Genomic DNA, 65,595 nt, shown 5'->3' with positions numbered 1-65,595 from the left:
TCCCTCCCTCCCTTCCTTCCCTCCCTTCCTTCCTTTCCTCCCTTCCTTTCTTCCTTCCCTTCCTTCTTTTCCCTCCCTTCCTTTCTTCCTTCCCTTCCTTCCTTTTCTCTCCCTCCCTCCCTCCCTCCCTCCCTCCCTCTCCCCTTCTCCCTCTCCTTCTGTCTCCTCCTTTCTCTCTTTCTCTCTCTTTCTTTCTCCTCCTTTCTCTTTCTTTCTTTTTTATCTTTTTTCTGTGCTCACCCTTCCCAGCATGTCCCAGCACACCTGCCCCTTCCAAACCTTCTGATAAAACACTCAGCAATAAAACAAGTAGCACTGACATTGAATGAAGCCAAGGAGTGTGAAGTTGGCACTTCACTGAGATGAATGGGGTGGAAAGGTTCACACTTTTCTGTTAAGGCTGTCTGCAGGCTCAGACAGACAACATTACATTAATTAGACTGTGGGAAGGTTTTCTTGGCAAACAAAATGGTTAGAATTGCACTCATTTTAACAGAAGCTTAGATTTGGTGCTCCATGACTCTGTCAAAACAGCCTTGTTAACACATCAAATAGCCTGATACTTGGACACGAGGAAGTTATTTTACATACAATTACAGAGAAGAACTGCAGTCTCTCTCTAAGTAAAGGAACTTTTCTAGACAGATCTGATCCATGCTCTTGTCTTTACAGTTTAGTACTCTTTTTAAGAGTAGTTCTAGTCTGAGAATTATCTTATCAGGGTAAGACAGCAGTGACATTAATTCAGGCTCCTGCTGTACCTCTGGTAGAAAGTCACTCAAAGCAGTGGTTGCTACACTAAGGGAGAGAAAGTAAAACTCAGATAACTATGTCTGAACAGTCCGGCTTCATTTTGCTCCCTCCAGCTACTGACACACAGAGTCACAGCTCTTGGGAGAGATAGAGAGTGCCCAGCGGTGGCTGGGATGTCCCGCCCAGGTGAGAAGTGCTGGGCTCTCTTCTTTCAGGCAGAAGCCCAAAATCATCATATGGCTTTGGTCATTTCTGCTTCCAACTGGTATTCTGGAGAGGAGGGAAATGGCTTTCCCCGCCTGAGCTTTGAAAGGGAAAGATAATGCACTCCTAATTTTGTGAAATTTGTCCTCCTGATTCCAACTTGATTTTCACTTTCAGAGTACTTGTTCAGGGAAATGTCAGACTTAGGCAGACACCAAGCCCCAACGAAGGCACTCACGGGTGTTTCTTAAGATTTAGGCATCAGTGAATGCCAGAATCAGAACTGATTGTCCTTAAAGGAATTCAGATACCTCTAGAGTGTAAGCAGGAAAGGAGCTGGCAATTTCCATGCTTTCGAACTCAGATATTTACACTTAGTCTAAATTTCAGACCCTGTTTTTCGGTCCTAACTCCTAAAGTCAAGGAAAGACCTGCTGAAGCCATGATATTCTCCTACCAATTAGCTACTGCTTTAATTAATTCTTACGAGGACAGAAAATTGACAGCCTGACATCATCTCTGATGTTGATGCAGGTGACAATAACATCACCTCTCCAACCCATAGTGAGACTGATACTCTCTGATTCAGTGCCTTCTGAAGGTCAGAGAACAGACAAGAATAGGAGGGTGGAAAATGAAAATGTTATTGAGAGAAGCAATCAAGGAGCATTACAAACAACTTCTGGGTAGAAGGAGCATCACTTTAGTTTGCAATCAGAAGGTCTAGTTAGGTGTCCAGCCCACACCTGATAATCCCATAGCTGCAATAGCTGGGATGGGGTCTTTCAACTCCAGCTGGTCAGGACCTTTCAGAATTGCTGTCCATTACATTTCTTACTTCCTCACTATTCTGTTTATAATACCCTCTACCCAGGGATCCTATAGGAGCACCCCAGAGAGCAGAATCACCAAATGCAGCTGTTGTACTGTGGAAGCTCCTACTGAAAGCACACACCCTGGCCTCTCAAGGATCTCAAGGCAAGCTATTAGTTTTCACCTGTAACTATCAAAATGGTTTGGTATCTGTCTTCTCTCCCCAGGTGATCAGACTGTCACGGTGGCAGTCAGTGAATGCGCTCATGCTGTCACTTTGCCAATGTAAGAAAGAGAAAGACCTGCTTGCAGTGATTTTACTAAAGAGGGGCTCCAGGCTTTGAGATATGTTTCTTAGCTTTAACAGGAAAATAAAATTCCCTGGAACTTCTTTACTTTTGCAAGCCCCGTAAAATCCAATAAAAATTTTGTGGTGATGATGGCTGTGGTAAAGAGGGGGAGCGCAATCAGTATTTGCGAGTCAGATCATTGTTTGCCTACATTTTGCTTCCCAGTACTCACCTTGTAAATGAAAAGTATGCTATAGGAGTATGCATCCGAATAGGGAAAAATGAGGGAATGTATCTTTCTGGAGAACTTCAAGGAGAGTGGAGGATGAAGGGAATATCAGTCTTTGGAAGAAATAAATGAATAGTAAGAAAGACCTGCACTGGCAAAGAGATTTTACATTTCAGAGTGGGACAAGGGAGAGCTCCATGTTTTCACTAATAAAAGAATTCCTGACCTACTATTTCCAAAATATTCACTACAGTGTGGAACCATCAACCCTGTGACAACAACAAAAAAATAGCCTGAACTTAATTTGTTTAATTTCTCCTTTGGAAAACATGACACACCATCTCAGCTTGAGATTCCTTTTTCCTACAACTCTCTACCTGATTTACATTCACATGCCAATATACCTGCTATCAAATTTGCTCACACCATCTCCTTGTAGACCCCAAGAGCTAGCAAAACAAGTTAATGTTGGTTGTTTAATGCCATGAGAGGGAGAATTAAAAGCTGTTCACCCGGCATCAAATTAACCCCTAGCTTGTTTGAATATAAAGTACGTAGCAAGGGATGCATCCCTTGATCCTTATCAGCAGAGTAAAATGTGCTCACGTGTACACAGATTGAGATAAGCATGAATTTACATAAAAAATTGTGAAAAACACAATAATGTGTGGAAGAACAGGCTGTATAGGAAATAAAAGCAATCATACCATCCACAGGCAATTACTTGTTCTGTAGGAATAGTCACGTTTGTTCTGTGTGATGAATGAATATCAGATTAACTGACTGTGTTTCAACAATAATTTCAGACCAGATCCTTGAAAACAAGTCAAGTCTAAGACAATGAGGTCAAAGAAATAGAAGATATGACCTTACTGATAATAATTTTCTCCATTTTTACCCCATCCACAAAGTCACATCTTTGGTGTGTGTCCTATTCTTTACCACCTCCAGCAGTACAAGAGAAGAAGGTACCATCCATGACACTCTGGAAGCATCCCTAACCCAAGAGATTTCCATCACCCTCACAGCAGGGCAAAGTGGCCTAGTCTTTGCACTTTGACTCCTAAAGCATGAAGAAAATCCTTCTGATCTTTGTCCACAATAGGAAGATTTTCACAGGACTTCTTTGCTGAGTTGTAGGAACTGTGAGACTCTGGCTTTGGAGCTGCAGAGATGGAGTGTGCAGCTCACTATGAGCTCTGACAGAAACAAGCTTACAAACTGAACAACCCTCAAACTGCTGGCTTCTGTTTCAAAATTGCGTTCCTCCATCTGCATAAGGAGGACAAAATGTATTTTCTGTTTTGCTTTAAACCATTTGTGGGAGATCAGAAGAGATCCCACTCTGTCAGGAACAGAGCTTACTAGTCAGTGACTAATGATCAGTGATCGATATCTCAAGTAAAAGCATGGAAAATGCTTCATGGAAGAAAACAGTAGACAGGCATTGCTGTGGATCCTATCACAAAATTCAGATTAAATTTACATTACATTACATTGGTTTAGAAAGAGATGGTGAAGTTTCTGGTGGCACCAGCATTTGTGAAATGTCCTGGTCTTGGTGTCACCAAATGGTTGAGACTGGAGTGGACACCTGGAGATTGCCCAGTCCCAGCCCACAGCAGCACCAGCTCTGTCAACGGTTTACGGGTGTTTGGCCCGGTTCCGTGACGAAGGGGACAGGGGATCCACGGGCCCACGCCTCGGGAAAGGGGAAAAGGGGAGAAGGGTAAGGAGATGGCCCTGAGAACAAAGAACAGCAGCAACAATCTGAGGAGAAACAAACTAATTTACTAAATAAGATATTGGAATGCAAAACAACACACTATAATACAATATAATTACAATTTAAGCTGATAAGTCCAATACAGAGAGAGAGAATGTCCCAAAATCAAGGTAGGCCTTACTCTACTACTGACGATAAGACGGCTGGAGAGCGAGGTGCTGCCAAGACGAGAGACGGCGGAAAAAGGGACAAGGTCTCGTGATCTGCAAGTTTTTATACTGCAAGCTTTTATCTTTTCCCTCCGGCTGGAAAAATGGTAACACAGGAGAAAAGTACCCTGGGGACTGTAGTAGTCTTTCTCTTCTGAGAACTAGGTACATCCACTACATGATGTTATGATGTGGAATACCAATAACCGAAAATCACAAAACCATGACAAGCTCGATGGGGGTCAGTGAGTGCCAGGAGGTGAACAGCTGTGCTGGAGCACAAGGGCATCCACACAAGGGAAGACAGGAGAGGGAAGGCCTGGTGCCACCCTGCGCTTCGGCACCTGCCACAAGGGCCAGACCGCACACTCTTTCACCCCCCCGCCTCACCAGAGAAGGAACTAGTGCCACTCCTCCTTTGCTCGGGTATGGCTGAGTTTGACTATTCATGCTGGTTTTGTGATACCAAAGTACAGCACTGACTCCTCACTTTCCTGCACACCCTTCAGCCCAAAGTCTCACTTGAGCAATTGTTTTGCTGGTCTTGCCCCAGGGACTCGTTCCAGGTTACCCCTCTGTGCAGGGGAGAACACAAATGGCTCATTGTTGCCAGTAGGTTCCCTGGGTTAACGAGCCCACTTTTATATAATAGCTACAATTTTTTTCAGGATTATAAAAACAATGCCTGTCTCCTGTTCTATTGAAGTTCCAACGTAGCCTCTCATCACCATATTTTCTGTGCTGTAATTATAACATTATTAATGGTTATCCATCCTCTGTGAAGTAAAGCGATCTTGACTACACCAGTTAATCAATACTTGGACAAATGAACTGAGCTTTTCCCCGGGCTAGGACAAGTAATTGTAATTATGAGATGTGATCAGCTGGTGAACTACAGTTACTAATACATCCATCTGGCAGAGAAGTGAAGTTTTAAATATCCATCAAAAGACTGCTGTTTCACAGAGACAGTATTTCTTTAAGTCTAGTTAAGCACTTGTCTGAAACCATTAGCTTTACCTAATCAGTTGTCATCCATCTGAGGAATGACAAGCGAGAGTCTAATGGGCTGAATATTGCGATCTCTTGCTGGCACCACTGTCCATCTGTCCACGAAGCACTGAGCAGAAGGTACCGCATCCACAACAAGGTCACAGTGCATCAGAGGGAAAACATCAGAAGTCAGGGTGGATGCAGACCTAAGAAAACAGAAATTTCCTACAAGTCTTGGACACTTTTAGGCATCTGGTAGGCAATATGGGTTAGTTATGTAATGTTTGCTCTGTTTTCTGTGTGAGAACCACATGTGCAGCTTCACAGGAACCCTGGGCAGCAGTCACGATGTAGGAGAACATGGAGAAATCTGCTCAGAAAATAATCTGGTCTCTTGTTAATTTACATGTATGTACATAGACACACTGAAAAATAAAAGTTCAGCTCTACTGTCTGAGGAGCCAGGCAGAGGATTAATTAGGGGAAATGGCTATTTAAACACAGAAGGGAAGGAGGGCAATAAAATAAATATCAGTTTGATTGTTTGCTTTAAACTTAAAAAATAAATAGATGTTAGGGCTTGCTTGGGGCATTACAGATCCCAGTGCTGGGAAATGTCCAACAGTGAAGGATGTGTGCAAGCTGCTTGCACTTAGGCAAACGTGTGAAAGTAGGTGTACTGTCTGTCATCTCATCACAAAACATTTTTCAGAAATCGGCAAGCAAAAAAGATCCTTTCTGCAGTAGAAAAGATGAAGTCATATTCTGAAAGGGAAACATGAGTCACCTTTCACCACACTGTAGTGCCCCAGGCAACTGAAAATAAAGCTGCAAGAAGGAAGCACAAGGAATGAAAGCTGTCTGAATCAACTTCTGGGGGTGAGAATCCAGGGAGGCTGGATGAAGAGCAGTCACAGAATCACAGAATCACAGAATGGCCTGGATTGGAAGGGACCTCAAAGATCATCTAGTTCCAACCCCTGGCCGTGGGCAGTGCTGCCAACCACTAGATCAGACTGCCCAGGAACCCAGCAAGCCTGGCCTTGAACACTTCCACGGATGGAGCATCCACAGCTTCTCCGGGCAGCCTGTGACAGTGCCTCATCATCCTCTGAGTGAAGAATTTTTTCCTAACATCTATCCTAAACTTTCTCCCAGTCACTCTCCCAAACTTCGTGGTGCTGGAAACAGAGGCTTCTCTTTCCACCACTTCACTATCAACAGAGGGAAAACTTTTTTTTTTTCTTCCACCAGTTTGTGGTTTCTTTTCCTTTTTCTATGCCCAGGAATGTAAGGGAAACAACAGAAATCTACTGTAAGCTCCCCAGTGACAGAAATGGCTATGTGTAAATTCAGCCCAGACTGACTTTAAGGCTGCTCTGGGACCATCATGATCTCTTAGCTCAAAATGTTACCTAACTGGGTAACCACAGCATGGAAACTCTTTGGGCAGATTCTTCCTTCTCTTCAAGATATACGACTTATTCCAGAGCTTAACAAAATGGCAGAACTCAGTTTCAAGTCACCACTGAGATCTGCCCGGAACTTGCTGCAGTCAGGAGGATGTGACGTGAGATTCATTGGACTGAATGGAGTCACCTAACAATGCAGGTCGCTACATACATGCAAACTACCCAAGGTTAACTTTACATAGGAAAGCTTTCACAGATTATACTTCAGAGTTCCCCCTTGAGTCACCAGGAACAATGTGCAAACCAGCTGCTATGAAATTCAAGCTGTGGTTGTGATGGGTGCCATTCCCAGCAAGACAGGCACCTCTGCTGCCTGCCACACCTACCCAGCAGGATCCTGTATTTCAGCACCTACACTGATTGCTGCCACCAATTTAAATGTCTCTCAGGCTAAAAGCATTTTTTAGCAACAACTTTATACTCGTTTATGGCAGGCACAAGGATAGACTCATGAAGTATCAGTTTCATCACTATCTATAAGGGGCTGCAACAGGTAATTGCCACTACTGACTTCTAGCTTTTGCGTATTTTATCTATGTAATTCGAAATAAGACTCCTAAATCCTCAGCTATGCAGACCGTTGCCCTTATTAATAGCCTTCATCACTATCTTTACAGCCATCTTATTCTTCCATTCAACCCACTGAATTTTAAACGCTCCACTGAATTTATACAGTATTTGCTTTGGAAAGGCATTTTACAAAATATTTTTCCAGAATCTCTTGCGAAATAGCCGTGATTAGCTCTAATGCATCATAAATAGTCAATATTAACAAGTCACTAATTACACTCTTCCGGAAAGATGCTCCAAGATTTTCCTTCATTCAAACACTGATCACACCAGCAAGAAATACATGCAGCCAGGGCAGGCTCACAAACATTTCCAGATTAAAAACTGGAACTCCTTACAGAGCAAGTGATTTCTGTTCAAAATAAAACTGGGGTTAAAGGCAGAAAAATGTCATCCTGTCTTGTAAAGCAGTTTAGCACATTCACCAGCTGCCTCTGGGAGAGACATCCCGTTTTCACCAGAGCTTTATGTGGCCAATTCAGCTGTAACAGTTCTGGCTACTTTACTATTGACAATTTGATGAGGAAACTCAAACAGGAAATGTTTTGTGATTTCCTTTCACAAACCTGAATGGAGAAAACATTAAATAGAAATTGAAAACTGAGTTCCATTGGCAGTTTTTCCTTTGCACCTATTTTCCCAGGAAATTTAACTTTATTTCTAGACAAGAGTTCCAATAAACCATTGGAAAGATAACACTTGCTTCATTTCCCCTCCCTCCAGCCTTAAACAGGCAGGATTTATACCATTATTTTTATTCCTTCCAGATACTGCATCCTTGCCTGCTTATAAGATGTAAGAGGTAGACAGATAATTGTACTATTTCACTAGTAAACAGAGAACTGAATATGAAACTGAGCTCAGAATTGGAAACGCTGTCAGCGTGTTGGTGAATCACTGTATGAAACAAATTGTTCACTTTCTGTTCAGTCCATTAGCTTCAAGGATAGAAAGAATTGCTCTCACAACGCATAATGCTGCAATTTCCTACATTCACTTAGCACTTCCCCTTTCCCTTCTGCAAATCAGAAGCATTACATTGGAGATTTAATTCCCTCCCTCTGACCAGGTTTTCATTCCCAACTCAGGCAAACCAAGCTATTGCTCTATGAACAGCTTTTACATCGCATTCATGAACACAGTGCTCTTCCTCGCCTTTGGAAATAAGGTAATGGCAAGAAAAGACAGAGAATTACACGGGACCCTGTGCCTATTCAGCTGCAAAGAGTCCTCGTTTTGATGCTCCTGAGCTTTCTGATAAAAGGTTTATCAAAACTGAATTCATAGGAACACCACATCCTTAGTATGCCTGATTGCGTGCTCAGATTGTGGTGAGAAAATCAATACTTGCCGACAGTTACCACATGCTTGCTCATGCCCTTTCCACATGTTTTTAAGTCTGTGGAATCTGTTGATGTTTTTAATAGTCCCCAAGTATTAGGCTTGCTAAGCAAGGAATTTAAAGGCACACTGGCTCTGAAACAGGGTGAAGAAGGCAGTATTGCTACAGCTGAGAGCCTTGTGTATGCTGCAGGGCTGCACTCCAGCAGTGGGGCAGGAAGAACTGTGTCCTACCACACCGTACACATCCTGAGGCCTTCACTAGGCTCCCACCTCTGCATGTCAGTGTGCTGTGGGGAAATAGCCCTGGGTGAACACACGGGCGAGCATGCACATCAGGTCAGCTGTGCTTCGGCTGTTATTGGCCTCAGAAAGGAGGGGGCTGTGCTGCATGGCTGAGAATGGCCGAGGGCATGCAATGGCCTGCAGCAGGAGAGGGGTCTGCAAAGGCTGGCTGTGTCATCTCTGCCTGGTGCTTGCAGGGATGGTGCTGGTGGTAGGTAGGCCTCCACCATGCCTTTTCTCAAGCCAAAGCCAGGTACTAGCAGGAAAGATAGGAAAGACCTATGAAATTAATTTTTTTTGTGCTTTCCTACCTCTACTACCTTTCCTGCACATATGTCAGCATATATTAATTCATCCCACCACACAAACACCCCCAGACAAATCCTGAGGAGGTGCTCTGTAAAAGCAAGTCACAGAAGGCAGATGAACGATGGAGGTTTTTTTTGAGGCCACAGAGCAGCTAGGAGTAGGAGCAATCCTGTGGGGCTCAGATGGCTTTTTAACTCCTGCCCCCAGCAATGAGCACGGGCCCGAGGAGTCCTCCCTTGGCTGCACTCACTGTGCTGCCTGGCACTGGCAGGAAGCAATGAGAGCTCAGAAAAGATCAGGCCCTGATGCCTCTGCATCTTCTATGCACTGCATTCCTACTCTGGAGATAACATTGCAAATGAGGCTTTTAAAAAATACCTGCAAATGAAATAAGAAACAGGCCTTGCATGCCTGACTGGCAGCTCCAGCTCCTGAGCTTGCAGACACAGATATATCTCTGAAAACAGATGCTGGGCTGAGACCTGGGAGTAAAATGTAGCCTTTTAATCCAGCAACTATGAAATCTATTTTGAGCTAGGTCTAATTAAACTGACGGGCACTGGCAGCACGACGCCTCTTGGAACGTGCTGTTTTTGCAGTAGTGGAGATTTTTGACTCCCTGGTCCCTATCTGATGTGAGACGCCTGCTTTTTCATAACTTTACTCGTGATCATCTATCAAGGGTAATCAGCAAAAGGGAATTCAGCCAAACTGAGCCTCCCAATAAATTCTTCTAGAGTAGCAAGTCCGCTGTGTGCATAGCCTCAAACTCATTTACCGTTAACTGGTCTTATTAGCATCTCTGAAGTCAGCAATCTCAACAAGGAGGGATGGCGAGGGAGGGTAACATTTAGGTATGCCCATCAGTTGTCAACTCCTGAGAAACAACAGCATCACGTCTTCAGCATTACTCTACTTCCTTGTAAAATGGCAAGAGTCAGTAGGGAGTTTGGTGGTACCAAGAAAAGATTGAGGCAGGAGGTGCTGGGAACATCAGCCACTCCATAATTTTTGTATCTCTTTAGAATCTTTATGGAAAAATAATATGGTAACACAATTCAAAAGGTGTTTTGTAAAAGAAACAGAAAACAGAATTGATTTCATAGGAAATAAGAGTGATTTGATTTGTGACACGCTGGTCTCAAATCACCCACTTTGTCTCCTATGGGGAAGCCAGGCTGTTTGGCTCTGAAGTGGTTTATTGTTGCTCTGTTATTTTGTTATCAGAATTGTATTCACACTGGATCTCATGTAAAAGCCGGTGAGGTAGGTGTCATGCAGTTCATATTCCAGGTCATGTGGCAATTTAACAAGGACTGAAATCTACCTCCTGCTGCTTTGCAAACTCTTTTCCTCCAGAGGTGGAGGGTAACAACAGCAGCTTCTTCTCCATTATTTTTCTGGACATTTGAAATACATGACTACGTTAAAAAGAAGTCCATCTAAATGCTTACCACCCACTTACATTTTAAAGCATGTGACTACATAACCCATTTCACATTTACTCCACCTGAACAGTCCACCCTGAGCCAAATCCCAATAAGATGCCAGCACCTATTTTTTAGCTCATCTTAACATCTTAACTGTTGGCATAAAAAAATGAATTCCTATTGTAAGGTGTTAGAGAAGCCTTTACAACTAAACTTAGTTGTTGCAAAATGTTCTGAACAGACATCACATTGTCTGTGAAAAATCTCCAGAGATTAAGCGACATTGATAGCAAAAAACATTGCCATTATATAGCAATACCGGAATCATTCCCTTCGCAAATTATTTGGAAATACAATAATGCCTCTTAATGAGATAGAAGGGAATCTGCCATATTTCTAAAAAGGTACAGACCATCCTGCTGAAATGGAAGTTACCAGGTTGGGGCAGAACACTGATTTCCGTAATTAAAGAGCGCTGCATCCACCCTTACCCAGTCCTTAAAATGCCACTGGGCTGAGCAGCAGGTGTGGGCCCCAAGTTCCCTGGTCAGCTGTATAGGTCTTGAATCAAAGCTCCCTTATGGACCACACCAGTGGGCTTCTTTTCCCTGGAAACCAAGGGTTAGGGAGAGCAGCCCACCCTGTGCCTGGATTTCACCAAGATAGGAGGCTGACACATGGCCGGAGCACTCAGACTCGGGCGTGAAAGAGCTCCAGGTTCTCCAGACTGCTCAAGGGAGCACAGTCTTCCTGACAGCCCAAACACAAGCACAGCTAGGGTGAAATAGGCATTTCTTTTTTTGCTTTTAAAATTGAGCAGCTTTAAACCTTGTTTACAAAAAGGACAAATGGTGGTTGCTGACAATCAGTCTTCTGCCTCTGGGTAGCCATAAGAAGCAGGCAACACACACACAGAGCTCTCTCAAATGGCTATGAACTAAAATTCAGTAGCATAGTCACCACCGGAGGCTTCGCTCAGATTATGGATCCTATTCATTCCCTAAGGGAAGCTGGAAAGATGAAGAACCACTCTTCAGAGTTGGTCTAAGATGGAAGGAACATGCAGGGGTCCAAGTGCTGCGCCGAGGCTCTGCAGTGATGGCTGATGACCATTACTGTTGTTGAGAATCATGTGGAGCCTTTCAATGAGCAGCCTGAACCCTCTTCCAGGCAGCTGCTGCAGGGGACTGCAAGACGCCATGCAGCTTGTTCCCTGCTCTCAAGGCAGGACCAGCTGTGCCAATACCAGTCCTGAGAGCTGTCTAAACTGTTCTCTTTAAAAACTGACAGGTGTCCTGCTGTGTTCCTAAGCAATCTGTCCTCCAGGTTTCACTGTCCTCACCATTACAGAACTTAATGCTCCTGTCCTGCAATTTCAGTCCATTAGTTCTTGAGGCTGGAGAAAAATCTATTTTTGCAGCTACTTCTATACGTTTGAAAAAGGTGATCATGTCTGCCCTCATTCTCCTCCACTCAAAACGAAACTATCTCAGCTTCCAAGCTCATCACACAGAGGCCAGTCTGCTGCTGGTGGTGATAGCTCTCAGTAGCTGCTGACTGGGCTGGATTTGTACCAGTAGCTTGTACACGAAAGCCTTCACCAGCTTCGGCTCACAGACCCAGGCTGTACTCTCAAAGACATGAAATCTTCTGTAATCCATTATAGAATGACAGTAAATACACATTTCAGTACGGTATGTTTCTGGAGTTTTCTCCATGACTTTAGGACATCATTACAAGAAGAAAGGAAGACACTCTATGTCATGAAAGTGTATTGAGGGCCTAAAATTAAAACAGGCTTCTAAACAGATCTTGAAGTGCAGAGAGAAAAACACAACAGAAAACACAATATATTGTGTTAACACCTTCCCCACTCCATTCCCTCCACCAAATAAATGAAATGAAACGCATGAACCATGTCTTGGCTTGCAAATGAAACTTGGTATTTGTATTTGCTGCAATGTCTCAGAGTGCAGTTTTTCATTTTAGACTTTGCATGGTAGTAAACACTGCAATGCTTTACATTCATTAAGCTCGGGCCCATTTACTCTATGCAGGCAAAGCAAGAACATATATCTTGGACCCATAAAGCATTAGTTCAGAATTACACAGGAAATAAATGAGCCTAAGCAAGAAGTCCAATTTCCAGAGTCCAGCTCACTAAAGTTAAACAAGCACCTTAGATAAATATGGTCCATTTTAAATGAAACGTTAGTGTAATTTGATAACTGTCAATAATTCCCTCATTATGCCTAAATGAGCTTGTCATCCAAGGAGATTGCTGCATGGCTGATCTTAATTTGCTAATAAAAACTGCAGAGAAGGATGCCAGCTAAGCTGGAACTATTTGATTCATAAAAGTGCAATAGTGCACTTTTTAAAACCTTCTTTCCAATTCCCGACTGCTGACTGGCTGAAGCCCAAAGCAAGTTTGCCCCGTAGCCTGTAAGAACACAGCTTTTCTACGTAAGAACAATGAGCAATTGTCTCTCTAAATCACTATTATTCCTCAGCTCATTATATTTAATTTATTTTTAATCATGTTGTATAATAGAAATAAAATCATTGGATTAAGCATATATCTAGCAGCAGGAGCCCATTATCCTTTGACAATGTTCTGTTTCATTGACATTATATCTTCATTGTAGACAGTTTCCGTGCCATCATTAGTCCTAAAATGGCTATTGGATTTCAAGGGTTTCTCCCTAATCCATAATAAGATTTACTTGTTAACAGTACAAAACAAAACAAAGATATGCTTCTGTTGTTTTACTTCTGTGCAATCCTTATTTTAGGCTGTTCATACAAGTCAAGAATAAACCCAGATATTTTAAGTATTTAAAGCTTTCCTGTGTAATTTTGCTTCAAAGGAAAAACTCAATAATTTTGCAAGCTCTGTATCTCTTAACTCATTGTGCCTTTATTTCACTTAAGCAAGCAACAATACTTTGTCAGAACTAAGAACTACTATTCCTTGTGCAATGACTTTCCAGATCATTTAAAGTAAATATGAGTTCGGTCCATTTTCGCCAGAAAGGGCTACAAGAGGTTCATCAGATTCCATCCAAAGAAAGAGGAAGAAACTTCTATGCCAGGCCTGCTGGTGACTCCTCTACAATAAGTGCTAGTTAATGGAGTCAGCACTAGTGTCAGGAAGTTAAAATACTCCTCCAGCATGCTGATCCCCATGGGATAATTCAACAGCTCTTCATTTGTACCACTGGCAGTCACGGTTAGATCTAAAACTAGATTTTTTCCACACCCTATTAACAGCAGCATTAGAATGCAGCGGGGACCATCCAGAGAACAGAGCATTTTCTGTTATCTCGTAGTTATCTTTGAGGAGGTGGCAGATTTCCCTATGAAAATTATCCTTATAGATTGCCTCTTATTTAAGGATGTGCTGATACTATCAAGTGGTGCTCTCTTCATGCTGAAATTGCTAGCAACACTTAAGAGCATCTGCATGACTCTCTGAGCTGAGAGAGCAGCTTCAATAGGTATCTGTTTTCCATATAAGTAGACAAGCTGTGAACTTTCACCTGTACTGACATGATCTGCATAAGCCGTGCAGTTTCCATTACGAAGGGTCCATACAATATGGTCAACTCTCCATTATTCTGGCTAATAGGAGAAGAGAATAACTCAGATAAAGGAAAGACATGCATAATTATTGCTTCCAGATAAGAGCCGGCTCAAATATTTCCACACTGTACTCCCCAGACAGAGCTTGTACTTCTGTCAGAGCTTGCTAACGTAGAGTTCATTAACTCAGGCATTACCTGTATCCATCTGGTACAAGCTAGGCAGCTTAGGTGTCTGTATGATTTAAGCACCCCACAAGTAATCTACTAACTGATAATTGTCCTGGCTATAATTAAATAACAACTTCCATATTCACCTTTTCATATCTACTGATACTGATACGATGTAGACCCAGTCATGCATGCCCATGTCAAGGTTGAATGTGGCATAATGAGGAAAGGCAAATTATGCATGAAATGCAAGAGGACTATGTTCAAAAGACGAGGGAATGCAGGAGGCACACAATGATGTAGAATGGCTTTATATTCACAGCTAACAACCTGGAATTAACAAAGGCGCTTCCACTCCTGTTTCCAGATAATCCCTGCAGTGGAAGTAGGCTCAGGATTGTCACAGACAATACATGTATGGAACTATCACTACCTCTCTGCATGAGTTGTCAGAGATTTTATTTTTATTATTATTGTTGTTGTTGTTTTGCAATTACTCAGCCACATGGAACATTTGTCAGTAGTGTTTTCTTATAATCCTCACAGACCTTTTAGTACCGATACATAGCCTTCCTGATCTCTGCATTGGTATATACGTAAACTGTATTGTTCAGTCACAAGAGACACTCAGTTCTGTTACAAACAAGTGGGCAAAACACCGTCATCACTACTATAGAAAGAAATACAGATTCTCTTACAAGGAAAATGGAAAATGTTGCAAATATTTTTTTCTGGATTCTTACAGTTGGAAAGGGATTACAGAGAAATAAACTCAGTCTTACTGAAATCAGCAACAACATTTCTTACACATCAAAGTGAATAATCTTAAAGAAACAAACTCATTGCCAGGCAAGCTTTTACTGGTATACTTGTACATGACATCGTGTTGAGGAATTTCTGGTTATATGATGCCACACTCCATGGAGAATTTACGAATTAGCATTGCTTTGTTTTCTCTGCACTTTACAGTTAGACAGAGCTACACAATGATGCAAGCCACAGGCCAAGCTCAAAAGAGCAAACTGATGAGTTTTAAAAGTTAGCCATGTCATGTGATGTCACTAGAACAGCTACAGAATAAGCAGCTGACAGCAAATCACAGTGCAACACACATCAAATCCCTAAATATCTGTTCATTTTGCTTAATGCATCACATACAGTGTTTAGATCACTGCGGAGGTCCTGGACGACGTTTTCTATACTCCTGGTATCCTTCAGAATCTCAATGCTTTGAGTATATGGATTGAAATACACAGAGAAGGGACGATTGATTGATTTAGCAAAGTCCCTGAAAGAAAAAGAAAATTAACACCTCTTTTTTGCCTACCATTGAAGAAATTAGATTTTAGAGTCAAGGGAAATAGTTTACCTCATCTTTTCTTTGGCTTCTTCAAAACTTTCTGAAACAAAGTAAGCTTCCTGAAAAGTGGTGATAAGGCATTCTTGCAAACAGGTTGTCTTTGGATCGAATGTTTTCACCTTGGCCTTGTCAGAAAGAGCATGCTGCAAAATAAACCATTGCCTCTGTTAAACTGTATTCTGATACTTCTTTGTATCTATAAAACAGTTCACATATTCAACTTTTATATCACTGTGCCATATTGCTTCAATCATTTGGTAGCCGCTTGTGTTTTACATAGAGTAATCTTCCAGTGTGAACAGAATAATTTGTTACTTAGAAAATACTCTTTTTATGAGTCATTTTTTCACCTAACTAATAAAATACTAAAAAGCAGATTAGAAATCTACCTGCTGTGTAGGCATAAATCTTCAGGTAGAAATGAGAAAGTCGAAATAACCATTGCTGGAAAATTATCAACAGCTATAAACATATACGTCCACAAATGTCAATTAACAGGCAGAACTAATCATCATCTTCGTAGGTGAATTGAGTCTGACCAAATCACTCACATAACCTTTGCATTACATTTTCAGACCAAATCCACATATTATTTTCCTGACAGTGAGTTTAAGAGTGAAACTATGTATCTGAAAATCTATTAAATACTGCCTGTGTATTGTGAGCTGATGAAATGCATTGCCCTTCCTCCACATACACAAGTTACAATCATCATTTTAATACTGTAAAGAAAAAAGAACCAAAAATACAGGCATAGATAGGTACAGAGCAGACAGTAGACAGATGAGACATCAAATTATGTTGCTCAAAGAAGTGATTATAGATTAGCCTCTCTCTTACATTACTGGCAAAAATCACTGGAAAGATTTCAAAAACAGAGATCTCAAAACAGAAAATCTGGTACTGAGACATTTTACAACAAAATTTATTTCTACCTCTTCTTTCCCCTTGGATACTTGCAGTTAATTTTTGGATCTACTTTAACTCTTAGAGCACATTTATTTTCATCCTCAGTGCCCTGTACAGAAACCCAAGGTGAGGAAGGAAAGCATATGTAGGTCAACTTTCTTTAGTCCCCCAGTATCCATCCACAGGGAAAACATACATGAAAAGTACTGATAAATGACAGGAAGAGAACAGATCCCTCAAGTATGAAGGAGTCTCTTATTTCTTTATTCTATTTCTGCATGGACATTCTTTACAGCAGAGTAAAGTATTAACCATACTGTTTACTTGAGTTCTTCTTGCTTATGCTCATACCTAAATCCCTGTGAAAGGCTCTGAAAGTTTCACACTGCTTAGTTCTCAACCTGCTGTTGTCAAATAACAGGACATAAAACTGGAACAAGAACCTCTTCCTCCCACCTTCGCTTTCTCCAAAAATAAATACACGAAAAATTAATGCATGGTATCTTAAAATGTCTGGGAATTAACTTTCTTTAGTACACATATCATTTCCTTCTCACAAAGTTTGCTGTTTCTAGCCAGCCATTGGATACATGGGTATGAAAACAAAAATCTAAAATGGACTATCTTGACCAGCACCTTCTTCTAAATGGATTGCAGGAACAGCCTCACCTTATCTAGCCCCTATTTAAATCCCTATTGTCTCTGTCTTCAGGCAGAGTCGTGCTGTGGTTGAGTGCCTGTAAGTTTAGGCATCTATCTCCTTCCATTGAATTGAATTTGTTTGTCTTGACTGGGAATTATAATGGGCTTCCTGAGTTCAACCTGGACAAAAATATCATTGGATATTTTTATATTTTTATATAAATATATATATATTTACAAATATAGATATATAAATATATTTTTTTTATTTTTATATTTTGTCTCTGTTTATCAGAGACAAACAGATCATAAAATGTCTAGCATGAACTAGGATGGTCAGGACAAGGCGGACCCCAAAGCTGAACTAGGCTTTTTTTTTTTTTTTTTTCAGAAACATCACAGCACTCTAAAACGTTAGTCCTTGGCACAGTCAACATTGTGAAGCACAGAATCTCAACACTTGCTCAAGTTCAAAAGCTTTTAAGCTCAAACCTGTAGTTTTTTAACAATGCCATTCACCTATGTTCTGTCTCGACATTCAGTTCTTCAGTGAATTTAAACATCTGAGTATTTACTACGGATTTCTCCTCAGAAAGCTCTTACTTTATCCACTTTCATGGATGTGAAGGATAACAATGATATGGAAAATAGCTTTCAGTCAGAAAGAGCATCTCACCACCCTGTAGATTCATGGTAACAACAGTCTCTAAAGGCCCACTCACACAAGTAGTAATGCTTACACTAATACAGTTGTTGGTGATTCTCCTTTGTTCTAAGCAACAGGAGTTTGGAGTGAAACTTCCAAACAGACTGCAACTATTTCCCAAGAAATGCAGCAATATTAGACAATGGAACACCTCAAGAATTAGACAACTATTTTTCTAGAGAATAAGCGTAGCACTACAGAAAAAGCCTCCAGTTCCACTGGACCGAAGACAAAAAAAAAAATAATTCAGGTACACAACCACAGGCCCCTGGGGTCTAGAATGTCTGAGGTATCCGTGCAGGGATGCAAGCTATTGCATAGGACCTCCAGATGGAGAGCTATTCAAATATATTGGGGCATCTCAGATGGCACCAGGCATTTACATGGAGCAACCATAAATCACTTCCTTAGTGATAACTATCACTGACATGTGGTAAATGAGTTTTGTCTGTGCTTTCTCCTTTAAGTATAAAAATGGAATGTAATAAGCTGGACATTTTCAGTTTCACCAAAAAAAAAAAAAAAGAAGAAGAAGAAGAAGAAGAAGAAAGAAAAGGAAAAAAAGAAAAAAGCTTCTACTAGTGAGGAGTAAAGTTGAACTGAGTTATAAATACTGTACTGTCTGAGGATTACAGGAGGGCAGAACAAGAACACTGGTGAGAAGCTGTCTGTGTGCCAGTACTGATTTTATCACCTTGTTATTCTGCGAGAGAATATAGTTTTGGAAAACCTGCTTCTAAGTACTATTCTGCTTGTGTTTTTCAGCATAGAACACTTCCAGATTTATGATATGATTTCACCAGAATTTTTTTTTTGTTGTTATGAGTATAATTCTGTATAATGTTTAGACAAATTAGGAAGAGAGTCTTTATTTAAAATGAGCACTATATTGGCCATCTGGGATGGAAATCTCCATCCTCTTAATCCTCTTCAGTAAACAGAACCAAACCTTGGATTTGAATCTTTCTGGTTATAAAAGCAGACATTGCCTACTCTCAACATAAGCTATCATTAAAAGAAAATATGACCGGATATTGTATTTGACTTAAAAATCTGTACAGAAAGATTTGAAGGCCACCTCTCTGGTAAATACAGAAGCATACAATAGGGATATATGACTTGATGTATAGCCAGCTGAAGCTGATAGGATCATTCTTTTAATCAAGGAGTTCAAGAGAGCATCATATAAAGTAAATGGATTAAAATTTCCAAAGACATTTCGACTGCCTTTTAGAAACAGCTTCAATAAACGAAATGTACATTATTTCTGCCTTATCTCTTAAGACCCAAACATACTGTGTAAAAGCACTGGGTAGTGTTAACCTGACTATTAGGCAGAGCATTTATAACTACTCACTGTATTATTCCTCCCCGCCTAGGCATCATTTTTAATCTTCTCTTTCTCCTTATTTTGTTGTGCTTTTCAAAGTTTCTGCTTGATGCTTCCTCAGCATGTACATCATCAGGTGTTGCATTTTTCAATATCTGAAATTTGAAGTCTAAGTACTGAGTCGGGGAAAAAAAACTGAAGGAAATCCTATATTGACAGGATGATGCCCACATTTCTCTAGCTTTTTGTTCTTCTCTCCTAAAGCTATTGACCAGATTTGCAGAGTGGAACAGTGTAACATAGAAGCAGGGATGACTGAACAAGCGTTTTACTCATCTGAAAGTCCCAAATATGGCCGGCCATATGAATTTCTAGATACTATTTGTAAAATTATCTACCACTTTGTTCCCTGCAAATACTGCTGCACTGAAAAAAGAACTATAGGGAGGGCAGTTAGAGAGCAGTTTTTCTTCTTGCTGACAAAAGCATATTAATGTCAAGTATCTGTAAAGTCAAGGGAGCAAAATTCAACACTGTAGCAAGATCTACCATTCAAGTGACAAGGATAAATAAATATTTTAACTTCTTCATACAGGGGACTGTGGGTCCACAATTACTGTTGTCTGAAGAATGGCAGAAGTTACTTCTAAAAGGACTTCTTGGCTCTGATTTCCATGAAAAGCATGGGGGCTGGGCCTTGTGGCCAAGCAAACTGCAGTGGATTCACCCCCACTCAGCATAGAAATAGCCAGCATTGTTCACATTATTTTCAGAGACACTGCTGACATCTATTATCATTTCAGTTGTAACCAGGATCTCAACTACAGACTGTTATACATCAGCGTTATTTTTCCAATACATCACTAATCAGAGGGTGGCGAGGCCGTGGCACAGGCTGCCCAGAGAAGCTGTGGTTGGCCCATCTTTGGAGGTGTTGAAGGCCAGGTTGGATGGGGCCCTGGGCAGCCTGAGCTGGTGGGGGGCAACCAGCCCATAGCAGGGGGTTGGAGCTGGGTGGGCTTTAATGTTCCTTCCAACCTAAACCATTCTATGACCTTCAGATCAAGGAAGAAATTTTCCCTCCCAGTGGGTGCTTGGAGATAAAGGCAGAGGCATGGGAGGTGGCTTTCTGGTGAAAAGTCAGAGACCAGTAATGTCTCAGTGCAAGGCTCTGTAACAGTGCCATGAGGTGCTCAGAGATTCTTTTTCCTAAGCACCTGGCTGATACATCTCGTTGCCAAGAAGCACACTCAGTGACAGGTTTCTGGTCTAGAAAGAGCTCCTCCCTTTGTCAGAGTAGCAGAAAACTTAGTTTTTTGTCTTTTTTTTTTCTTCCCCTTCCTTTCTTACTCTCACTTCTGCCCTAGAGCACAATTTCACAGATGTTTTTCACCTTATCAGTCCCTTTATGGACACTATGGGTATTTGTGGTATGGTAGTGTTCTGTGCCTGCAGCGCACAAGTGCTTAGTCTGTCAATAACTGAAATGTTTCAGTCTGAGGTCCCTGTGTGCAGTGCGTTCAAGATATGGATGAAACTTAACAGCTTATGATACACAAGAGGTCAAACCAGATGATCTAATAGTCCCTTCTGGCTTAACATCTATGAAATATAAATGTAATGTAATAGAAAATTGTATAGTATTTTTGATATATGGCAAAATTATTATGATATATGGACTAACCTTTGAAGGCAATCAGTATACTCCATTAATGTGCACCTTATTTAATTCTTACTGTTGCTTTTCAAAAGGATTATTCTTTGCATTTATACTCTGAGATTACTGCTGAGTGGGGAACAGAGAACTGGGATCACAGTTAATATTTCTGTGTGGTAACAGAATACTCTACAAGAATAATGTGTTTGTTTATGACATTGATGGTACAAGATTTATTATGTTCCTGACTATTTCTTTCCTTGCTTTTATGCCTTTGGATTTTGTAAATGATGTGACAGGTATTTTCAGGGTCATCGCTTAACGGCTGTAACTGTTAGTTTAAATAAAAGCCCTGATTCTCCGCAGAAACCTGCACAGTTTGGAGATCACACTGAACGTTGTTGGGCGAGGGGAAAACAAGTGGGATATTTTCATCTCTTTGTGTTTAACCATCTTTTGCACTGTGGAGATACAACAGTTCCATGCTGATACTGAATGCTCCTGTGGCTGAAGTATGCATTGAACTGAGAACAACTATAATGAAATCAAATTAAAAATACATATATACTGGAGAAAGTCATTTTCTTTGACCTTTTTCCTATGTCTTTCTTTAATCCCCTTATACAGGCTTATTAATAAAAGAATAGCAATCTGACTACTGAGCTCCACCATTAATATTCTCAATTACAGCGAAAACAGCAAAAAGAAACCGAGATACTTCTATTAAAATGCCAGGTACTTCACTGAAAATGGGTGGGAAGATGCTCAAATGCAAATAAATAGCACATATATTGCAAAATCACGTGTAAACACTATTCTACATATGCTTTCTGAAACCAAATTTTTAAAGGAAAGCCATGAAGAGTTCATCTGGGTCTCTGAATAAATATGGCATTCCCTCCTCTTCCCCTTCCTTTGTGCTAACAGAGAGGTGTATTACATCTCAAGCTTGTGACAAAATACCTTTTGCTCGCTCTCTATGCCTAAAAATAGGTAATAACTGATCCGCTGCAGCTACTTACCATGAAAGGTCAAAGACTTTTGTCTTTATAAGTTTCTATGTATTGCAACACAGGCATATACTTCAAGTCTAGTATGAGCTTATATGCATTCCTTAATTTTAAAAACAAATAATCTACTGAATCAAGAGCTTAATAAAAGTTCTTTTAATATCAATACCAAATCCACTGAAGTATTTTGCATTACTTCCAACAGAACTGTGTCTGATTTCAAAACAGTTTTTTCACCTACAAAAAACATATGTTTCTCTTCCAAGCAAAGCTTTCAGAACCCAGCACACCCTTAACTCTGAGCCTCCATTTACCCAAAATACAAGCATCTTACAGGCTAGTTGTTTTTTAAATTTCAAACAGAAATAAGTTTTGTAGCTTATTGTTACTTTGGTACTCCAGTCCTTACAAATCCATTTCATGCTTCAGGTGCCAGCTGATACTTCAAATGAAGTTTTCAGCTCAGTGTCACATTTAAAAGGAAGCTTTTCATCTTGATAAGTTTAACTGTGATTTTCAAGTAAAAATATTTACATCCAATTATAATTTTATTATCATTAAAAGAAACTTGATTCAGCTTTAAGAGCATATCAACCAACATACCTTTAGTTCTCCAATAGAAGACAGGAGTCCTGCCCCATAAGCACGTAGCTGTCCTTCTTGCTTGCAAAGACCAAATTCAATCGTAAAAAAATAGCACTGTAAAATATATAGATATACAGGTATATATAGCGTAGATCTTAAAAAAAGCATTTCAACCATGATGATTGGTGCCATATTCACTTAATTGCCCCACTTATTCAGAATTTCAAGTCTTTAATATAAATTCAGATAAAGTACTTTAATGTCATGTTCTGCAGTAACAGAGTTTTGCACACAAATATGAGATTGTTTTTTTTTTTTTTTCTGGTCACCCAGACAGTTCACAGGAATGGCCAGTTAGGAACAGACAGGCAAGAGCATTTAGCTATCAAAGGCACAGACAAATCTGCAGAGACTTCAGACACCTTCTGAAATAAGAGAACTCCTTTAAAAGAAAATCCTACAAGGCACTTGGTCTGTCTGTCTACAAACCTCTGAAGATCTCCAAGATCTAGTTCAGAGCACTTAAGTTTGGTAAGTATCTAAGCACTGTCTTGCGCTAGAATGAACTTATGTACGTGCTTAAGAGCTTTCTTGACTCGATGTCTTACTCCTCACTAAATTTTACTTCATCATAAATGAAGAACTAATATGCCACTTGGCATCTTAAATGACAGAAAGAAAATTACAGACAGTATAGCAAATTCAGTTGGCTCATCCATTACAATTGTTCTCTAGGTCTACATTCAACCTACACAACCAGAAGGCAGTTAACGTATCTGAGCTGACAAGAAGTTGTGGAAGAGATTAGTTAAATCAGCATAACAGTAATGCACCTAACTTTGCTGTATTCACCTAACAAAGTGAAACATTAGGCAGACAGTAAAAAGTACAGATAGTTCAGTATCCAGTAAAACCAGAAGACAACAATCGCATCTGCTCCTACAGTACCGAGCTTTCAATTGGTTTCATTTTGATGCAGCAAGGTTGTTTTTGATATGAGATCAAACAGATGAGATTGTTAGTAACTATTTCTATATACAAAGGTTTTAGGAAATTACAAATCAACTTCTAAAAAAATGCTGCATGCATATATAAATATATACATATACATACCATTTATGTGCACGTGTGTAAACATTTATTACATTATCTGACAATTTCACTATCTGTGCATAGGAATACAGCTCCACTGAAACCAAGAGCTTTGCATGGTTTTGCATCAAATATGAATTCACACTGCAGTTTTAATTAACTAGGTAACAGGTGAAGCTTATATTTCCTTTTAGGATAAGCTTCAACTCAGTATTTGATACTAAATCTTAACATTTTCTGCACATCTTAAAAACAGATCCTAAGCAGATGATTTTTTTTTGCCACTTCCTACTTTTCTCACAAACCCCACTCTTCTAGACTGAGTCTCCATCCTAAATGCAAAAGAGCAGTAATTAACAGCTCTTTTAAATTCAATGAATGTTTAGAAATTCAGATATGATTCATTTCTCTGCCTCTCACAGAAGTTCCCGTAGAGCCAGCATGGCACTGTGGAGAAAAAACATGATAAAAAAGAATAAAAACATGAGCCCTGTGTCTGATCTAAACCTGCAAAGTCAGCTACGAAGAAGTAAAGGTTGTAGTGACTTAAGATGCCTTGAGTTAGGTTCCAGTACAGCAGTCAAAGCACAGATATCCACAAGAGGAGGTAAAAGCACAACATTGTCAAACAAGAAACCAAAGTTCCACTTCTGACTATGCTATTGACTTGTGTAAGCCAAGCTGGCATCTAATTGTTCATTTAGTACAATTAGCTGTTGTCATCTCTAGGAAGAAGGCCAAAACAGCTGGTTTTCAAAAAAGACTTCTCAAGAACAAAAAAACAGATATAGAAAATGACACAGGCAACACTGAGTGAAACTGAGACACCTGCCACCATGAAGAATATCAACTGAGTTTTTGCCAGAAAAACTTTCTAGGGGCTGCAGTCCTGGTTCTGTACACGCTGTCACAGTCAGCAATGAACTGCTCAGCTTCACGCTTAAACCCCACGAGCATCTTTGAATTAGTCCCCTCAGCTCTCTTAAAAGAACCAGTGTGGTGAACATGAACATCCTGACAGATATACAGCAGGACTGGGCTGCTCATAAAGCACCGTGATCACAGCCATTTTCAGTCTGAAAGCAAACAACAACTAAAAAAGGGGAGTCTGGTGTTTGTCTATTACAGATCTGTCAGAGTGGCTATAACTTTGTCCTCACCTGGGAGGACTGATGACAAAACACCTACCTAGTACTAACTTGTGGTATTAAGCTGTTGTATTTAAAAAAGCCCTTTAAATGAAAACCTCATTTTTTGATAAATTTGCCATATGCAACAACTACAATTACTGTATTTTAAGAGAGCTCTACTTAGCTAAGAAAATGAGATAGCTCACCCAATGCTGCCATCTTCAGTTTATTGCTCAGTAATACACAATTCCCCCACCCTCCCACTCACACACACCCCCAAAGAAGGTTTGGTGCATTACAAGGCTCAGCAGGCTTTAGAAAGCCTTGCTCACAAGTCTAAAAACATTGAAGCATATTGAGAAGGAGATTAAATATTAACTACATATGGGTGCCTTTTATAGACCAGATGCATAAACACTTAGCACATGCCTCTCTTTGTATGGTAAACTACAGTAACTGTAGTTACTATTATATCCATATATAATATATAGGAGATAACTGCTACTGCAGTTAGAGTGACTTAATGAAGAAACGGCTGTTTAGATTAATAAAATTTTAAAAGCTTTCCCTGAAGGCAAATAGATGATAATTTAATCATCATTATGTGTAGGCTGGTGAACGTAAGCATAAATTGGGGCATGCAGGCTTTCATGTTCAGATTTAAATCTTAGACCTCTCTCTGGCATAGTCAAAATATTGAAATTACAGATTTCTGCCCACCCTGCAGTCCCAAACACTTAGCTCCTCTACAAGCAACAGCAACCTCCTATCCTCTCCCATTACTTCCAGTTCCACCTCATATTTGGAGTGAATTATGGTTTTACTACAGGAAGGCTCCTGGAGTTCTCTTGGGGCCAGTACCATGCGCTCTCCCTTCATCTTGACTGTCCTCATGATCCCTTCAGAAATCTCCTTCCTCTACATATCTTCTCCACCCCATCCCTCCAAAACTGCAAGTCCCCCCAAATACTCCTGTGCCTACAGCTCACTGCCCAAAATTTTCATTCTTCTCATACTCCATCACCTTAAGTCTCTTGCTCCTGTTTACCACCTCATAATAGATAAAGAAATACGTTAGATGGCCATTAAGAAACTTCCTAATTATGCTAAATGCAACAGATGATGTCAGCTTTTTTCCATAATAGCCTCTTTCAGGTACTAGTCTCTGTTCCTCATTACAAAAAAATTACTCTTTTATAGGAGAACAAAAACTTTTTGCTTCCATTCGTGAGTCTTACTGTATACATTTACAGCAGCAGTGAGAATGGCATTCCTCAGTGCTCCACAGTAGCTCTCAGCTAGCATAGGAACAGGTCTTCTTAAGCAGTGATATGATCTAGCTCACACTGAGATGAACAGGAACAATATTATTTGTGTCCATGGAAAGTGAATCGAATCAGAAAAAGGGATCAAGGAAGAAGAAAGTCTACCATGTAAAGCAGGAAGACAGCAGCTTCCTGACAGTCATCATCACATACAGCAAGATACAAGATGACACAAAGCAGTAGAAGAGACATCTTATGAATTCTGTAGTTTTTGAAAAGCTTTCACTGAAGTGCCTATCTGTTAGTCAAATGAGCAAAACAAGATGAAGAATCAAAGTGCCAAATGAAGGATTAAAAATAACTCTTAAACCAAGAGATATCAATGTAATGATATAGACCGTGCCAGAAACACAAAGTAGTGTGGGATGTTATTTTAATTTATTTCTCTTATTTAACTGAAATATATGAATGATAACAAGTCATGTTCATGAAACATTGTCTACATGGGTTCAAAAATGAGTAAATAGTTTCACAGAAGAAAAACCTTTTAAGTGCTATTATATACTAATACAGTAGATCTTTTCCCTCAGAATCCTTGAATCAGTGGTCTCCGTCAGCTAAAGCCGTATACTAGGAAAATATCACCACTGTATGGCTTTAGACCTACACTGTTCTCCAGACATCTACAATCAATGGGAAAGATATAGAATAGATCAAGCCTTGGCAAACTCCAAACTTGTACTCCGGGGTAAACATAATGTAGGTTCTTCACACACCATCCTGCATTATAAACCAGACTACCAAAAAGAAAAAAGTTCAGTGACAGCCATACACTTAATTTAAAAAATAATGTTATTCAATTATATTTAAAGATTTTCACAGGCGGGAAAAAGGTCTGGTAATCTCAACACCTGACTGGTTTTAAGACTTTGAAAACCACTCCTCATAGCATTTTGCATTTGAGAATTTTTCTCCTAGAACCTGTGCTAAAAGCTTGTGCAGGGTGTAGGGTGCTAATGTCACAGACTCAGTACCTCAAAATCTGCCCCTTCCGTAAAAAACACCGCTCAAGCCATTCCACTTCACATAGCTTTCTAATGGTATAGCCAAGAGACTGATGTTCACTTGGCAATTTTCAGTAAGATGAATAATGAGATTTTGTCTGTTCTCTAAAACAGCTCTAGAAAGACGTTCTCAGAATGAGTCCTGAGACCATTGACCATTGTCAAGAGCTGATTCACTTGCACTCTCTGTCACAAGAGACAAAAGGGAGGGACTGAGTAACTGCATGACATGGACAGGAATATTCATCACTTCAAGAACTGCTAATGGGATGAGGATACAGTCCCAAGATGACACATAGTACCAGAAACAATGGAGCACCAGTTGCAAAGGAGGCAATGCAATTACTAGTGGGTGTAAATACTTGCAAGATCAGTGCCAAATAACCTTAAGGAAACATCTTTGCATTCTTTCGATTGGATTTATGAATTCAAAGAATATTTAAATGGACTACACTAAATTTCAATGTATGTATTACGGTCAGTAATTTGTAAAGACTCTTCCTTCTTTAGAATATCATTCATATTATAGCTTTAAAATTACACATCTAGAGATTAAATCATCTCTCATATAGTTGTAATTATAAGAAGAAAGTTATATACAACTAAAAGACTTTCAAAAATCCCTGTTAGAAATTAATCCTGAGAATTAATGAAATACGGTTGTTTTCTCCTCCCCAACCCCTTCCCCATAAAAGTTGCTCAAATTGCATATAAATGCTAACTCAAAGACTGTGGCTCTCACTTGTGTTTGCTTTCTTCATTCAGAGCTGGTACAAATAAATTTGTGAAGAGCTGCTTATTTTTCAATCTCAAATATATCGATAGTCACCAAAAACACCACTAGCATTTCACATTTGACTGAATTATTCAAAATTCACAGTCTGTTGAGTAGTATCAGGAACACTCCAGGACAAGAAGCAGATATATAACACAGGTAACCCAGGCAACTAGCCAGTAGAGTCCAATGCTGGAGTCCAAACAGCAAACAATATCAGCTATTTGACAGCTATTCATGTGAGAACATTATTGCATAAAAATGCAGGGAGATTTTTGAACAACAAATAAATCTCATGATGAGCTTGTGAATAGATCAAAAGCAGAAAAGATGACAAATTCAGTGGATAAGTCCTTCTTTATAGATGATTCGCCTACCTCCAACGAAGGGAGTGACCTTATTCACGGCCAACAGCATTTCTAAATCAGAAAACAAAGTTTAATTTTTCAGAGTCACCTTCTTGAAGCATTTTGTTTAGTCTGCCACTTTGAAATGTACTTAGGCTCACTGAAATGAGGTTTTCTTTGGAGATTTCCAAGTGTATATATTTATATATTTTTAACAATACTTTCCTTTTTCCCCTCATCTGACTACTTTGCATTCAGACCTTTCAGTAAGGGTGAATGTTTGGAATAATCTTTTTCTAAACAGAAGTTTGAGTAGATGTGGTGCTGCTCATTAGAACACTCTGTATTAGGAGCACATCAGCCTTCACATTTCTCTTGACAGCCATCGCATACAGCACTGCTACATGCAAATTCCTCTAATGCAGTGGCTTGAAACATTCAGAGAAAGCACATGCTATAGGCAGCAATGCAGGTCTTTACCCTTTGTGAATACTTTGAAACAACATGTTTCTTTTTAAAGAAGTTTCTGGAGAAAAAAATCTCATAATGGAAACCAAAATAAAATGATCATCCTGAGTTTCTAAAGAAGCAGAAACAGTCGCTCAACTAAGACAACACTACAGTGGCATTGGTAAGGAGGGGACTCTGTAAGGTCCAGCAATGGAGAGCTCATCTAAGACAAGAAAATGTGTATGACTGCAGATGTAATTCATCTAGAATAAGATCTGGAGGACTTTCCTGCTAACACCCTTGTGTCTCTTGAGAGAATGTGTCCTGTTGTCCATTCTCACATGGAGGGGACCTTGGTGCTCTGAAGAGCGTGAAACAGAGGATGAAACGCTTCTGGAATCTTGCTGCTGCTGCTACTCCAGAAGTTAGTTCCCACAGAATTGGAGCCACTGGATATCTCATTCCATGTGCAAATTGCTCCTAAGTAATCTGTGTTCAGGCTTGCTCTGCACTTAGATATTTGTCCACTTCTCTCACTTTATCTCAGTTGAAAACCTTGCAGTGGTCACAGAGATGGGCAAAAAGTCACTCCCACAAAAGCACACTTACTTCAACTTCCTTAACACTGTCAGAAGAATTCCTAATTTATTTCAGTGTATTAACCAATACTGCTGAAGCTTAATATGCAGCTAGGGAGATGAAACCACCGAAAATATGAACTGTTGTTGAGATCATCCGTTAAATATAAAGCATTGAAGCCCTGATGCTTTACCTTTCCTATTTCCCCTTTCCTTTCATTTAACTCTTATCTTGAAGAGCTTCTAAAACCTGGAGTTTTAAGGTTTATTAATTTCATATGGAGTTATTAAGAACAAACGATGTGCAATAATGAACCATTTCCTTTCCAATTTATTTTACAATGTGTAACATGAATTCATGTTCAGTGCTCCCTACACTAGCTGAAGTGTGTATTTTCTCATTTCTTTTCAAGCTGTTGCTCTAAATTTCAGCTTTCTTGACCTTTCACACAGTTAGCTCAAGAGGCACGGTCAGGTCATTTGACTTGTTTGCTGGGACTCCAAGAGATAAGGTCTTCTGAATGTCAAATTACAAAGAAAGGGAGGGAAAAAAAAAAGCAAGGTAAACATAGTGTCACTGCTGTCCACCCACAGTCTTCAAACTGTGCTGTTTCACAGGACACACCTGATCCTCCATGAACTTTCAGGATTCACAGGCTGGAAGCAAAACCTGTCTTTACGCTCTGATGTTCCTGTTCTCCAGATCTTAGTGCTGCTACTCTTTCAAATAAGGATTTTGCGTTAACACAACGTACCAAAACAAGAATATTACTTGTATGTGCAATACAAAAAGGGCTGGCAGAAGGGAAGTGCTCCCTCAGCATTCTGGCTTGTACTGCACCTTGTACTGTACCACTCCTTTAGCAACAGTGCTAGGAACTCAAAAAGTAACAAGCTGGCAACCCTCAAGTAAGAGCACTATTTGGAACAAATACACACGAGAGGTCATTGAGTTGTCCTTCACCTACCAATATCATCATTTTATGAACAGTTACCAACCCTAGGACTGTTGCCCCAATTCTGAGCTGCATTGCTTAGAAAAACATCCAGAGGACAGGCAAGAACAACTTCACACACACTTCTTTATCTGAAAGACGGAGCAAATATCTCCATAGAAGCCCAGCCCAGCCCCTAACACCTGTTTCTCACAACCACCTTGTGAACTTTAGCACTGGTCCACCATTGTTTCACTCTCTCCAAAAATAAAATATTTCACTCTCTAGGAAGCCTGCTGAGAAGACTCAGCAGAGAAGGCCTAGAGTTGTGATGCTGCTGAAAGAAAGCTTCCTCAGACATTTTAGCTGAGGAGGGGTATGAGGTCAGCAGCAAAAGTCCTAAAGTATCTGCTAACAAGGAGAAATCACATCTCCAGAGGGATCTCAGAACACGTGCAAGCTCTGAAATTATGTGTGCAGAAACGCACTCAAGAGGCAGCGACAACCGGCAATGTTCTTTCCATATTTTCATTTCAAGGAAAAAATGCATTATTTCTTGGCAGTCATATCCCTTTAAATGTTTGTTTTTAAGGAGAGAAAGAAAAAAAGGACTTCATTCCAAAAATAACAGCACCAACACTAATTTTCTATGCTTAAAATAAATATTTAAATTCTTGCATCTATTTCTGAAAATTGATTTAATAAGCAGATAGCTAAGACTTGTTTTCAAACATCACAGTTTCTAACAGCAACACTGCATTTAAACTCAATGTTCTTTTCATCACATAAATGCAGGGGGACTCCCAAAAGCTTTTTTGGCTCTTAATGCATTTGCTTAACCTGCCTTGCAAAAAGGAAAAAAAAAAAAAAAAGATAGCAGGCATCAGCACAAAAGTGGTGCAAGTTCTATTCATGTCAAGCTGACAGACAGATCAAAGAAGAGAAATAACTCAGGGAATTTAAAATATCTATTAATTTTGCCACTAAAAATATATGCAAACTGAAGATGGCTTTCACAGCCTCAAACAAAATCTTTGTCAAGTACAGCTGAGCATCTCCTTGTCTCTCATTGATTTTTTAGCAGTGAGGACATGTAGAAAGAATTTGTCAAAACTACAGATTAGACAGGTGAGTCAACACTGGGTTACCTGCCAGAAGTCTGTAAACACATAGCAAATTATATGAATATGTATTCAGTAAGGTGGAAAAAAGGTATACTAAGCAAGCATTTATGAGCACTGATCGCAGCTTTTCCCTGTAAAGACAAAAGTCCAAGCAATTTACAGTGGTTCTGGTCTACAAGTGACTAAATCCTTTAGATAAAGAGCAATATGTTTTATGGGGGGAAAAAAGATAATCTAGGAGCACCCACTCTTTCCAGCATTTCTTTAAAAAGCTCTGAGATCAAACTGTTTTATCAAGCTCTGTTAGCAGGTATCATATTCTATCAATGCCACAGTGACAATCTGCAAAAAGTTCTCTATAATATACAGAAAATATAAAACTTACGGATGTAAACTGAAGCAAAATTATCTTGTCAAAAACTAATCTCTGTCAAGGGAAAAGCAAACTCTGAAGCCAAGCTTGAACCTAAGAAACTGACATATTGGGGCAGGGGGTGTTCAGACCATGCCTGAAAGCACTGTCACATTGCTGCTCTGCTCACTTTGCCTATGACACCATCAGCCACAGCTGGAATCAAACCAAAACAACCAAAATTATCAGATACAAGACCCTTCCCCGCAGGCTTTTTTTTTTTTTTTTTTTTGTCTTTTTCAATGCTCTGAGGATAAAAGTATTTGCTTTAATTTTCAAAAATCATCAACAAATAATTAAAAAAAAAATCCCTTAAAAGAATAAGATCCCAAGGCCCCTCAGCCCTAAAGCGCAGCTAAGGGAAATTGTGGCATGCTGTAATACTTGCATTTGATTTTGACACAAAATCACAGGCTCTCTGGAATCGAATCTTTCCCTGAACAAAATGATATTCCTAAATAACAGTTTTGGCAAGTAAAATATTAACATAGTTTAACACCAACAAATCCTGACTTCATTCACATGAATGCACCCATCCTGACTTTTAGGAGAATGTATATAGATGGAAGCAAAGGTTCCACAGACCTAAACTCTTTGAAAGTAATGAAAAATGTACCCTTGGCTTTTTGTGGTGTCAGGATTGGCCTTATAAATATATGATTCAGCTATACTTACAGAAACATTATGGCAGCCCACCCAAAAATATCTCAATTAAAAATTGATGAAACCATATTCCATGCAGCACTCTGATGGCATTTGATAGAAAGATGACGACAGACATAAGAACCACTTCAAAAGCTGTAGCACTAAGTAATTGAGCCCTATGCATACTTAGCTCTTTATGGATACCAGACATATTTTATCTTACTTCCATACTTCTATCTGAGCATACAAAGAAAATACTCAGAAAAATGCTGGGTGAGAGAACTAGACTGAATGCAAGCAGTATGCTCAGTCTTCAAGCCTGTATTTAAAACAATTCAGATTAGCACAGTTGTGAATACTAAAGTGGGATCTTTTCAGCTCTGCACAAACACAAATTTTTAGACTTTCCATAAGATGATGGCATTTGGGTTATACATAGTAGATAACAAGCATAATTTTCCTTCTGGAAGCAAAATCATTCACTGAAATATTCCAGACAAGCAAAAGACGAGTGTATGGTTTGAGGACAATGCTCGTTACAAGTAATCAGTTTGGTTTCTGCCTGAAAGCAGAATCTGCTGGCTTTCTTCTCCAGATGGTCCCACCAACCCACAAGAGGAGGGCTGGGTGTATAGGGTTGCAGCAAAGGTTGCTCTCTGCAGTGCAGCAGGGCACTACGATGTTTGAGCTAAGGAAACGTGGAGCTGGCTCACCCCAACAGTGTTACAGATCACAGCAGATAAACAGGCAGCTGCACACATGGGGCTGCTCCCAGTAGAACTCAGTAGGGCCTTCCCCACATGCAGACACCTAAATGTTTTTCCATGGCACTCTTCAGCTCCTGTGGCTGGCTCCATGGAAATGGAGGGTAACAGTAACTCCCCTGCCTGTACACTTGTAGCAGATGTTCCCTCAGCCCCACGTGACACCTAGACGCAGGCAAAATGAGTTGCCATGTGCTGGGCTCCTTCACTTCTCCACAAATCCATGTGCTGAGGCGGGAGGATCCTCCAGCTGGATGATCTCCAGTGCAGATGACTCACATGTCAACCACTCTGCTACAGAACCTTACAGATTTAAGTATGGAAACAAATGCAATAGAAAAAGCAAGCAGCATTGTAAAACTTACTTTGTTAATTTGCTTTGACAGCTATATACTCCTCAGGGAATACTTCTTGATGTACTATGGGAAGCAGTATGGTGTACAAATAAAGCCTTACTAGCATGAAACCTCCACAGCCCTGAACTGTACAGGAATGCATTTTTACAAATGAGTTTCACATGCTTATGTGCTATAAGCAGGGAAAAATAAGTGTAGCAATGTCAGTATGAACGACATCTACACAGATTCTAGGTTTATCTCTTTCCTTCAAAATACAGGTGAAGGCACAGGGAAAGTCCAAAAGAGCAGCAATATACTCTGAACCTTTTCTCTAATGTTTGGTTTTTTTCCCCATTTTCTTTAAATATTTATTCCTATAAGTTATGTGCTTTGTTAGTAGTTATTACCCAAAACACTTGTGCAACTGTTGCTCACTGGAAGCAACAATTTGTCCCAGTTACATATGGTCTATAAAAGACACTTTATACCCTTTTGTTAATATATTTCCAACTCGAGGTCAAAAGAGAAAAATATGCAAAAAGCCTTATCAAAATTCATAGATTGCTTCCACCTATTCCTCAACCTATCTCAAGTGGATGCAACACTGAAATGGTAAATGTTTGCTATTTGTGTGCATTCCTAAATTCTACAAATTCTTTCTGAGCTGTTTTGTCGAGGATCACTTTCATTACTGTTGTAGCAGAGCACACATTCTCTGTGAGCTGTTGAACTACCAGCAAAGATTACTATTGCAGAATCTGCATTTTCTTAATGAAAATGAAGTTGCTTCTGAAAATAAACAAACGTAATTAGCAAGCCACTGCTGTGCGAAATTTGCACCATTCTCTTGTTAACCTATATGTCAAAACGTATTACTTGTGTGCATGTAAATTTGTATTTGCGGTTCAGTAACCTCGCAGATCATGATCTAACCACTTTGGAAACATAATCTTACCAGACATAAAAACAAATCCAGTGTCTTGCTGTAGTTTGTTATTTTATTAGAGGCTTTCCTTTCAGCACTTGTAACTGCTTAGGGCTTGATCTTCATAAACTGCATCCTGTCTACGAGGAGTCATATTATTTCCACAACAATTTTTAATTGCTTCCCTGCTCCCATTTAAGTCAAATTAGTCCTCTCTTGCATCTAGCTTCCTCATTACAGGGCTGGGCCCAAGTACACAAACATATTATCAAACAACATTATTTCCAATTACTTGTGGGTGCAAAATTTGATCTGGTAGGGCAACCTGAGATCCTCACACAAAGAGCTCATGGACCCAAGCAACTGCTAGAATGCATCCTGTATCAGCTCCTAACAGCAGATGAACTCTCCTTGCTGTTCTTAATTTTGAGTGACCCCATACGAAGCATGAAATGTTTCATTTCCAGATGTAATACATCCTGCGATGACCTACTTTTCCTAGAAACTAGATAAAAACAGGAACTTTGCGTATTAAATGTTTTGCAAGCCAATATTTTATACCACCCTTTACAAATTGAAAACAAACAAACAAACAAACAGAACAATTTCATCAGCAGTAGTCCAGCTCCCCACCTTCACTGCTCTGGCTGACAATATGATTTCTCCACTACCTAAATTACTTCTCCCACTCCCTCACAGAATATGCAGCAGCAGAATCGCCTTTTTGTACCTTCCGCTGATCAGAAACTGCAGGAACTCGCACACTTGAACAATGATGCTGGTTGATAGAGATGGATCTATTGAATCCTGTTCCCCTCCTGCACCTGCATACAGCTCATTTCTCCCCTCTCCAAGCAGTAGACCATGCCAGCTATACAGCACCAGGTCCACTTTTCCTGACACACAAAGTCTTTGAAATATACGAACTCCCACTTTTGCAGTGAGCACATTTAAAACTAGCACAACTCTGCAGTGTTACTCTTAACTAAAAGTCACATTAGAGTTGGAACTGCTCATTTACCCTGTTCCCCAGTCTGACAGTAGATATCCTCTCTCTTTTCCTTTTCCAGTTCTAGCTGGAAAGTGGAAAAGCTTCAGGGAAGAAATGCATGCACAAAGTTACAGAGCATCTTCCTCATGATGAGTAACTACATAAACTAGTGCTTTCCAATCCAGAAAAGGAGACAACAAAGGGAAAGAATGATGCAAACCTTTGGAGTCACGGAGGCATAGAGAAAGTGTATAGCTATGACTTGGTTATTCTCTCTTCAAATAAAGAACCACGTGAAAATAAAAAAAACCTAGGAATCAGGTTAGAAACAACCAAAGGAGACAGTTTATCAGACAGTGAAGAGTTGAGACACAGAGCCCTCTGCAGAGGATATGGTGGGTACTAAAAATTTACACATCTTCAAAGACTGACAGCTGTCACTGAACAGATATCCATTCTGGATAATTAAATACATTACAGCCACATTTGGCTTAAGAGTCTCTTGAGTATCTGAGTGGTCAGAAACTTGGAAAATATTTGAAAAGAATCAGGCATGTTCATCCTGCTCTTACCCTCTTCCAGAGCAGCTGTTCAAGACTGCCCTTGGGAACAACGCACCAGTCACGTGGGCTTACCACTACAGCAGTTCCTACAGATCCAAACCTGGCAATAGGCTGTTCAAACACAGAACAAAGACTTGCACAAACTCAATTCCCGCAGAAGACTTTGAGTGTCTGCTCCCATTTCATCAACAGAACTCTTCAAATTCTCCCTGTAGTAACTTCTCTGAAGCGATGCCTTATTTTTATGTAGTACAGAGTCATTTGTTTTTGAGAAACAAAGCTAGTTAGGCATTGCTGCTGAGATTTTGTTCTTGTGCCATGAATCTCCCGTGTGATGACAATGAAAATGCACTGCAAGGGAACATTGCAGTACTCTAAAATATTAAATATTGATCCTTGGAATCTACAGTTTTTTCTCTCCTTTAATCTGGTTCAGTGATATATGTACTGTACTATCTTTTTTGCTCACCTTTCTGCTCACTAATTTGGTTATACATGCTGGAGGACACACCACATCAGCACTTCAATTATTTTATCAAGAACTGTTGAAACAGGTCCTTAAAATCTGGGGACCTTTATCTGTTATTAATACCTTCAGAATATTATACAGAGCAAAACCAGAGATTAGAGCACGCTTTAGAGCTGCTGTGTGCTTGGCAACACCTCACCTATCAAGGAAGAGCAATCCAATTCTCCTGATTCAAACAGACTTGCATGACTTTGTAATGAATGAGAAGGCTACAAGGTTTCATCAGCACTGTTTTCTGCTTCTTGTATCACTTCAGATTTTGCTTTCTGGGAATTTCCGACATCTACATATAGGTATCTTTGCCTGGTCAAAGTCAGGAGCAGACACAGCCCAAGCCATGTGCTTTTACTTCTCAACTGATGAACAATATGGATGTCAGTATCTCAAGACTTACGCTGCGTGGCAGGACAATGTCTGGCTCCTTCATATTTACTTTATTACTACCTTTAACACTGGGAACTGGTTCGTCTTCTCTAAGCGACATGCACCCCAGTCTGAGTCGTTTCATGACTCTCTTAAGTCTGTCAAAATTTACTCGAGCAGTTTTTACATCATATTCACTCCCAGTAATTCGTGCTGCAGCTCTTTTATTAATTAACTACAGGAGCAGATGGAAGCATCTCCTTTGCAAGAAACTCCATTATGTCACCACTGGACTTAGGTTACACACTGATCATTCCTGGCATTTGTCACATAGTAAGGCATACCATTTGGGATATAGAAAAAAATATTTGAATGTTGAACTTCAAGATGCTCAGTGAATACCATAGCTCTTGAGCTATGATAGTAGGTGTCAGGTAGCCAGTACAAAATTATTTTTATATGGCAGAATGGCTTCAGCAGGGGAGCTGACTGCAGACTTAGAGCAGTGGTTTGATTGTTGTCTACCATTTTGCTATATAAATGAGGAATATTCAAGAAACCTTGATTTTTCAGATGTGTATTAGGAATGTTCAAAATCTCAATCATTTTCATAGTTTTTTTCTCTGCTCCTTTTCTTTCTTTATGGAAGAAGACAGTTACCCAGCTCACAAGCTGCACTTACAGCCTAGCACTATTGATAGCACCTCTGGGAAATCTTATCTGTTGTTTTGAAGATGAGATCACAATAATTTGTGCTCTCCAACAAGACACCTACTCAAAGTTACCACATGCAACCCACCCTCCACCTAACACATACTCCTGTTTCTTCCATTCTGGTTACGACCTCAGTAAACAATATGTAATTGTCCTGAATCATGTGCCAGTTGTTCAGTGTGGGAGAAGAACTAGAATGAAGACAAGAAAACTGGACAATCTAGACCTTTGAGGAAGACAGGCAAATGAGCTCACATGAATTACCACTGACTTCCCCCAGACGGGCAGTTCTGAGCAATTTATTTTTTTATCGCAGCATATGTATCTAAAATATTTAGTACGAGATACACAGACAGACAAATGAAAGTCACCTGTAGAAATATACAATTGGCCTCAGTCATTACCCAGGCAACATAAAACATTTAGATTTATAACAAGCCTGAAATGCATTTTCAAGACCTCATCACACAATTCCTCACAACTCCTTCAAATTATGAATCAATTCACTATTGTGGTTTTTTGCATATAGGCTGACAAAAACAACAGCCCCGTGCTATTAAAATACCAGAAAAAAACCACTGTCAAGAAAAATGAAAAGGTGCCAATCTTTTTTCAGTTCTGCAGAACTGAAGGTTTAAGTGCACCTTCCAGCAAGAAATTATTGGGAAAAGCTTGCTGGGACTAATTAGTCCCTAATTGTCTATTCTTGGATGGAAAGATTTGGTGATAAACTGCATACAAACCACAGACACTGTGCTAACCTCTTCTTTTCTGAGTGGAGCAAATTGACTGGTGGTGATTGAATTTTACATACACATCCTCTCCTTACTGCTTTGCGAAAGGCAGCTTGAGCTGTGCTGAAAGAACTCAACAGGAGCTGGGAGTCATCCCTGCCATCAGTAAGAGAGAAAGAATCCCGCTTATCAACTTGCAGCTTTACAAAGACAGCTGCTCTCCGGCTCCCAAGTCCGCAAATTACAAGGTTATATCAAAATATAAACTGAGGTACATTTTTTGTACAATTTTCCTGACAAAACCTTATGTTATGTGCTGTTAAATGTGTGGTAAATTATATATTATATGAATTAGTTGAAACACCTCATGTCAAGTCCCCCATTCAGCTTCCAGTTTGAGAGCTAAGCAGAAAAGACAGACTGTTTTCACGCGGTACTAAAATAAACAGAAAGACCAGGCACACTTGAAAAATCAACTCAAAACCATTTTTTAGAACATCACACAGAGTAGCACAAGACATTAGTTTTGATAATAGTAATTAGCACCCAGACATACACAATCAATATTATATTTCCTCAGCTAGTAACTGCATTGTACCACAGGACAAGCGAAAAAAGTGGACTGTGGAAATATTTTGCCTTGTTTCAGTAATCTGTCTCTCAATCACTTGTTTTTTCTTACTCCTCTAAAGCATTGTAAGGGGAACAGCATCTCTCAAAAACTACTGCAAATGCAGTCTTTAGGATCTTTCACTATTCCATTTCTCAAGGCAAGAGAGCTTAAGTTTGAAAAGGAGCAGCAGCCATTCCATCCCCCTTCCTCCAGTTTGACCAACAGACTTAAACAAGAGGATGGAGTACTCTCAAATCCCTCTCTTTTCAGCCCTCTTCCCCTGCAGGTGGCCCACCTCCAGCTGACCAGCACCTCTGCAATGCTCTCCCATTTAATCCCTACCCTCCATGGCACTGCACAGAGGTGACTAATTGCCATTTAGCGAATTACCCTGGCCTGCCCAGGGACAAGGCTCCTGCCTGCTCTCCACGCACCACGTCAGATCTACAGGGACAAAGCCACCTGCACCTTTCCTTTGTAGCTCAGGACTGATCATACACAAAAAGCAGATCTATCAAGGCAGATACACAGCAGCTTCTGAGAGCAGAATGGAGCGGAAGATTAGGAAATCACCTGTAATAATTCTTCCCTTTCTGGTCTGAATTCCTAAGAGGCATTTTCTTCTTTTCCAGGGCCATTGTCCTCCCTGTAAGGGCTCAGCTGTTAATGTCACTATCTTTTGAAACAGGTCATGATAATGGCAAGCTTGCTTTGGGCGTACTGCTTCAAGCTCATTAATATGCATGTTCTCTCCCCGTTCATTTGTTTCTCTATTTACTTTGAAGTTGCCTAGCTGGAACCTGCACTCCTTTTCTGCATTAAGACTCTTGGCTGGCATTTTTCGGCTTGCTGCATCTGGTTTTTGTTGATTTTGTGTTGGGATTTTTTGCCCTTTTTTTTTTTTTTTTTTAAATCTGGGATGGAAATGGGACACAATATTGCAAAAGTCAGTTAACAGCACATCAAGCGACATTTGGTGCCCAACTGAATGCATTTCTTGGCCTCCTCACCCTCTCCACTGAGAGATGTTCTTTCTACTTGCTCTCAAACCGACTTTGTTTACATTGCAAATTTTAGGATAGGTTACATCTCTGTATTTGTCAAGCACCTGCCTCAGGGGAGAATAGCTCTTCATTGTGCATCTACAAAAAAATAACACCACCTGGGTTACCATAAGGCTCTTTTCTAAACGTCTCTTCCACCTGAAAAAGCTATTTCCAGCATGGGAGGAGAAATCAACTTTGACTCAGATATCAGATTCTCAGTACGATAAGGAAAAGTGATTCAACTGTCTTCTTTTATTTTTGGCTTTGTGATTTGGGAGCAGTTCATTGTTCAGATGACACAGTCAGTCATAACTGTGAATTTCTGTGAGGGGGAAGAGTAAAAGCATTTATATAATATTCAGAGGTCATTTTATATTAATATCTCTCCCAAACAGATTAGTCTCAACCTCGTTCTCTGCAACAGGCCCATGCCTGTGTCATTTAAGGTTATTATGGGGTGAAAGACTTGGACATACCATTTCCCTCAGAATACCCACAGAAATAGCCAGTTAGCTAGTTTCTCTTGAGGCTGCAGGTCATGACAAGGTACGTCTGCTTCCTACCAAGTCCCTTCCTAGCAAATTTGCAAACAGACGCACAACTTTCTTGAGTCCTCCCTACAAACAACAGTTTCTTCTCAGCAGATAGCCATTAGAAAAGCAAAGAACATATCCAGAAGCATGTGAGAGGAAGTGGCCAGGAGCAGAACATCAAGCCTGTCTAAGAAGAGAGTGGAGCTGTCTGATTATATAAATTTGTTGGCCTTTTCTGGAAGGCTACAGGAAAAACAGAAAAAAGAAAAAAAAAAAACAGTACAAACTCCTTTTTCAGCAGATGGGACTGTAAGACACTGCTAAGCCAGAGTATCAAAGCTGTGATAGTTTTATAGAGCCTTTTTTGAATCTGCTTTTAATAGAGTGTCCAGTTATACTGATGAAATACAAAATTCAGCTCACAGCCACTGGCTGAGGCAGTTGACCACAGACTAGATCTACTGCTGCTCAATTTTGGCTTAGTAACTACATATTCTCCAACAGGAGCAGCAGTAAGTATGTAAAATCATTTTAAAATCCATCACACACTACAATGCAGTGAACATCTGCAAGACTGATAAGTGAAAGCAAATACAGCAATGCCAAGAGCCAAAGTGGCCACCTGTGGAGGAACTAACAATGCAGAACTGAGAGCATGCACCAAAATACTTTCTTCTTCTTTTTTTTTTTTCCCAAAATTACCTTGCTTGCTTGTTTTCAGTACCTTAAAGCAAACCAAATCCATCTCAGCCAACCCTTGAAACTGGACTGTTATTGCACATAAATAATAAAACTGATTACCCAAAGACTAGTGTGTTTAGCTTTGCTCCTAATAAAAACAATGGAAAAATACCTGAAGCTCTGTGACTGTCACAGTAGAGTCATTCATAATTTGAACCAGCTCTGGTAAAATAATACATGTCGCTTCATCAACCAAAAGGGAGGACGGATAAGAGAGAGCACGTTATAAAACAATTTAACTCACGGTGGCTAATTTCTGAACATCTTCATCAGATGCTCCCAATGAAGCGAGTCCTATCTCTTGTGAAAACTGGGCAAACTTAGGATCAGCAAGCAGAGGCACATGTCCCAAGAGTTCATGGCACGTATCCCTAGGGGAATGGAAATGAGAAGAGAGCCATTACAGAAATAAATTCCGTAGTATTTCCATAACCAATTTAACATAAACCATTTCACGTGGGTCAGACCTCTACTCAAAATGTCTCACCACAAAACATGTATTTTACACTGTGGTTCTTCCCTGTGCACAGCTCTACAGAAACACATGAGTTTACTTCTATTAAATGGGTTAACATCACTTGTTCCATTATTTCCCCACCATTTACAGACTAACTGGGAAGGCACAATCACTGTTGTCTTCCAGGCTTAGTTCCACGAAGAGCAAATTGCCTGTCTCACAAGCACAGTTTTCAGCAATTCTTTCCACATGAATCAAGTTCAAAACCCAACACAAACTCTTCCTCTTCTCCATTCCCCTTTCCGCATCCAGGTACAACTCCATAATCACATATTTCGCAACTTACCTGAAGAAATTTAGAGCAATCATTATAAAGTTATCTGGTGTGTTTAATTTCTCATTTTGCCCTGACTTCCTACTGTAATCAGTAGTTACTTTTATTACGAAGTCCACTTCTCACCAAGCAGATTTCAGAAAAAAGCAGATAACTTGTCTCATTTCATAAAGAACTACTGTCTACAGCTGTAAGTGCATTATTAGTCACAACAAAGTGCAAATATAAGTCTACAAAAAACTGTTAACCAAACAAACAAAAGTGCACATGCATCATCTACAAAAGCTCTCAAACAATTCTGAAAGTTTTGGTGCATTTTTTCACAGAAAATAATGGACTTGGTAGTAAAGTTCACTTTAAAAATCAGATCTGACATTTCCTTTGCTTTTGTCTCTTCAAAGACATTTCTCTTTTTTTTCTTTTAAGCTGTAAACAAATGTTTTAAAGGCAAGGAGAAAACATCAAGTTATCCACCTTCTATCCAAAATCATCCAATTTGTCTTTTATAAACTATTTTTATTCTAAAAGACACAGAACCTGACACTTCAGATAAATCATAAACAGAAAAACAAAGCTATATATAATTTAGAGTTTCCTATTCTTACTCACTATTCCTTACCACAAAGCCTGTGCCAACTGTGCCTGGGTAGATAGTAGCTTCTGAGTGTGTGCAAATTAATTTTACCATAGCACTTCTGGCACTTCTAGTTCACCTCACCATAAGCCTATCAGAAATGCAGTTAGAGTATCGTAGGCCATCTTCTCAGTTCAGATGGTCTCACTGACATATGCTTACCAACATTTGCTCATGTTACATTCACACTTTTTGGTGAGATGCATACAGCTCTGAAGTTGTGCGTGACAAGTTGGAACTATGTTCACAGTTGAGTAATTCAGTCAATCATCTAGGATAATTACCAAATCTCATTTCTCTTCTTTCCTAGACATAAGTATTTCCAAAAGATGTGGGGGACATAAGTAGCTGCTCATGACACATGAGTACATGTTCCATAAATGTTAACTAGAGATTCAGCTGCAGTAATATTGACTGAGTGCACTACCTAAAAAAGAGGAGGCTGAGGGGAGGCATCATGGCAGCCTGCAGCTCTCCATTAGGGGAGCAGGAGGGCAGCGCGGAGCTCTGCTCTCTGGTGACAGTGACAGGAACCAAGGGAATGGCACGGAGCTGCATCAGGGGAGGATCAGGTTGGGGATTAGGAGAAAGATCTTCACCAGAGGGTGGTCGGGTCCTGGAACAGGCTGCCCAGGGCAGTGGTCACAGCACCACGCCAAGAGAGTTCAAGAAGCGTTTGGACAACACTATTGACATAGGGTTTCATTTTTGGGTGATCTTGTGGGCAGCCAGGAGTTGGTTTCAATGACCCTTATGGGTGTCCTCAAACTCAGGATGTTCTATAATTGTATGCTTACCTTTACTGTGTTCTTATCTCTCTATTCAACAGGTAAGAAACATGTTTGATATGTACAGTGGCCCAGGAACAGTATCAGACTTAGTTACTCGGTTAAGGAAAATTGTTTGCTTTTTTTTCCCCCCTCATTCCCTGGGGAAGTTTGTCTTTCTTTCTGAAAGTAAGATCTTTTCTCCCCTTTTTCTACATCACAGCATGTCCTTCGAGAGTATGGGAGATTCCTGCTTTCCCTACCTGTTTTTTCTTCAAAAACAGCTGGCAAGAAGGCTTTTCTTCTCTCGCCTCCACACCCTTTTGCTTGGTGGTGCTCTGAGTCTTGAAAGATGATCGAAGTTTCCTACCACAAGACCCGTAGCTTAGATAGCACTCCTTTCCTCATTAGAGCTCAGACTTGAAAAATTGGCTTGCTCTGCATGGTATCATCTCTTTGCTCAGGAGATGGTTTGCATCACTTGAGTGGATAATCATCAAAGGGTAATGAACCTTTTTTATTAATTCAGTTCCGGTCACAACAATTTCTTGTCATCTCCTGCAAGGTTTAGCTCACTAATAACACAAAGAACTGCAGGAAAATGGAGTTCGCAGTATGATGGATACACTGAGAGAATTACCAGTCCCAAAGAATTCACTGGAGGAGTCTGATTTCTCTAACCATTACCTTCAATGCAGAAAGGGGCCACAAACGCATTCTCTGGAAGTCCAGAGCTCTTAAATCTACTTCCCAGCCACACTGAAGAAATCAACACTGATTGCTGAACACTTCACCAGTTCAGATCTGTTTAAGGTAACTTCATGCTAGTAGTTCAAATAAGGAGAACAAAGAGAATGAAGTGGGACTGGCTTCAAGTTCTTGGCTCCAGGAAGGATTCTACAATGCTTGTGGTACCTGAGTGAATGTCTACACCTCTATTTTCCTGTGCAGAAGTTGCAGCTTCCAGAAACAAATGAGTGAAGATGTGCTATTCCTAGTTCTGCACTGGGGCACAGCCCCTTTATGTCACTTCCACCCTTGCACACAAAATGAGAATAGACAAAGGCTAGCCTAGCCCTATAAACTTGTCTTTCTCCTGGTAAGAAGAGGAGGATGCAGAGGCAGAAAATACTTCTCTTATGCCTTTAGATTGTAGATTTTTCCATTACAACTATTATTTTGAATGAGTACTTATAAAGAAGGAAGCTTGAAACACGAAGAGCATGGGGAAGAACAAAAAACAACACAACAAAAGAAAAACACCACAAAACCCCACATCTTCCAGGAAGAACCATGAACCAGCATTTGAGATTGTCATTGGAGTCCCTTAGATTTCCCTGCCAGTCTGGTCCTTTATAGATAGTCTAAACAACATAATTCTTTGCTTAACTACCAAGGCTTGATTCTTTTGTTTTGTTTTATTCAGAAAATAATTAAGTTCCTTTAATTTATTCACACACATTGCTCAGAGAAAATAAGATTTTTGTAATGCACTTTTCAGAGCAAAAGATTTTTCTTGGAGTAAATTAGTTACCAGAGCAGAGGAAATCTATATAGCTCTGTGAATGTAGTAGGAACATAATGAAACTCGGGAAGAAATGTTTTAAAATGCATATAGTAGTGATACAGATCAAACCAAATGAACTCTCTAATTTGTATCTAGCTCTATAGCCTGGGTGTTAAATCTGATGGAAAGCCCACTGAAGTCAAAGGGAGCCTTTTTAGCAGGTTTATATCACTGAAATGCAACATTCACCAAGCCATGGACCTGCAGCAAACCTCATTACGGTCCCATATATCAACTAGTACATCTCAGGGCATTGCAGCTGCTGTGAAGATGAAGAGCTGTCCCTGCTCAAGCCAGTTTAGTTTTGCCATTGATTTCAACAAAGCCAGGATTTCATTGTACATTTCCAATAACAATTACTATGTCCTCCATTTTACGAAAAGAAATCACACACAATTTCAAAGGGATTTTCAAAATTTTCCTATGGAGCTCCTCCTAGTCAGTGCACATTTTAAATAGCTTCAGAACAAGTAGGTCTGCAGAAAGAAAGCAACATAATTAGGGCATGACAACTTCATTCCTCTATTAGTCATATTTAGAGCTGTTAAGACCAAAACCTGAATTTTTAAGCTCAGCCCAAACAGGGAATGAAAAAAATTCATTCTATTCTAACAAGTATTACCAGACAGTGACTTTCCAGATGCCACGACCAGAAAGGTTACAGAAAGTAGTTGTAATTACTAAGGTTTTACTTTGATTCACTGTGTAATTCCGAAAGTAAGCAGTATCCTGAAAACTATACACGTCACAAATATACAAATCAATGAACCAGAGAACATTAGTAAAAATACAGGCACACTTAATTGTTTCCTGGATGATGTTCCAGTTAGAGTTATGTACCTAAGTCCCCTATCAATAAATGAAAACACACTCCTGAGTTGTATTAATAAAAATCTGAGTATTGCTGTGTACTGGCAGGTGTTGCAAACACCAAAGGAAATATTTGGTCCAATGCCTAGTATTTCCTAAGTGTAATTTCTTTTTCTGAAATACTTACAGATGTTCTCAGACAGACCAGAGAAGGTCCAGCACCATACATACAAGCCCCTCTTTCTGGGTTTTACATTGTAGCAATTTCCCTAAAATTTGCAGACATTAAAGTCCTAATTACAGAGATGACTGAAGCGAGTGCATTAATTCAGAGACCAGCACCTCTTACCCAATACAGACAAGCACACAAAACGAGCCTCACAGTACTTTAGCAGATACTCTGCCCTGTTCACGTGCGGAGGAAAAGATGTGTAGATATGCGTGGAACAGCACCACCTGCTGACTCTGGCCAGAATAATGCTAGAGCATTTTCAGATACAGCTTAATATGCAGTTCCATTAATCCTTTTACATCCAAAATACATTTTTCCGTGGCTTCAGCACTCTATTCAGGAAATCAAAGTTAGGCATGGCTCCAAACGTTTACATGACTGAAGCTGAATACATACATACGAACCCTTTATTTTGGCCAAATTTTACAGAAAGTAGTATAAGCTGAATAATCAATGCTGCAATTTCATGCTAGCTTTCTGATAACCAATTCACTGCGTAAATGCCATTCCTGTCGTTTGCAAGATTAGCGGATGCTTTTGGTGAAACTACTTCCATACTAGCTGACCTGTTACTACTGCACAGAGCACAACACATGTAACACAAGACAAGAACTGCAATCACTTTCATCTTTTTTCCCCTCCAAATTTTCATCAAGAGATCAACAGCTAAAATATTTCATCTGAACACACAATATTCTGTTTCTGAACAGCTGCAATGTTGTTCCATGAAAGTCATAACTGAACTTTCTCTTCTTTCTAGTATGTTCCATTTAACAGGTTTCATATGTAATACCCTCTCTGGGTGCCTCATCATTTGCTTCTGCTGTTTCAAAATAATACAGGTAGATTTTTTGATCTACCATATAAATAACACAGCTATTCAAGACGTTTGTAAAAAAGTCCAAGAAAAGACTAATTAAATTCAAATTCTTCAGAGCGAAGGGTTTTATCATTGACAGTGTAACTACATTTGTGGCACGGTTCCTCTTTTCAACCTCGGCTAGTTCACTTGGGTCTTCTAAGAATCTGCAAGCATATTTTTTCAGCACTAAAGCAAATGAAGCAACTTACGGTTCTGGAGTGTAGAGAGGATCTGAGCCATGTCGTATATACTGAGTACAGTGAAAAACTCTGTACGCTAAGCCAGCTAAAAAATCTCGGGGAGAGAGATATCCAGCAACTGGTCTCACTGTGAAGCCAGACCTTTCTGAAGTGAAGAAGATAATAAAAGACCATATTATATATTACTATATCAGTTTCTGAAGACAGATAACGGTCCGCAGTTAATTACCAGAAACATGACAGAGTATCTTGGCTGAAGGCCACCATACATAATTTTCACCTATTAAGTACAAGAATTGTTTTGCATTGCTAGCGTATGTTTAATGAAAACAGGTCAAAGTACTTCAAAGTTCATTTAAGTAACTTTGTATAGAAAGGAATAAGGGATATACATATAATGCCATAAGGGATGTTCTCAAATCACAAAGCATCTGATTTTTACATCTGGTAGCAAAGCAGGAGAGAAGTATCCAAAACAGAGGATGACTTCTGTAAAATTTATTGAATACAAACAGAACAAAATAGGATTAAACCAAACCTCCTCTTATTTTTGCAGATAAATACTGCTTTGTAACAGTAAAATACTGAATTTCAGATCTGAGGTTCTCATTTAAATATTTAACAAAGTGTTCAGTTGTCAGATTAGTCCCAGTGGAGAATTATTTCTGACTGAGTAACTTTGAAAAGGCTATTTCTCTCCCAAATTCATTATTAATTCTTTGCAAGTGTTTACAAAAGAATGTTCCAAGTATTTCTTCAATAGATATTACTATGTTCTATTCAGTCTAAAAACATATTTTGGACAAAAATGCAAATTTTTGAGTTTCTAGTTAAGAAAAAAGAACCTGATTCCCTAGGGATCATAGTGCAGTATATGAGAATCTCAGAAGGACACACGAAGATTGAAAGATCAATGAGACAATTATCAGTAAATGCAATTACTGACAAACAAGAGTTAAGGATGAAGCAGCGATTGCGGAAAGTAAGCGTCTCATAAATTTTGCATTTCTTTTAGTTAAAAATTTACTTTGCACACTTGGGAGAACACACTTTTTCTTTTTTCTCTACATAACACTTAACATCCCATAACATTGTTTTCTAAACACATGTCTTTACAATATTTTCATTCCTGAGATCCCAAAGAAGAAGATTAAGGAATAAGTACGCGTGTCTGAAAGAACCTCTGGGGAGAAGAGAAAATCTTAACTCTTTAGCAACTCTGAGTTAAAAACCAGCAGGTTCTTCTTGTCTGCCACTTCTCCTTCCACATGGAATACATTTCCATTACAGATGAGAAAGCAGAGTATTTTCAAACTTAAATGTGTAATATCCTGATCATTTATAAATACCACAGAAGTTGTAGATCATCCACGGAGTCCCACTGAGTTTTTTCAATACATCAATGTGAGCTTCATGAGGTTTTAAGCATTCAGGAGAGCCTCATATTTTCCTTTTTCCTTTACTGCCTAGATATAGCGGGAACACATACTGTGGTTATCAGGACACCCACCCTCTGTTACCAGAACAGCAGAGCTAACCCAGCTCTTTTTCATCATACAGGACTTTTCTCCCTGTGCAGGACAACATCAATGTGGTATGTGATTATTTAACTCATCTCAGCTTCAAACACATACAACCATCCTCACTCAGCAAATTCTCTCCCATGAAGAATATAAACCAAATTTGGCTGGTAGTACTGGGAGCCTTTCCATTCAATATGCTTTGCATTACATTCCAATAGAAAGGAGTGTTTTCAGGAAACATTTTATACTGATAAATCAAATATGAATCTTACCTTTAAGAAAAATAGAAACATCTTCCAGCTGAGGCACATTATCCTCTCTATACCCACAGTACTTGGTCAGCAGAGGAAAGTTTTTTAAATATTCACGACAAGCATGAGTGGGATAGAGTTTACTGAGTTCCCTGAACACCACTCCCCATGTTTTAATTTCTTCAGCTGTGTACTCCACTCTGGGAATGGGTTGACCACTGTTGGAGAAAAAAAAAAAAAAAGAAAAGAAAAAAAACAGATAGAGAGTATATTTGAATACAGTCAGACTGTATATCGACTCTGCATGGCAAAATTTCTGTGCTACTTAAATAACTATAATTACATAGAGCCTGTTAAAAAAACAAGCTATTTTAAAGTGATAACTAGATGCTTTTTTCTTAGAATTTCTTCCTAATGCTATGTTGTACACATTACATTTATTTCATAAGAACTGCATTTCTTAACAAGCAATGAGATGATTTCCACTACATAATAGAAAAATGGATTTCCTATATGATGCATTTGTATACCAAAGCAATAGCTCTGCTTTCTGTCACTGATGTCTTTGTAATGGTTAGCTGAAGATCCAAATTCAGTTTAACTTATACATTCAGTAAGACCATCAGTTGATTGCATGCTCTGTCCATTCCTTAAAACTCATAATATTCACAGAGCATCATTACCTAGCATTTTGAAAAATAAAGATTAGGCAATTGTGTGTTTACAAGAAAGTAGATGTTTAGAAACAAGTGGAACCAACAAAATACATATCCTTATTATTTAGACCATTGTGCACATGTGTTTGGAACCCCACATTCATTCAGGACTACATGATGAGGAAGCCAACCTCGGAGCCAACAGCCCAGAATAAGTGAAACTAAGATTTTAAACACATCTCTCAGTATTTTTCTTCTGCACAATTTCTCTGCCTCCTCCTCCTTACATAGATGCAGAGAAATTGCAGAGCAGGAGCCTCCCAGGGAGCTTGCTGATCTGTCTCTGACATCCAAGATTTGCCTCGAGTGGTTACAGCTCATTCAAAACTGAATGACAGCGTGGAGTGTGAGGGGCTCCTTCCAATTTGCGCTGCCTTGTATTTAGCTTTAAGGAATTTCCCATGACACAGTCTTCATCTTTCATTATGACTTCCCTCTAGAAACTTTATAATCTTTCTCTGGATTTAACATTCACTATCTACTATAAGTAACTATGAAATCTGCCATCTTCTCAGGTATCCTTCCCTTCTCTCAGACTGCTAACGAGCACAGATTAGCCAAAGGGATTCACAGGTCCCTACCTCCCACAGTCCAGCCGTATTGCTGGCATCGTGGGCACTCACAGCTCACTGCTGCAGCATCCTCTGCAGTCCCAGACGGCTGCCTCAGCTGACCCACCAACAGGGTGCACAGGGAAATCCCTCTGCAGCAGAACTACAGTGCTACGTATTTGCTAGGGCAGTTGAGTCTCCCTCCTGGCTCTCACCTGGTTTATAATCCTGTTTTCACCATGCCAGGTAACAAGGAATGAGTCCTTCTGTCACATGCGACCGCTGCTATGCAGTCCCTCCGTGCACAAAGAGAAGAGCCTCTGCCCTGCATTCGTTTGTGGTTGTCCCCTTATCTTTATTGAAAACTTACTATTTAATCCTCTCGCCTTCCACTCTATCAAAGTATTTTGATCCATAGCAGTGTCTGTCAGTCAAAGGATACTTTGTATGAGGCACTCACACTTGTCAAAGACACGCTGAACATCAAATACATTAAATCTGCTAGTTCCCCTTCAGCCACTCTTTTGCAGACCTGACAAGAATTGCAATGCAGGTGGTGAAGCACTGCTCACCAGCAGAAGCTGCACTGGGTCCATGTCTGTTATGCTGTGGGAGTCAATCCTGCAGATCCAGTATCTGTCTTCACCTGCACAGTCCATCAATCTTAAGCTGCCTGCCAGCTCGTGGGAAGCATAACACAGCTACTCTAAATCATATCGTGCACGCCAGGTACAAATAGGCTGTTACTCCACCCACTTGGGGCTGCCAGAGCTGTGCAGGAGCCTCACCCCCCTTTCCCTGGATGCAACCTCTACTATGGATACAGCCAGTACAGGTCAGCACCGGCCCAGCAAAGCTGAAGAAATCTGAGCACCAGTGGAAAAAAATAAAGTTTCTGTTTAGCATGTTACTAGAGAGGTATAAAGAAGATCAAGGTCCTGAAGCTTGTTCACTAAGAGGTTTATAACGTAGTAATTGTTTCAATTAATTCATTAGCACTGAAATAAGGTTCACTGAACATTAATTCCTTATTAGAATTTATGCCTAGGAGCACTGATCTTATTTTAAGATGATGGCGATACTGCTGTCTTAATAAAGAGTGCTTTCTTTATTGAGAGGATCGAGGTAGCCAGACTCAAGGGAGGACTGCGCCATTCTTTCAGTTATCTCACCCTCTTACAAGCAAGACCCACCTTGCTTTCATCACCCAATAAATCACACCAAAGGACAGCCTAGTCAGCCTCAAGAAAACTGGCTTTGCAAGGACATTAAAGGCTAACCTAACCTGAATTTTTATTTCCCCTTATTAAAATGGGGTCTTTCCATTTTGCCACGGTCACGAGCTATCAACTCACATTATGAATTCCCTCTATAAGACTTGTATTTTTCTTCCAGATTTCATTTTCTCAACACTTTTGCAATCTCTAATCAATCTCAAAGGGCTAATTAGCAAGATTAACACATTTTCACTATCTTTAAGATAGAAGCTAAGTGAAGGAGGGAGGAATATTTATTTTTTGGTCCACTTATTTCACACAGCTTATCTTCATTGATGTGCTCTATTAACACATCTTTCCCTTTAACACCTAGCACCAGCAAGGATCTGCTCCTCTAGGTTCACATCTTAGTGTTTTTCTCTCTCTCCCCAACTGAGGCCTCTTTATGTTCTGTCAAAGAAGGACATCTACTACTACAGAAGAGCAACTCATAAAGGAAATGCCAGTCAGGGATTTTCAACTCAACAATTTTTGACAAAGCCATCTCCTTGAGCCAATGTTTTGTAGCCAAATCTCTTCATTACTTTTTTTTTTTTTTTAAGGAACCGAGTTTGTTTGTTTGTTTGTTTGTTAAACACAGGAGACAATAATTAGAAATGCATCAACCTCAGTTTTCAATGAGGAAGAAATACTGAGAGGTTCAAGACAATGCTCTAAATGTGTCTCTAAGAGAAGTCCTTATACCAAAATTGTATTTTCCATTATCATGAAGCTCTCCCAACATTTCCTGACAGACCTGTTCTTTCTGCATAAATAAGTAAACAAGTAAGTAAGCAGTCTTCAGACCACAAAAGAAGGTGCAATGAGACTGCAGTGTAGTGTCAAGACACCTGAACTAATTCTGAATGCACCAGCATGGGTAGCAGAAATAGTTCGGCTGTAGCAGCACAAGGTCCTCCTGGAGGTGATTTTCTCCTCACCAGGCTGTCTCTGAGAGCAGACCTATCCAGAGAGAGACTGACTGTACAGCCCCATGGATATGGCACATCCAAGAGGTGAAAAAAAGTCATGTTGGCAGACCTGAGGAGCATGAATGAGTTTTTGCCACATCTTAGGTAACTGCACAGATTAGTGGCCTCTAAGCCGTTTTACTGGTTCTGGGCTTAAAAGATTCAAAGAATCTCGTTTTCCTGCTGCTCCTGCTACCACGAAGAGTGTGAAATCTTTTAAAATGTTTGACAGTATCACTGGGACGCAGGAGTATTTCTGAGCAGATTTGCCCCCAAATAACCTCTGCAGAAATGGCTACTCAGTCTTCAAAATCCAAAGAAGAAAAAGAATTTTCCTTCCCTTTATCTTTTTTCCTGGGAACGTGCAAGATTTTTCTGAAAATATGTTTCTTACTAGGTTCAGGGGAAAAAATCCTTCTAGCAGAAGACCAACCACTGCTCAGTGAGCCAGCAGGACCTTTCCAACACTTAGGCAGCTTAGAGGGGGAGAAGAGACGAAGATATTGCCAACAGCTTAGCAGCTGTGAGATGCAGGGCACTACCATTTTCCTTACTAATAAACGCAGAACTGTCCTAGTTTACGAAGAGAGATCTAGAAGCACACAGTATGCCCTCATCCACAGGTATCTGCTTGACATTTCACACTGCAGCAAATGTTAGGCAAGAATAACCAACTCTGCAGCAAGCATGAAACTGGAAAATAAAATCAATCAGCTGTAAACAAACAAAAAACTTGCCTCGACTTTAATCTGAAAACTGACTAAGCTTAGGACTTACACAGACAAAGGGATCAAACTACAGAGCCTGGGAAGCTTCTCCATCAACCACCACCCAGTCCCAGCATGGAGAAACTCAGTGTGCTGGATGAATGCCACGAGCACCCAGACAAACAAATGCCACCGTGGGCTGAAGAAAGGGAAAGCAAACACTGGCACTTGGACATTTACTGTACTGGTAACAGCATAACAACAGGAATGGAACAAAAGTAAAGGAGAAAGATAATTAGGATTATATGGTCACAAAGTAGTCTTAGTCTTCCTGTCCCAACCTCCAGTCTCCTACAGCTCATGAATTAACCTTAAACTAAGAACAAAGAAAGCAGAACCAAAAAAACTTCTAAAATGCTTTTCTGAATTGCTTCCTGATAGGACATGCCTTTCATGAAGGCGGAAAACAACTGTTGTGCTCTGCATTCTTTAAATAATATACTTCGAAGTCTCAAAGGAGAAAAAAAATCTGAAAATGTATGGTAATGTGGAAAGGAACATGAAATTAGTATGTTGTTTCTGCTGAGAATGAGGGCAAACAAAACAGAGCCTAATTAGAATTAGCTGAATCCTTACATAAGAAAAAAATTGCAACACAGTAGGTATTTGTAGGTAGCACAGAAAGTTTTCTAACTTCTAGGGATGGCAGCAAATCGAAAACACTGACTTGACATCAAAAAAGATCAGAAGGTGGAACCACAAACAGCATACTTATGCACAGACACCAGCTCCATAAACTACAGAGAAATCCACCTACTGAATTCTGAGGGATTCAGAAGCTTATAGCTGTGGTAGCAAAATTCATAAATGGCATTTTGCAGCATCCAGCATATTAAGAGCACGAAAAGAAAATAATCATTTCCTGTTAATTCCTTTTTCAGTTAGTTTGTCTAACTACAGCTTTCCCAGTTTTGGACCAAATCTTAGGATCCTCAGGACCTGACTCTTATCCTGTTCCCCAAAGGTAGAGATGTCATTCATTTAATAATTGTGACTAATTTTGAGAACTCATCCTGTTACAATGGTAGAAATCAAACCATTATGACAGACACGACACTTGTGTGAAGCATGGTACTCCTACTGTGTACAACATTTTCCTTTGGGTGCCAATCCAGGCACGTCTAACAGTTCTCCTCACAAGAAGCACAACTTTCTATGGTTCAAATAGTGAGTAATGATTTGGCATACAGCAACCACATAGGGACACTGGATGTGTGCAATTCAGCAGTACATCAGATTTTCAATAATAACAGTTCCTTAAGTTTAATCAGCTGTTAATAAAACGCTGAAAAGGTAGTGCTTGCACTTCAAATGTTTTCCTTCCTTGCCTGGATCTGTACTGAAAATGTAACAGGATTTCAAGCATCAGGTTTGCACAGGCTGCACCAGTGGTAGTTTAAAGGATGACTTTGTCTACTGCAAAACTTCCTCCTACGGAATTAAGTAGAGCATGAATTCTAACTAGTCAGCAGCCCAGGGAAGAATTATACCAGTACTTACTATTTATAGCTCATGGCAACATCCACAAAGTATTTTCTTCTCTGTCGATAGACATTGTCTTTAAATCCCTTAAGGAAGGAAGAAGAAAGTAATTTATAACAAAGACAGAAAATTAGCTGTGAGAATTATAAATCATTAAAGTGTTTACCCAGTACCAAATTATATTGTATTTTGATTAACACCATCTTCTGGATTGTAAGAGAAAAATATCTTTTGCCTTTTTCCCCCACCAAAGTCCCACAGGGGTGTTTTTAAGATTGGTTTGTGCATAGGTAGTCATTTTTCCAAGGCACTGAAAAAGAGAAACTGTTTTCCTGTCATTTCATCTCATACAGGTTTTCCTTAATCTGTATGGAGATCTACAGGCAGGCATAAAGCAGAGTAACTGACCTTTTCTTAATACATCTGTCATCACTAGAAGACAGAAGGTGCCGAGAGTTCACAAGTAACTCATTTTGAAGATGCTACTTCAGCAGTTGCCATCTTAACCAACGCATGAGAGATTGTGCCAACAGCCTCCAACAGCAAAAACACACACTGCTCCAATTTGAGCTGCAGTTCAAGCTCCCTGCATATTAGGCTACAGAAGGTTCTAACTTTTTGCATATAAAGTGCAAAAGAGCTGCATAACACATACAGGCCAGTCGTAACAGCCCCTTAAGCTACTCAAAATCAAAACATCATCTCTTGTATATCTACAAAAAATTTAGACAAGTCAGGTTTTGGACTACAGAAGAGCTACCTACTTTCAAGAGGTTACAAGCAGGACTTGTAACCTCTTGAAAACGGAAAAGAGTAAAGTTATCTAAGTGCCACAGTTCATAGCACCAAAAGTATGTTTACATTTCCTCAAGTGCCATGACTTAAATGGGCTGCTCCCATCACCTAGTCACAGCTGAAAAGTAAAACACATTTTTTCCTTACTGCACACATACACAGATCAGCAAAGGGAATGAAAACACTATGTATTTTGATTTGAAATGTTTATGAGTTTGTACAAGAAAACTCAAAAGGTATTTTATGGCCCCATAACCAAAGCTGTGCAGCTAGGGCAGAGCAAGGGAGAACATCAGAGGACTGCGGAAAGGATTGAAGCCTCCACTCTCACACAGGACAGCAGAGGCCTTACACAACACCCTTCAGGTACTGAACAATTCAATGTATACAAGCTGGGAGAACTCCTTAAGAGCAGCCCTGCAGAGAAGGACTTAGGGGTTCTGATTGATGAAAACTTAACATGAGCCAGCAGTGTGCACTTGCAGCCCAGAAGGCCAATGTTATCTGGGGCTCCATCAGAAGAGGGGTGGCCAGCAGGGCAAGGGAGGTGATTGTCCCCCCTCTATTCTGCCCTCGTGAGGCCCCAGCTGGAGTACTGCATCCCAGTCTGGGGTCTCCAGCACAGGAAGGATGTAGAGCTTTTGGAGAGGGTCCGTAGAAGGCCACGAGGACAATCCAAGGGCTGGAGCACCTCTCCTATGAAGACAGGCTGAAGGAACTGGGCTTGTTCAGCGTGGAAAAGAGAAGGCTGCAGGGAGATCTCATTACAGCCTTCCAGTATTTTAAGGGAGCTTATAAACATGAAGGATATCAACTTTTTCACAGGTAGATAGTGATAGAACAAGGGGAAATCATTTTAAACTAAAAGAAGGGAGATTTAGATTAGATGTCAGGGAGAAGGTCTTTACTGAGAGGGTGGAGAGGTGCTGGAACAGGCTGCTCAGAGAGGCTGTGGAGGCCCCGTCCCAGGAGGTGAGTAAGGCCAGGCTGAATAGGGCCCTGGGCAGCCTGATCTATTACTTGATCTAGTGGCTGGCAGCCCTGCCTGTGGCAAGGGGGTTGGAACTTGACAGTCCTTGGGGTCCCTTTCAACCCAAGCCATTCTATGATTATATGATCCTTTTTATAACACGCCATTCATTTGGTTATCAACTTGCTGTGCATAACTACTGTGAGATCAGTTACTTCATGAACTCAAACAACTGTCTGCCTCCCTAATCCTGCATTTCTGGGGCCTGCTTTCAACAGGGCATAGCACCCTCCCTGTGAAATGCCACAGAAGAGTCAAGAATGATGTTATAATCAATGGTGCTCACACAGAGAAGCTTTTTGACAGGCAAGAACTTGTGATATTTTGGAGCGTATCTTTGTCTACATAATACCTTTTTACACTAGCATTATGTTACTCAGCTGTAACATTCAACAGACAAAATGGGCTGGATGACAGCATAGGTGACTTGAATGTCCACCACATGCAGTGAAATCAAGACAGAAGCCATTAGCCAACATGGAAGGGGTTAGAACCTAAACTAGTGCTATACTGATTCCATAATGGAGTAATTCTCTTTGGTCTGGCATCTACACACCACCACCAAGGAACAGAGCAGGCACCAGAACTGGCATCTGAAAGGCCAATCACAGATTTTATAGTTTTTTTCCCCATCTCTAATATCTAGTGTGCTGCATACGCTAACAAATGGTGTGTAAATTATGTTCATAAGAGTTCCCTCAAGTGTAAAATGTATATTCATATAATGCAAATGTCTTTTTTCATTGTCTGTAAAACTGAAGGCAGATTTTCAGTAGAGCACTCAACTATTTAATGAAGGCACCAGCTCAGAACATAAAACAGTATCAAATGGCTCATCACAATCATCAACTCAAGGCTAGAATGAGTTGCCATTAAGGCCTCTGTTTGAACCAAATTACTGTTAATGGTTGAAGGTAATCAAGAGATTTTTCCATTCTGAGAAAATATTAGGTAAATCCTAGCTTGTCATTAAGAAGTATGTGGCAGAAATCAGGATCCAGGAGCATGCTCCCCAGCTGTGGGCCCACAGTGCAGGAAAAGCTCACATTCAGGTACTTCAGGTCATACCTTTCTTTCAGCTGGAAGCTTCCTTACAATACAAGTTGAATTCAGCCTTCACAGTAGGAATAATACAATTAGTTGCTACTAGTAGTGCTCAACCAAAGGGTTCAAAGGTGGAAACTTCGATTTGAAACAAGCAAATATCCCTTAGCACAAATGCATGCAATCATCTGCCATCTAAAGAATTAGATGTTAAGCATTTATGGACTTGAGCCAAATGGAATGAAACAATTTTTTTTTTTTGTCTTTTACACTGAGCATTTGGCACCACTACAGGTATCACTTATGTGAAATGCAAGCTTGACTCCTGTCACTGAAGTCAGGAAACAATATGAGACACCTTCCCATCTGCTGCGTTCCCTTCTGTACGCAAAAACAGGAATGTGTTGCTGTTTTATTTTGCAATTATCTCTTGAGTGGCCAGGAAGTCTTTTTCCATAATTCTTTCTTCCCTGACACCTAAGTTAATATCTATCTTAGATAAAGAGCCACTTGTGACAGAACCTAAGGTCACATTGATCTAAACTCTTCTGTTTGTCTGAAAACTCCTAACAACCAGCTAAATAAAAAGTAAATAAATAAGAACAGCAAAGAAAGAGGACAAAGTTGTTCAAGAGAAAGTTTTCTGGAGGACATCTTCTTGCATGTCTACCTACAGAAAAGGATAATTAATTCACTGAAAACACTGAACAGAACTAAATACCAACCATGCTCAGAAAAGTACTCAAAAACAGCAGTCAATAGAATTTTTATTTGACTGGCAAACAATGTGAACGAATTATCTACAATACAATTTTATGTTACACTTACAGGGTGATCTGCATCCAGCTCAGATCCATACATCAAAACTCTTTGTGAGCATTTGTCTAATTCAGATATCTTCCGGGGAAACCAAGGGACACAGTCAAGATCTGCAGAAGACAGAATGAGTTAGATATACTGAGTATAAGATTATTGCTATACCTCTGCAAAACATCTGTGAGTCTATGAACGAAGCAATACAGAAGGAGCCTTGCCTTCTTCATCAGTCCAGATGTTTTCTGGTGGATTTAGAGACACGATATTAGTTTGAAACTTGAGCAACTGGATTAGTTCGTTAAATTCCTTCTTACTGCAGTCACAGTCCACAAAAATTTCTACCTCTGAGTTCCTTCTCTTCGATTTTCGTGATTCAATATGAACCATACTCACATGTTTCTCCTGCAGAAAGAATAAACAACAGATTAAATATAGACATATCAGTTAGATGGCAGCATTGATGGCATATTCCTCAGGAAGGTTCTTCCAGCTTTCAAACGAAGGTCTCCTCTGGTACAGGCAACCAGCAGTTTCTGATTTTCCACATCTGAATCCACACAGTAGCTAACAGTTTCAGTGGCACACTCCATAAGGTACGTATACAATGCATCTCCTTAGCTAACACATTCATGCAACAAATTTGCAGAAGGAAAAGACTCCATTTGCTGAGGGCTTTGAATCTGCTGTTTGTAGACCAACAGATTACAGAAGCCAAGCAGGATAATTTTGATCATCAGTTCCTGAATAACACAGGCCATAGGACTCCTTCCCAGCTGGCACGGGGATAGCGGTTTCACACATGCTCTTCTGAAATAGGGAAGGTGTCTTTGATCTACCCTAGGTTTAGAAGACAACATAATCCCACCCTTCCCATGCTCAAATTGCTCAGTGACTACACGAATGCAGGTGATCTCTCTGCAACACCTTCCAGACACATTTTAAAAAGCAGAATGAATTATAAGTAAGTTGTTCTCAAGAAGGGAGAGTTGACATCTATATCCAGGATTTCATGCCCATGGGACAGAGGTTCAGAGGTCTGAACTCATTGAATAATTTAAGCCAGAGCTTCAGTGAAACTCTTTGGAGAGAAGATGGGTTAAAAACATCTCTTTCTGCAGTTCCTATTGGCTCACTTATCCTTCTCCTGCTTCCGCTGAGCAACCTGGTTCCTGGTAATCTCCCTCCCAGGGGTCTAACTCACTCCTCTTTCAACATCTGGGCAGTCTAGATATACGCATCAGCCTTGGTAATCTGCTCCCAGAGCCAACTCCTGTAATTTAAGATCAGTAATGCCCTGCGCTCCCACAACTGTACCCCTCTGATGGTTTATGATGAAGAGGTACACTCCAAACCACCTCTTAACATTTTCTTCACTGTAGAGACTGAGCAGCCTAAGGCTTTCATCATGGTGCTTTGCCTTAATTGTCCTCAGACTTGCCTTCAAGTCCTCTTCAAAGCATTAATATGGTAAGCAGACTGCATAGAGTACCAGCAGTCTGACTGAAGACCACCAATTGTTTGGGGATCTATATGGGAACCAATACTTCACAATTTAAGTTCTAGTTAGACAGAAAGCTCTGACCCTGCAAGCAGTTAAAGGTGCACTTAAATTTATGACAAAACATTGTCCTGCAGCAAGGCTGTCATCACCATCTGACTTTGAGCATATAATTCAGACTCTGAGCTCCTCTCTCAAACTGCTTCCTTTCATCGTGGTCTGTAAAGAGAACTTCAAACCTAATTTACAGTGTTGAGAATCACACTTCAGAAATCTAAAGTGAATAGTGCCAATATCAACATCACAGTTAAACTTTGTTCCAGAAAATTCTCCGAGAGTCTTAAATGCTTTGTTGAATGATCCATAAAACCTGAAGTTACACTCTGCAGATTCACTAAAAGTAACTGCACTCCACGGTGCATTAATTTATACCAACAAAGAGCCTGACCTCAGTATCCTTCCTCATCTGGTCAGCACAATGATTTGTAAGCTTTACCTGGAAGAGCCGGAGAGCTTTCACCAATCCTCCAACTTCATTCTTCAAGGAAAACACCACAGCTGTCTTTCCACCTTCAGAAACTGATTCACCTTTCCCATTTCCCTTATTGCCTTTTTTGTCCTCATTTTTCCCAGAGCTTGATCTGTTTATCTACAAATGGATAAAGAACGGCATCGATTCAGTTGCAAAAGGGCATTTCCCAGAAGGAAGACTTATTACATAAATATAAATTTTTGTTAGAAAATAGCTGAATTGAACCCATCCAGACTTAATTTAAAAGGTAATTTATTTACCTGAAACCAGAATCACAGGTATATATACACACATAGGATACAAATATGATGATATTTTTAGGGCAACGCTATCAACGGTAATAAAGAAAGTGAACGGAGATGGTCAGAATTACCACAAAACCACTAATTGCAGTGATACTAATCTATCTGTAAGTCAGCTCAAGATGATTTATACTGGTCTGTATTTCTGTATTATCTGTCAGCAGAGTCCAATACTCTGACCAGCTGCTTTTAGCCGTTCCACACATGGGGAGCATAATGCTTAGTACGAAGCATACTTAACTGAAGATGTATGATGTTACACAGGAATTATGATTTAGCAGAATGATACTTAACACACTGAAAACAGACTACAAATGCAAGTTATACTTAGCAAAAAACTGCAATCTCAGTAGACAATTCAATCACAACATCATTGTGATTTGCATTTCTGGTCTATTACTGGTTGTGAGACCATACTCGGTGAGTGGTGGCCAATGGCTCCACATGTGGATGGAGATCAGTGAAAAGTAGCGTCCCTCAGAGGTCAGTTCTGGGACTGATGCTCTTTAACATCTTCATCAGTGACATCGACAGTGGGATCAAATGCACCCTCAACAGGTTTGCAGATAACACCAAGCTGTGGGGTGCAGTTGACATGCCCAAGGGACAGAATGCCATTCAGAGAGACCTAGACAGGCTCCAGCAATGGGCCCAGGAGAACCTCATGAGGTTCAATAAATCCAAGTACAAGGTCTTGCACATGAGTCATGGCAACCCCAGCTATCAGTACAAGTTGGGGGATGAAAGGATAGACTACAGCCCTACCAAAAAGGACTCGGGAGTACTGGTGAATGGGAAGCTGGGCATGAGCCAGCAATGTGCCCTTGCAGCCCAGAAAGCCAACTGTATCCTGGGCTGCATCAAAGCAGCATGGCCAGCAGGGCAAGGGAGATGATCCTGCCCCTCTGCTCTGTGCTGGTGAGACCTCACCTGGAGTACCTGGTGTGGAGTTCTTAGTAAAGGAGAGACAGACCTGTTGGAATGACTCCAGAGGAGGACCACAAAAATGATCCAAGTGATCTCCCTACAAGGATAGGCTGAGAGAGCTGGGGCTGTTCAGCCTGGAGAAGGCTCCAGGGAGACTAGAGAGTGGCCTTTCAGTATCTAAAGGGCAGGGGGAGGGGGGGAAGCTATAAGAAGGGGACAGACTCTTTAGCAGGGTCTGTTGGGATAGGGCAAGGCAAAATTGTTTCAAACTGAGACATTTACACTGTATGTAAGAAAAAAAGGTGTTGTTTTTTTTTTTTTTAAACAATGTGTGGTAGGGCACTTAAACAGGTTGCCCAGAGAGGTGGTGGATACCTCATCCCTGAAAATGTTCAAGGTCAGACTGGACCAGGCGCTGAGCAATCTGTTCCAGCTGTAGGTATCCTTGTTCACTGCAGGGGAGTTGGACCCGATGGTCTTTAAAGGTCCCTTCCAACTCATGGAATTCTATAGTTCTCTGATCCTGTGCTCAATGTTACTGGGCTGTGCATTCCCAGTCACGGGGAAGGAATATGTGGACTGAGGCCACTGACCTTGCAGTTACCCTGTTAGTGGTGTAGTTTTCATACCCATACTGGGCTGAGCCATGTATTCACTTCCACCATACTGGTTGGGTTAACTCAGGGAGACATTCATGCTTTTCTAAGGAACTTTAGGAGAAACATTTATACCAACAGTTGATCCATGTAATTGTTGATAGCCATGTATTTAAAGCAAAGGGCACCCTCCAGTACCCTGTGCCAAGGTAAGAAAAAAAAAAAAAAAAAACAACCACACAGCTTCTTGCAGCAGTTGTAGTCAGTCACACTCAGCCTTATTCACTGAGCCTTCTTCCATTGCTGGGGTTTATTGGTCAGTCATGCTCATCAAATGTAGAATACAAAATTTATGTTTTATTTCATCCAGATTTTCAAAAAAAAAAAAAAAAGAAATGTGGACTTTTTTCAGTCAACTGAAATTCTGTTGAGATGCAACAGAACAGTGAGTTGGGCTTCTTAGGCTCCACAGACAGTTCCAGTACTACTTACCACAATTTTCAAAAATTGGTCTACATTTTCCAACACCCAGGTTGTGACTCAGAGAAATGCTGTCCTCAGTGAGATGCTAACCACTTTTTGAACAACAGTATCACCAGTAATATGGACACTAAAAGACACGTGAACTTCGGAATTAAGAGTCATACACAACAATTCTACAACAGTTCTTTGTTAAATTGTAGAAAATAACCTAAGAATGGGTGGAGTTTTTAAACAGGTCTCAACACCTGGTTAAAGCCAAGTTAAATCTCTATTCCTGTTCTCTTCCCTAGCAGGTAGGGCTGCCAAGGTGAGTTATCGCACCTGCATGATAACTGTGGCTCTATCTAAGGCAATGGGCTTTAGTAGAGTCTCCGTGTGTTTCCAAAAAATGTTGTGTCATCAGGAGCTTTCTGTCCCAGGAAAAGAAAAAAATAGTACAATTCAGCCTGATTCTCTTCAAACTGGATTAGCTAAGATGCTTTCTTAGAAATAGATATTGCTGACAGAGATGAGGTATTTACATCACATCCATCTCAATGCAGCCACATGTCTCATTTCAAACTGGTATGCTTTTCTCTGCTGTGTGAGACCACTGGATATCCTAAGGATTTTTATTTTTTTTTCAAGCACAAGAATGCACTGAATTAAGATGAGGGCTAGCTGAAATGCATCTTCTTACTGAAAGCCACTGCTTAAAACAGTGCAGGTTAAACTACCCTAGCTAGTTTCAGCCCATACTAGAAGGTTCCCGTGGTCTTTTCTCATCATTTATCAGATTATACTTAAATCATTTGGAAAAAGTAATTCTGCTTGTGAAGTGGTACATCAAGGCATTCAAGCACATTTATTTTTTAGTAAATGAGTTTATATGATTCTTCTGGCTGAGGGATTTGCTTAGGGACAGTCTAGGGGAAGGTCACTTTGGCTTTAACTTCAATAATGTTTGGGATTTGGCTGAGAAATTTTCACACGTATGAAGCACACAGATGCTGCTTATATGGCATCCACGCTTCTTCACTGTACGCTGCTTCCTGGAAGCTAGGCACGGAGGATCACATAGCCTGAGCACCTCGGTACCACTGATTCCTCAGGGAAACGAGAGCGCCTGGCACCCTCCAAGACTGCCCACTACTTCCAAACGAGCATTATCTGAAGTGATGACTGAAAGCCTCTCTCAAGCATGAGAAAAGCAGATTAGCTAATCGTTACGAGACCAATTAAAGAGGCTGAGATACTGCAAGAACTCAAATCTTATCAGCCATGCCTATTATTTAATTATAAAGTGTTTTAATGGCAAGCAGATCAACCATCCTAATGAAAATGAGTTATCCGGAGCAAGTGCAAGTACTCAGGAATGAAGGAGTGACCTACAGCAGAACTCAGCAAAGAAAGTAACTCAAACAAAAGCTGTAGAACAAATGGATCCCATTTAATGCAACATTTTTGACAGAAATAAACGACACAGAAACAAGAGTATTATATATTTTCCTGTAAGACCCGTTCACAAGTGGTACAAGTGAGCACATCCCATTGGTTCAACTCAAATTATCAAAGCCTCCACACGTGCTGCAGATTAGGCATACAATTTTATGGGCTCTAGGTCTTGAAAACCCTACATATTCACCCTATTCAGAGCGGATGAGATCACGAGCCCCCAGTACTAACAGAATAAGCCCACTCAAAGCCATTTACCCGTAGACGCCGGCACCTGCCGGTCCCAGCCGCCCGCAGCGGAGCCGCGCTGCTCCCCACGAGCACCTTTCTGACCACAGCTTGCTGCCATCAAACACGATTTAAGCGTCACGCTGCGACGTTTGCGAGCGCCCTGACACAGCCTCGGTACACAGAGCCGGCGCTCGGGAACACCTGAGCTGGGCTCCCGTGCTTTGATAGCGCTGCAGCAGCGCGGTTATCCTCCGTGCTTGCCTCTCTAGCGAAACTTTCGCTGTTGTTTGAGGACACCCTCGCGGCAGCGCTGGGAAGCAGCACCCGTTAGACTCGCAGCAGCCACCAGCGGCACCTGCAGCCGCTGAGGAACTGCCGGCCCGGCCTCAAAGTTAACCCCCCGCTCCCGGGCTGTCCCGCTCCCAGCCCCGCCACTTACGGTGAGGCCGCCGGGGCGCTCCTCAGGCAGGGCCGAGTCCAGCGAGAAGCCCCTCCTCGCCCAGTACTTGCTGGAGAACATCATCATGGCGGGCTGCATGGGGCCAGCCAGGCGGGGCAGCACCGCGCTCTCCTCCTCGCTTTCCGCGCCGCCTTTTATACGGCCCCGCGGGGGCTGACGGAAAGCCGCCGAGGGGGGACCCGGCGTCGGGTGACGGAGCCGCCGGCGGGCGGGCGAGCGGGCGCCCTCGGTCTCGCTTACCTCATTCACCTCCGGGCAGCCCTCAGCGCTCGCTCCTCGGGAGCCCCGGGGGAGCTGCGCCAGAGCCCAGCACGGCCCGGCCGTGGGGTGGCCCCAGGGCAGCGGCTTCAGCTCCTCACACCTCAGTGCCCACCGTGGTGGCCTGCCTTGAACCCAACCAGAGAGCCCCAGACCACCCCGTGTCAGGAGCTCCAGCCCCACGAGCTGGCTTTGAGTGGGGGCACATGTGGACATGGGGACAGCAGGCCTCAGTGCACGCCATCGATAAATAAAAGGAGTGGAAAGTTGAACAGAGTTATTTCCACATCAGCTTTGATGTGAGGAATTCTTTGATGTAGAAACTCATCTTTCCTCATTTTTTTTTTTTTTATTAAGAATTCTTTGGTGAAAAATGTAGGCAGGTTCAGAGAGGAAGCATTAAGGGGTAGGAAATCTATCTTATAATGAAAGACTTAACAAACCTTCTGTATTAAAGCGTGATTGATGACACAGAAAGAATATTTCCACTAAAAAAGGATGCTTAATTGGAGAAAGCTTTTTAGCCGAAGCAGCAGTGGCTGTGTTTTCTACCTCAGTAA

At 40.5% G+C, this 65,595-nt stretch overlaps 1 protein-coding gene across 1 annotated transcript; it reads right to left on the bottom strand.

The window, feature by feature from the left end:
* Positions 11,689–65,326, bottom strand: TPH2 (tryptophan hydroxylase 2). The gene is made up of 11 exons (XM_021385188.1): positions 64,757–65,326; positions 60,309–60,461; positions 58,533–58,716; positions 58,327–58,427; positions 54,648–54,715; positions 48,908–49,104; positions 47,122–47,257; positions 41,494–41,620; positions 22,597–22,692; positions 15,749–15,882; positions 11,689–15,667 (listed from the first exon to the last, which is right to left on the bottom strand). Exons 1-11 carry the CDS (start codon positions 65,249–65,251, stop codon positions 15,493–15,495), a joined length of 1,866 nt encoding a protein of 621 aa, XP_021240863.1. The 5' UTR covers positions 65,252–65,326; the 3' UTR covers positions 11,689–15,492.

Source organism: Numida meleagris, chromosome 1, assembly GCF_002078875.1.
Source record: "Numida meleagris isolate 19003 breed g44 Domestic line chromosome 1, NumMel1.0, whole genome shotgun sequence".
Lineage (NCBI taxonomy): Eukaryota > Metazoa > Chordata > Aves > Galliformes > Numididae > Numida > Numida meleagris.
Note: the sequence above shows the minus strand (reverse complement) of the source record. Positions and strands in the feature narration are given on the sequence as shown.

What these genes read in the sequence shown, in the direction of transcription:
- TPH2 (XM_021385188.1), bottom strand. Translation starts at nt 65,251, where the DNA reads ATGTCCACATGTGCCCCCACTCAAAGCCAGCTCGTGGGGCTGGAGCTC. An exon ending in AGCGCCCCGGCGGCCTCACC is followed by an intron (nt 60,462 to 64,756) that starts GTAAGTGGCGGG and finishes ATCCATTTGTAG; the next exon opens with ATAAACAGATCAAGCTCTGG. An exon ending in TGTTTCTATTTTTCTTAAAG is followed by an intron (nt 47,258 to 48,907) that starts GTAAGATTCATA and finishes TCTTCACTTCAG; the next exon opens with AAAGGTCTGGCTTCACAGTG.